This window comes from Enoplosus armatus, chromosome 9 (genome assembly GCF_043641665.1).
Source record: "Enoplosus armatus isolate fEnoArm2 chromosome 9, fEnoArm2.hap1, whole genome shotgun sequence".
NCBI classification, from domain to species: Eukaryota; Metazoa; Chordata; class Actinopteri; order Centrarchiformes; family Enoplosidae; genus Enoplosus; species Enoplosus armatus.
Genome location: NC_092188.1, coordinates 7,317,011 through 7,389,099, shown reverse-complemented (window position 1 = coordinate 7,389,099; position 72,089 = coordinate 7,317,011). Strand labels below are relative to the sequence as shown.

The 72,089-nt window shown below is 40.7% G+C and overlaps 1 protein-coding gene across 5 annotated transcripts; it reads right to left on the bottom strand.

The window, feature by feature from the left end:
- Positions 1-29,648: 29,648 nt before the first annotated feature.
- On the bottom strand, positions 29,649-68,436 carry map7d1a (MAP7 domain containing 1a). 5 transcript variants are annotated; one of them, XM_070911572.1, is made up of 19 exons: positions 68,065-68,436; positions 53,868-54,074; positions 50,904-50,972; positions 50,143-50,163; positions 46,408-46,571; positions 46,082-46,193; positions 43,130-43,234; positions 41,643-41,765; positions 41,407-41,552; positions 40,867-40,997; positions 39,725-39,960; positions 38,415-38,694; positions 37,457-37,637; positions 36,362-36,466; positions 34,433-34,483; positions 34,282-34,342; positions 33,038-33,113; positions 32,413-32,651; positions 29,649-30,641 (listed from the first exon to the last, which is right to left on the bottom strand). In XM_070911572.1, exons 1-19 carry the CDS (start codon positions 68,132-68,134, stop codon positions 30,631-30,633), a joined length of 2,388 nt encoding a protein of 795 aa, XP_070767673.1. In that variant the 5' UTR covers positions 68,135-68,436; the 3' UTR covers positions 29,649-30,630. The 5 variants fall into 5 exon arrangements, with proteins under 5 accessions (XP_070767673.1, XP_070767674.1, XP_070767676.1 ...); XM_070911573.1 differs by having other exon boundaries at positions 32,413-32,648; XM_070911575.1 differs by lacking the exon at positions 43,130-43,234.
- Positions 68,437-72,089: the final 3,653 nt, after the last annotated feature.

Here is a 72,089-nt window from a genome sequence, read left to right as displayed (position 1 = left end):
AAATGTGTACAGTTGTCCTTAAAGTCTCTGCATAAAGCTGCAGCTATAGTTGGTGTTTAATGTTGTCAATTATACGTTGATTATTATTAATCATTAATTGAGGAATGTAAGTTGCTTGCACACATTAAAATTGTCTTCACTGAAGAAACTGCACAAATGTGAGCTCCACCTCTGTCAGTGATAGCAACAATTTCAAGCCACAAGCACATAGCAAGTTGATTAAATCAGTAGTATATCCTCGCAAAGAAAGTGGCACACAGTCAAAAGTCAAAGCAAAACTAAAAGTGTTGTAGTGCCACTAGTTGTGCCAGCATACTTAGACATGGACACACCTTTTCATTGTCTGTGTGTACTTTTGTGCAGCTGGTATTTGTTAAAGAGGATCAACCAGGATCCTGCAGCCCAACAGGAAATTGCATGATAATGTTTTCAAACTTTTCCGCATCACTGGACCCCAAAAATAGACTCACATTGCACCACAAACCCCGTTTAGATAAGCATCTACAGCAAACTAGTGTCTAAGAGACAATTCTTGTTGCTATATATGACTTGTTGGGCTTGGTTCTAGATGTAGCTGTTTACGGTAGGTGGAGGGACAACTTAGAGAAACCTGCAATCACAACAGCCATCCTGTCATCGGGCTAACCACACAGTTATAAAAACAGTTCTAGAGCTGGTCAAATTAAACAATTCTTCTATTGAGGTCCCCGTTGAATCCTCCGGTGGGCCGAGGAAGCACTTTGGAAGTCATTGACGCATTAAACAATGTTCAAGATATTAATATTGACTAACAGCATAATGATATTAAGGCTGTGACTGCTGAGTTTCCAGCAAATGATTCAACCCTCACTTCACAGATATTTTCACTACACTCTTCAAATGACATCACCTCACGCCGACTGACAGCATATCAAAGCCAGTGGGTCATGTCCTGTGTGGGAAGGACAGTGCATCCTGGAGTTTCCTGAAGTGCATAAATCAATTAGGAAAATCACAAATCTATCAGGAGGACACACTAAACACCACATCCTCAGATCATTCAGAGCACTGGCTCCCCCTGAAGATAAAGGACTATATGGTCCAACAACCTACTGACCAAATGTTGATGCCTTTCCAGACGAAGCTTGGCAGCAAATAATATTTCAAGCTGTGACTTTTTGGCATGGATGATCCTTGTGCTGCTCAACTTTAAACGACTGTAAGCCTCGTTTTTCCACGTTGCTGCCATTTACAATATATTATTTTCTGTAGCCTACATTTATTTCCACTTTTCGACCAAATTATTCCCCGATACATAGAGAGAAAAATAACAAATAAACTCCTTACCGGTCGGCGTTGTCCGTCTACGTTGTGGCGTCACATTCAGGCAGCACGGTGTAGTGTTGCAGAAATGAGTTAAAGACAATTTCTCCCTGGTCTCCTGTGTGTCAGCGCAGTTCAGCTTATGTCGGTGTTGGTGTGTGTGTGTGTGTGTGAGTGTGTGTGCCGGCTGGAGTCTGCGGGGTTCGGAGAAAGGGGGTGTGACCGCTCAGTGCGGCTCAGAGGTTCATGTTTCCTTCCGCCTTCACCTCCGCTACCTCGCAGAGGAGTTCAGCAAAACGTGTGTTAATAGCTCCACTGCCATATAATTACACCATTCTGCCATGGAAGCCCAATAATCCCTGACCAACACTCACTGTAGTAACCGGGGTCCTAAAGGGAGCAGCTACTGGGCAGAGCTACTGTGTCTTTGTTACACAATGGTGTAAAATGACATTTATTATAGTCGTATTGTGAAATTATTATATTTCCATTTCCAATATTAATAGGATGCCATTTCCTTATTCCTTTTGGCTTGTCACCAGCTAGCCTATTCGTGGACCGCACATTTACTCCTAAAGTCCAGTTTTTATTTGTGCTGTTTGTATTTTCATCTGCCACTTAAACACTCAGCAGCCACTTTATTAGGTACTCCTGTACAATGTAATGCAATCCAACATCTATCTTTACAAAGCTCATAATGTTCAATTTTGGTTACATTGTTGGAAATGTTTAACTTCAATCATGTGTTTATTATTGAGGTCATAGTTAAAGGTGGCGTTGCACTGGACTACATTATACTGACGTGTTTCTCCTTCGCATTTACATACATGAAGGGGGGCAGATTATTAGAAACACTTCCCAACATAATGCAGTCCAGTATAATGCCATCACTAATTATAGCCTCAATGTTAAAAAGCATAATTTAAGTGGCATCAAAAATAAGGCCTTTTAATGTCAGTTATATTGGAATCCATTATCCATGTATCTGATATAGTTGCTAGATACTTGCAGATAAATTAGACAGCTCAATATCCACTTTTGTGCTTTTTCCAGATCTTTCAACTGCATGTCACAGTCGGCAGATAAAGATTCTGCATGCAAAACATAGACAATGTTCATATCACTCCATGCTTGTACTGAGGCCAAAAAACTTTAACTGTTAATCCATTCAACCAGCTGTTTTAACGGACAGGGTATAATCAAAATATTGCTCACATCGGGCTTAACAAATACTATTCATTATGAAATTGAGCTGTGGGAAATCCCTTTTTGAATATGTCTACCACAGTTTCATCAAAACAAATAAAAGTAAGGCTGACTGGCAACGGCGACAAAACGTTTAATAGATTGCAGTTGTACTCATGACTAAGTCAGCAGGAAACACTGGATCCATTCAACTCTCTGAACACTTGTGAGTTACAGATCATCTGTGCCACATTTAAAATAAGTTTTTATGATTCATTGATTTTTTTTTTCTTCTTTATTCCTCTACTTGGACATGAACTTCATGAGTGGTTTAAATGTGAAATTGCTTTTTGCAGCTATACCTACATGTCTTTCTTAAATCTTCTGTTGTATCATTCTGTAGGCTGATGTGAGGAATTGAAGTGATGGCTGCTGGATAAATAGCTTGGGGTAGGGTTTACTTTGTTGGCCACTGGGGGTTATATGACTCAGTAAAGACACTTTTCTTAGCAGCACATCTAACAAATTTGTGTAATTTCCTACTATTTTTTTTATGTTCTCTTCAGTTTGTTTATTTTCCTCAAAGTTACGTGTTAGCCTACTACTGATATTTACCATGTTACATGCTATGTTTTCTTGCCTCATAACTTTAAAAGGGAATTTTAAGTCTAATCCCTTTTGAATTCCAGTCTTATGGTAACATGTATGGGTGGTTTATGAATATGTGGGGTTGATACAATCATCAGATATAGTATCAACTGTCAACTACTGCTGATATGATGTTTGCTGTTTGACCTCATCTGCATAAATGCAATATGCAATATAGTTTCATTACTTTTGCATATATTCATTTAATTGTTCAACAATGCCGTGTTTGTATTAAACTACTTCACACTGGTGTCTTCAGTCCTTAAAAAGCTGCTATGCCACTAACGTAATTTCACTGGTATGAGTTTCAGTGGAGGGTTTGAGTGGGTCACGATCTGTATCATCCTGCCAAGAATAGATTTCTGGGAAAAATGCAAAATCTTTGTAATAGTTTGGCATGAAAATTTAGAGATAATACTGTTATGATTGGATTACTTACTGTATAGCAAATCATGTGCTATTCTATGATATGTCTCTTTAATAATATTCCACAAATTGTACTTACATGTTACCAGAGTTAAGAGGAGAAGCTTAATGAGACTGTTTTTGTAAAAGTCAGGAAGGGTATGTGTCAGTGTGCATAGGATCTCTTATCGTCTGGTTTTCTTGGCTTGTTTTCAATATCAATATGTTCTACATTCATAAGAGTCCAGAGTTCATGTGGCTGCTGTTTTTCCCCTGGAATGTGCTTATAAAAATAACTATCAATGTTATCATGTCTGCAGTACACACACAGTAGCCAACAAAAGTGTCTACCTAGGGAACAAAATTGTTGCTAATCCTCCTGATAACATAAATAAAATATCATGACATTACATTATGTCTATATGCATGCACAAACCTAACATGGATAATATAATTTTAACAATATTGCTATCATCTATAATTTCCCCCTAGTCATAGCCTACTCTCTGTCTACAAAAACAACATACTTTGGGATTTCTGGACTTAAAGTGAAGACATCCTCTTGCATTTGGACCTTTGATCTGTTAATAATCGCCATGAATCTTAATGTAGACCAGAAAACATTTACAAGGTGATAATATTCTTAAAAGCTGCAATAACAAAGACTTCTAAGCTAAGATTTACAGAAGCTTAATTTGTAACTTTTGTGGCATTACAATTGTTCGTACAATTGTTGGTCTGCGTGGGGGTGGGTGCCCTTTTCATATGAGAAATAGAATCTTTTTCCTCCTCACACTGCCTCTTTATATGGTTGGAGAAGGAAATGAAGATGTGGTATATGATATACGCTGTTTATGCTTTTTGAGCGCTGTGAAGCTACGTCCGCCAACTGAATATGACCTTATTGCAACAGTTTGGTTAGGGTTAGTTTTTTCTCATTTCATTCATTTACTACTTTTCACATAGCTATTGTAGTCAGGGGCATTATGTCCACTGTGCTCCTCTTTTTTAGGTACTATAATGTTTTACTTTACCCTCATATATGATTACTTTTCTATTCATCAAATAGAATATACATCACTTACTGTACATTGGCCAACTGATCCAGTAGCACAAACTGAATACTGCTCTTTTACTGTCTAGCATGTAGATGTCAAGGAGATATATCTCTTTATCATACATCTCCCTGACTGTCCAGGCATAATGTGTTGTTGCAAACTACAGCAGTGTATATTTGCATTGGAAATGTGTGCACATGCTACTGATACACCCTGGAAGTGTCTCTGAAGCGCTCATTTGATAATTAATAATATGACTACCAGGAAATTGACACAGTAGACTACAAAAGTCAGCTAATGTTGAAAGTGAAGATCAGAAGTGGTTGCAAAATAGATTAGGCAGGAAGTGGTGTGTTTTTTTCTATGTTGTAGTTAAGAGTCTCTCACAGACCCCAGTACTTTACTCCCCAGAAAACTAGTGCCAGCAAGTAAACAAACAAACTGCCAGTAACAAACTTACTTTAAAAAAGTCATGAAGCTAAAATCCAATAACCAAGCAATATGCTACAGCAAACGAGACAAAGCAGTTTGTCTGGGGTTTTTTATTCAAAACAATCCTTTTCAATAAAACATAAAGTACACATTGATCAGTTTATCACCTTGGTGAGGCATAAATGACATCTAGTTAGACCTAAACCTCTGTGTGTCAGCCTTTTTTTAAAGAGATTAAAATTAATACATCCTTTCACATTTTCTTACAGCCAATTAAAGCTGTTCTTTAATTGGTTAGTTTTATAAGTTTTATAATTTCATGCCATGTGCAGTATTGAATGGTACTGTATATATTTCTGCAACTGTAGAACTATGCACATGCATTTATGGTAATAAGTATCAAGCAGTACTACTGGAAATCCAAAAGTAGGAAATATCGAATACCAAAATGTTTGTGACGTTTCAGCCATGCTAGCGTCGTGTCTCTGTGGATGGCAATGCCCTGCAGTCAGTCTGTCCACACTTGAACCTCAACTATTGGGTGGATTGCCATGAAATTTGGTGCAGACTTTCAGGGTCCCCAGAGGATGAATCCTAACGACTTTGGTGATTCCCGGACTTTTTCTCCAGCACCATCATGAGGTTGACATTAGTAGTTTTGAGTCAAATGTCTCAACAACTATTGGAAGGATTGCCATGAAATTTGGCAAAGACAAACCCAGATATCAACTTTGTCTAAAAAATTTGAATTTGTCCCATATTTATTTATGTGCTAATACCTTCAAAACTAATAACATTCCCATCAGCCTCAGATGTACTTTGTGTTAAGTGCTAATTAGCATAGCAAAATGTCAGCATGCTAACACGCTAAACTAAGATGGTAAACATTATACCTGCTAAACATCAGCATCTTAGTGTTGTCATTGTGAGCATGTTAGCATTGAGACATTCGCATTTAGCTCAAACCCCCTGTGTCGAAGTACACCCTCGCGGAGCTGCTAGCATGGCAGTAGTCTCTTTTATTTTATTATTCTTTATCTTTTATTTTATGGGAATAATAATTCCTCAGCATACTGTATATGTGCTACAATTGTCCAATTTTCAACCATTTCCAAATTGGATTAATTCCACTAATGTTGAAAAGCTACAAGCTTATCTCAGTTCACTTATTCTTTCTAATTGCGTGACAGTTACTTTGCCATAAGCAGAATACAAGATTTTCAAAAACTATTGCCTGCTGGTTTATAACCTTGACTCTTTCTTTGCTGAAAGTCAGTCCTGGGATGGCCCTGCTTTAGCACCTACAGTTTTCCCTGTGGCCCCTTCACATCCATCTCTCTCGCCTGTTAGCTCTGCATCATATCACCACTGTCCAGACACCAGGCAGGTTATTTTGGGCAATCCCTCTGACACCACTTTCTCCCTCTGTGCCGGGATAAAAGAGTTCATACTCCCCCTACTTTATATCCTTCCCACCTGTTGGAGCTGTCCATCTCCTTGCTGTCATGCCTGAACACACAGAGCTTCAACATTACTTCTAATTACTGCACCTAAAATCCCCCAGGGGTGATGGACTGTGGAGGATCTTGAGCCACATGTTAAAGCTGCCTTTACAGAGACTGTTGCACGTAAGAATTGACTTGATTTCACAGGATGTTTAGCTGTATTTGAACTTTTTTGAATATATTAACCAAATTAACTCTTCAAATATTCATATTATATTGTATAGAGATGTATTTTTGTAAATATTCTAAACCTCAGAAGTAGTTTTAGTTGAACAAAGACATATTGCCAGAAACAAACAACTGGTTGTTAGGCTATTCCTTGCCAGCCCTTTTGCATAACATTACTTTGATATAGTACATCTGGTTGTGGTTACCTCTTGTTAAGAGCCAAACTCTTCTTAATAATGCTGTTGCTGACTGAATCATTGTGTAATTCATCTTTAGTGGCACTGTGGTAGCAATTTCAGGAATTAATTATTTCAAAATAAAGCTTTGATTGTTCTGAAGACAAAAAACCCTTTTTGTCTTTCACAATAGCCATATTCAAATCATCAAATCCTTTCCAGTCCATGTTGATAAAACATCACATCTTGTGAAAGCACATGGCTAGATTCAGTATGACTCAACAGAAAGAGTCTGTGTCAAATCACATAATGGTTCCAAGTTCAGTGTCAACTCACTTTGTACGATCTACAACACTGGCACATCCTCCTTGATCCACCTACAAAGCCCTGATATTTAATCTCTGGTCGTTTTTACAGCTTTTCCACGGTCCACTGAGGTCCAAAGGTCAACTTTAAAAGAAAAAGAAAAACACCTGCTTTGAATTTGATGATTTGAGGAAATAACACTTAGCAGTCTGGCAATCAAAAGCCAATTGCATAGATATTCAGATCCTCTGCTTAAGTAAAAGTACCAGTTCAACAATGTAAAAATGCTCTGTCACAAGTAAAAGTCCTGCATTCAAAATCCTACTTAGTAAAGTAAAAGTACAGAAATGTTATTAACAAAAAGGACTCGTTCTTCAGATGAATGGGCCCTGTGAGAGATATATTGTTATATATTACATCTTTAGATTGATGACTCTGCTGGTTGAAGTGGGGCTAATGATGACTACTTTAATATACTGTTACTGTTAGGTAGTTTGATCTATATCAATGCATTATATTTGTACGTTCATTCATATGTTTTTTTTATGTAAAATCTTAATTTGAAATGTTACTCGTAACTATACAGTAGCTGTCACCATAATGAAGTGGAGTAAAAAGTATAAATCTGCCTCTGAAATGTAGAGAAGTAGAAGTACAAAGGAGCATAAAATGGTACAATACTAACACTTGTGTAAATGTACTTGTACATTGTTTTTAGACAAAGCAGATCTTCCATTGGCAACCTGTTGAATATAATAAGGTGATACACAGGAAAATCAGTTCATGGAATATAAGGTTGCTTTTCAACAGCTGTAAATCCTTCAACACTTGTATTGCTGTCAAATACAGCTAGTGTTTACGATCGTTATATTTTGGGGTTTAATGTCCAGTTAATTTTGGTACATCCATTCAGATCCAGCTTTCCCACCCTATAAATGATCACATTTGGCCAGAAAGTGAAAAGACACTCGCTATGCCTCCACCATCTTCACTGTCCTTTACCGTCACCACAAACGTCAGGTTATCTGACACCTCTCCAACACAAGATGGGATGTCTTTGTTGTCAACACAGCTGACCCAACTGAGAAAATGAACATGTAAGCAAGACAGCTGCCCGTGGCTCCAGAGGGTTCCATGACCCCTTTCCAGAGCCTATCACCTTCCATTATCACCTTCTAGATGTTTCTGTGGGATTTGAATCCCACCCTTACCCATCAGACCCCGTGTCAGCAATAGGCGAGAAAGGTGGGAACCCAAGATGGAGCTGCTTTTTCAGGGGATTTAATAGAAGCGCTGATTACGAGCAAGTCCCAGATGTGATTAGTAGACAAGTAAAGGAAGCCAAAAAGTCATAAAGATGGTGCACAGCTTTATAAGTGCGCAGTTGTTTGAAACCAAATAGCAAGGACATTTTGTTACATTCCCTGTGACCAACATATCTTTAAAAAATAAAATGTCCAGATTGGCATAACATTGGCTGTGCTTATGGACTCATTCATGCTACTAAGAGGAAGACTAATCTGATTTAACAACTGTCATCTGGCTACAGGATAATGTTGACTGTGAAAGTAATGGCTAATTATTTGTTCTTTGGGGAGTGCTTTCTTTGTATCAGACTTGCAATGGTAGTTACTTAACATCCCTCCTGTTCTGATAAACTATAGTTTAAACTTTAAAAGTTGCTACTGGAAGCAAGCAGCAATGAGCCCAATTAAAACTTTTTCTGTTTCTTATATTGTTTACTTTATTATTGAGCTTTATTGGACACTCTGAAGTGATTTGAGTGTGGCATGGCTCCTATACTGCAAGTCATTAGCCAAACATGCACATCAAGTTCAGCCACCTCATATATTACCTTGTTTTTCTCTCACTTGGGTTCATGTTCTCCAGTCAAGCCTCAAAATGTATTTATTTATAATATTTATTTAACATAACAAATTAGAATGGAGACCTTTTTGTATTTTAGAATTCACTTTATTTCATTTATCTGTAATGTAATGCAGGTCTTAACCATGTCATCACTCATTGACAGATTGATTCACCACAGTGTAAAATGATGTCACTAGATGGTACTAAAAATGACACTTATTCATATACTGTACAATTTGAGATGTAGAAGGAGAATAACACATCCTGTGGGCTTTGTTACTGCTGAAATACAGTAACAGTTAATGTTATTAACCTAGATGGAAAACTAAGTCGCATAGGCAATTAGGCTTCTGTTTTATATTATGAGATCACGATCAAGCTACTAGATCTCAAATAAACACCAGAACATGAAAAAGTATGTTTTGGAACAAAGAGGCCATTGTGTTTCAAAGATACCACTTGCATTGAAAGCACATGTCAGGCACAGAATCCAAAGGAAAAAAATAAGTTTTTCAAAACTGCAGCTACTCTCGCTGGGATTTATTTATTTATTTTGCATATGTATTTTTTTCTCCAGGCTTTAGTACATTCTGTATGTAACTTAAGTATCATGAGTGGCATCATTATGAATTATTAGACATTAGGCAATTACCATATCAACCAGAGATGAGCTGGAAAGAAGTTGGGATTTGTTCAACGTTCCTGTTGCGAGTTTTTTTCCCAGCTACCCATCACGGAAATATTGAAACCCACAATTTTTGAAACATATCGCAATTTCTGTTCCAGTAACTTAAAATTCAGCATAGGGGATCTCTTTGTTTCAAGAGATAGCTGCTTTGGTTTCTGGAACAGAACCCCTTCTGGCCTTGGATCAGATCCAACACTGTCTCCTCCCTAGATTCCTACTGTCTCAATACAGAATAGAAAATACCTAAAGGCGAATAGACAGCCCACACCCCTTTCTCTAGTGATCAGTATCCCCAGCAGGGACTCTTCTTTCAACTAAGTTTGGTTCTTAAAGCCCCTACTTAGAGTCCATGCCAGCAGGCTAGACCTAAATAGACTACCCATATGATGCAGCACAGCAGTCTCATAAAAGAGGAACTTTCCCTGTGCATGTTGCTCACACACGCAGTCCAGCAGCTGGGTCAGTTGGAGTTACAGCTAAGAGTGGTTTGCGTCAGTTGGGGGATTGTTGGTGGGGGGCTCAAGGTTTCCATGTATGAGGTTTTGATGAATCAGTACCTGGGGGATGTGGAAAATGTTGTACTTAAAGTGTAAGCCAAATTCATGACCGATATGAACTGCCAAGCAGTGTTAGAGCAAGTGGAGTGACTGCGGTGGCGCAATTTTTCTATCTAATGCAATCAGATTTATGATTGCTTCATTTGTAACTGAACTCAGCAGGAGGGGACAGCAGGTGGTGAGGCCGTACAAACAGCCAATGATGGCTAATAAATGTCTAGAAAGTGGACTAAATTGAGGTCTAAGGCCACACGACACCTCTTGTGGCATCTCCCCAAATGCTTCCCAAACTAAGGAACTGGATCCCATTTGTCGATTGCCCTCTGCTGCTTTACAGCTTCTCAGGTTTGATATTCTATCAGCCTACTGAGGGATAGCGCAGTGAGCCTGGCTGTCTGGGATCGAGGTGCTTATTATGCTCTAGGTGTAGGTGACTATGGCAACACGTTGGCAAGTTTGAGAACATTTTGCCACAGAGATACTATAAAGCAGATGTTGTGGTGTGATTCAGCCCTTGTAGCAGCTGACACATGAAATTTCCATCTGCGCTGCGCTGACAAAAGACATTCAGCAGTGCATCACACTTTAACTGTTAGTCCCAGATGATCTTGATTAAACATAGATATAAGTGAACAGATCAGAAGTGTCCTCTAATAAGTGGTAAATGGTGTCTGCATCAGCCTTATCATTCAGTTACTTCTTTTACCTAGCAAGATACAAGGCAAAGATCTGTGAATTAAAACAACTTGAGCTATGAGTTTGTTAGTTGGCAAGGTAACAGATCTTATTTAAGTGTACAGTGTGCATGCCGCCCTCTACACCACATGTATTTATTTGTGTATGTGAAATGCACATGGGAGTTCATGGTGCATAAGGAAAAACACTGTAGCTTCCATCACAGCTGCACTGTTTTAAACCCAAAGGAGGCCTCCCCAAGGGCAGCTAAGTGCCCAGAGGATGGTCTTTACGATAGAGAGCAGCTGAGGCTGCCACTCTCCACCGAACCATCCGGGGCTTGGCTCAGTCCCGTGGAGGGCAGTTTGTGATCTGCTACATCAATAAAAAACATTACAAGTTCACCTCTCAACAGGGTTGTTCCAGTCAACAGGGCTGTTTGTGCATGAAGTGAGAGGACCTGCTTTCACACCCACTTCCTTTTACAAAGATGCTAACACAGGTGCACTCTCCTGCTGTGTACCTTCTATCTGGGCTCTTCCATAGATAAAATTAGTGCCTGTGAAAATCCACCCAACCTTTGGTGCCCCATCTTCCTGAGCTGTCACTCACTATTACAGGCTGTCATCGGTTTCACTTACAGTTAGCGTTCCAATGGATCACTGGTAACCTGAGAAGATAATCAGGAGACAGGCAGCTGAGAAAGAGGCTACATATTCCATCATAAAACGTGTATATGGCATCCTGACACCCGAGAGGCTGCTCAGCTTTTTCCCTTTACCTTATTTTCCCCCGTGGTGGCCTGGGAGTAGCAGCATGTTTAATATACTTCTGCTACAAAAGCACATGCATATAATAAAACTATGGGTGGCAATGAAAGTTTAAGCAGGGGCTTATGCAATCATAGGGTTCAAATAAAGTTCAAATAAGCATATCCTTAGCATATCATATCAATTCAGCATGGTGGTGTATTTTCACTTAAGGGCATTTCTAGCACTAGGAATATTGTTTTTACAACTGTGAAATATATATGGGGTAGTTGACATCATATAAATTATATTTATTTGTTGATCTTTTCCTGCTGGCATTTATGGGGCTACATTTTTTGAAGGTCATCTAAAGAGCTGTAATTTAATCATAGCAATGAATGGATGGCATATTTTATGTCTTAGAGGTAGAGGCTCAGGACCTAACGCCAGACCCTTGAGGTCACTTTTGGAACTGAGTAACATAGTGAGTTGGGACAACACAGTTCAAATTCAGAGAGCTGAATCCCACCTTACTCAGACTACTGCCCTCCACATGTCCAGAGATAAACACACCGAAAAGCCCACACAGACTTATTCTATGAAAAATACATTTTCACTTGAAGAAATATACTACAAAATGTGAAAATGGTTATATTATCAAAGACTGTTTCATTTGATGAGATTGTTAATGGCATTTATGTGTAAAAGCTTTAGGGAGGCACAAGTCATTACTGTCCCTAGTTTTTGTTTTTGTTCAGTTTATGAAGTAATACATCTACTATGCTTGTTAGTTCTCCTGCACTTGGAAAGATGTCGGCTGATCGTATAATTCAAAGCTGAAGTACCTTACCCCCTGAATATTACACAATACACTGTTTGAGAATAACAGCCCTCTTGGAGTGAATTAAATGTCATTAAGTGGAGGCAGATGCCCACTGCAGGGTCTCATATCAACTTGCACTACTACCAGCGGAAGGAAAACCGAAACAGCGCAATGAAAGTAAGTACTCTTTCAAGCAAACAAAAATGATACATTTCAAATAATTAAATAAATACAAATACAAATGCAGCTGCATTTAACTGTCTCCAAAAATGCATTCAGGAAAAGGAGGGCAACAGAGGAATGCTGTTGGAAGACCACAGTGAGTCACTTTTGGTGCAAAAAAGAAAAACACCCGGCTTGTGTAGAAGCAGAAAAATGTCAGTATGGCATACATCTCTTCTTCTGGCACATTCTAGAAAAGTTTAAACTTATACAGAACAAGTTTTACTCAGGCACCTAAAGGCTCTGGATATTTGGCATGTCAACACCAGAGAGACTCTCACACACACTGGCTGTTGTCCTTAGCTGCTATTGTTGAACCCTGTGGATCCATTTAGCTTGTGGCAGAAATGGTCATAATACTTGTGGCCATAAAACAATGACTATATGAAAGCTCGATGTGTTTCTCCTCCACTGTCTGGACACAAGATGCCTCTCAAGGGCCCCGCAGCTATAGGAGTGGTGAACTGTAGGCCTTTACAGCCTACAGTTGCTGATGGGGGCTTAATTTTTCCCACTCAACATGAAATGGGTAGGTGAAAGAAGGTCAGACTGACAGCCTCACCATTCACTCATTCATGATCATGTCAGCTTCAGTTAAGCCAGGTCTCGCTTCAAGAAGTTTTTAAATTACTCAGCTAGCAGGTACTTTGTTGTAGACAAGACTGAGCAGCTAAGCCATCAACAGCTACGTAGGAGAGTGTGCGCTTATAGGGAAGCTTCAACCAAACTACACAATTTTCTTAGTTACCAGTCGTGGTATCTAGCAATGCAGATAGTTTTGGGTTTATGTGCTTAGGCTTTGAGATATCTTCTACCATGGAAGTAAATGGTGGTCCTCCATGAGAAATATAGCACTTCTTCTTATTATTATTAAATCTTATTCTAATTTCAGTGTCTCTGTTAAGGCCCTTTTACATAGAGCGGGATGTAAACCATCCATAATCTAAAAAAACATAAAAATGATGTGTTACTGGTAAGAAATTGCATCCACCACATTTGTTAGGCCTCAAGAATACACGCAGTGCATTTCGGTGAGTTACCATTAGATGTAATGTTCTCTACAAGAAAACTCCACCGGCACATTTTTAAATTACTCACCATAATAGGCACAGCTGATATCACAGTGACTCTTTTAAAATGTGGGACTCACATCTCCAAGACATACATATTCAAGCTGACTCACTGTCATCTTGTGTTTTGTTTTTTTTGTGGTGCAAAACCTTGTTGAAATAACCACGGGAATTGTCCACAAAACAAAAAAAACAGTCTCCATGAAAACAGTTTTCATGGAGACTGTTTTTTTGTGGTAAAAAGTAATTCCAGTGAAAACTGTTCACATTGTGCTCTTTGGATTATCCAGAGTGATCCGGAATATATGTCAGACATGGCATGTTGCTATTTAAGTTTTTAAATGTAATTTTTAATGCTGCACCACAAACAAAATTCCATACATCTCCACTGTATTGGCGTGGCAGCAGATATCTCAGAATTGGGGCAGATAAATCCCAAATTATCTTCATGGCTCAATATCAGTAGTGGTAACTGAGAAAACATGCATTTTTTTGTGAACCAACCCCTTTTAATCCGTCTGGTGCTATTCATATATTCAACTTTAACTTTACACTTTGAGCAAATCACAAATCAGAGGCAGAAAGTTGCTCATTCTGCACAGTGTGTGCATTAGAACATGCATTTTAGCTCAAACTCATTTGAACTTTTTCCGCTCTCGTTAATAGTCTTTGGTGTTGCTGTTCCATTTACTTTGGCTACGTGAATGTTGCATGTGGCCGCTCAGTAAGGGCAGACATGAAGATATAACTGAGGCTTGTTTCAGCAGTGTAGACCTCAGCAGCTATTTCAAAATAAAGTGGAATGAATAGGAAGGCAAGTGCCATCTTAGCCTGTAACTCACATATTGTAACTGATGTCTGTGCCACAAAGTCAACTTAAGTTTGTCCCCTTCTACTTCTTTGGAGGAGATGAGCTTCACAGATTTTACATACATCTGTTACATCTGTTCACGTGATAGGTTTGCTCTGCACTCATGCTCCTTTCAAGTCCTCCTTTTTAAATGTACAATAACACAGAGTCTTATTCAACAACCACAGCCTTTCACTGTTTGACTCTCCTGCTGACCAGCTGTACCGGTGCAGTAAAGCTCATTTCTTAAAGGCATGTCAACAGTAGCTGGTGAACAAGCGGAAAATTTTACTTATTCACATTTTTGCCCAGATGTTTGCAGCCAGTTTAAAGATTAAAACCAGTGACCAACTGGTCACAAGCTCACTTGTGAGTGATTTGCAAGGATATGCCAGAGCACAACTTGCAACTGCAACCACAGAGACGTTAGTTTCAGCTGACTGACTTTGTTGACTGTGTCACCCTCAGGCTATGCACCACATTAGAACTGAGAGTCGCCCCGTCTCTTTCCCTATAAAGCTACATAATGCCGTACAAATTGCCCTCAACGATTTGTTTGTGATTTTCTGGTGTCGCTAGATGAATGATGTAATTTTCAATAAATCATCTCAAATAATAACTACAGTTTGAGGGAATTGTAATACTGGGTTTGTAGTATGAAAATACCTATTATACAAGGCAAGTGCCTCCATGACTGACAACATAGTAACTGTAGATGGATTCTGACACAAGTAAACAAAAAGCAATGATCTACGAAGAATCCATTTAGTCAGCAAGGAAAACAAAATCTGGTTTGAATAATCTAATTGGAAGAGGTACTCCAATACAGCATCTATTTTGTAAAGGCATTACAAAATGGCTAAATAAGAATGTGAAAACTCCTGTTGATTATAAGTTAAACAGTTTGTCAATTGGCTGATGTTCAAGTTGATATTTGGCTGTATAGTACTGGGATTTATTTGTTTCCTAGAGTAACTGTTGCACTCTAGCTCGTCTCAGCCTCATATGACCTTTCGTCGGCTGCTGATGACAGAAGTTGCTAATAGGCACTAACTGTGGTTTGTAAAGACAGAAGGAAAGCAGTGACTTTAATTAATGTCACATGGCTGAGTGTTATGGAGGAAAATCTGGCAGTGTGTATCTATGGCAGAATGGCTATGTAGCAAATTGTCGTCTACATGATTTAAGACCATGATGAGCTTAGACCCACAAGCTCTCTAAGAAACAGTATCAGTTGGACAGCTTCAAAGGCATAAAACAGTATGGTAAATCTGGTTATGTTGTACATCATTTTAACTAACGGGGCTTTTGAAGTGAAAGCAAAATTCAGAGATGCAGAAAGAACTGTGGTAACCGTTACACGAAGGAGATGGAACCATTTGCGTTAACATCATTGTTCACAAACATCAGCTGAGGTATCAGACGTGTTACCAAAATAAGATAACTAGACTTGTAATTGTTTTTCAGTGTGTTTATACCCAGAGGAGAGCATCACAGTGCTCAGGACTAACATTTAATGAGGGAAATCTATGGGGAAATCATCATATCTGCAAACGTGTCACGCACGAGCACACACACTCAAACACACACACACACACACACACACACACTAACACACCAACTACAGTCAAATGCAGCAGGACTAAGATTTCCTTTTGGATGCTTTTGCCTCATAGAGACATAAATGTTTCAATGTGTTTATTGTTGTTTTGAGCCACTTATGGCCACAAAATGTTGTTTTGATCAATATTTTAACATTAAATAATTTGAGTGTAAATGTATTTTGTATGGTGTCTTCTGGTCAGTCTTCTTGTCATTGTCATTATTAAGCTTTTAAGTCCTTATATGACCTTCATCAGGACATAGACATACAGTACGTCAATGCTATTGATGGCTCTCTAATGAATAAATGAGTCCATGCTTTTGTTAGACTGATATGACTTAATACTTTGCGTAAGCTTATTTCTCTTGAGGAAACACATCAAATCATATAGGTTGTATTGTTTGCTGGAGGAGTTCCTAAAATAATTGAATATCCAGACATAGATCAGTATATTAACAGAGCTCAGTGGATCAAAGGACATGACGTTTTCAGAAGTGTATTTGTGTGTGCTTTAAAGTTGTCTTTCTGGCCAAAATTCTTTTGGAATTATGAAATGGAAACATTATCCAAAACGTCAAAAACATCTCAAAACAAATATCTATGACGGCTTGAAATTTGTAGAAAAAAAGCTTCTCAGAGCAGAGTAGATGAGCATATTAGTCGAGTAACAGGAGCTGTGTTTGTTTCCAGCTTTTACATGTTCACACTCAAAATGGTCATGACAATCAAGTCCTTTTAACCTAATAAACTGCGCTGGTGGAAGCTCTTCTTAATTGACAGCAGGTAGGGCATCTGAGAGACGTATAGAAGAATCCAAGTATTCAGTTTTGTGATCAGTTCTTCTCCTGGAGTTTCTCCCATCCACTGGGATGTGCCAGAATCCCATCTGGGTTTGATTTCTTCTCACACTGTGTTACTTAACTGAAAATAATTGTTTCCCAGAGAGCTACAGCCTTCACTGAAAGTAAATACAAATGACAAAGAAAAGTATTAATTCGCATCAGATTACAAAACCTTCTTATAAATTACATTTCTTATTCCTGGGCTGTAATAAATTGCTTTGAGACTAATTAACACCTAATTTGGCAGTTAACAGTGGAATACTAGATGATCAGCGTGCAGTCAGGTTGTTTAGTATGTTTCCTTCTGGATCTTAATCAAATTTTAGGCAAATCTGGCTGTTTAGATGTAATTTACTTCATGGTTTGTTTGTTTTTTAAGGACATGGAAAAGCTGAAAAACGCTGAGTCTGCATCTTGTTTGTTGTTTGTTAATTGAAAGAGTAGGAAGAAGAGATTAAGCTGTTTTCTTATTGTTTTCACATTTCAGTTTGGAGAGAGACCATGTGGAAAATGACCTCAATTTTTTGTAGATCCAAAAGGTCAGTTTGTTCCATGCAAGTTGGCTAACTGAAGAAATTTTCAAACTTTCAACCATTATGTTGAAAAGTAACTTTTGACCTTGATGTAAAATGTCTGAAGGAATGTCTGTAGATGTAAATACTTTTTAAGAAATGTATTACCTTTAAAGTTTATTCAAAGTCATTTCAAGTTCAAAGTAAATACTAAAAGCCTGTATCAAGGAATCGCAAAAGACCACAGTGACACACTACTTGTCCTGTTACTAAACAGCAAAACATCTACAAATATTTAACTTTAATTTAATAAAAGACATTTTAAAAATGGAAATATATAAGTGCTCCTGCAATGACATAGCACAAAATGCAGTGTCATACCATATACATGTAATTCCAACGGGAAATCTCAAACAAATCCCAGGAAACCATTTCTAACCTTATTCTGTACCTTTACCATCGATCACATATTAACTAACCACAAGCTAACCATTTTATTTATGGAGATTGTTGCGAGCCATATCTAGCCTGGGAGTAAACTTTACCTGATGGGCTTAGATGTCTTTTAGGAACAGACCGCTGTCTACCAACTTTTACTGGAATTCACATGTGTTCACATTTACCTCCTCTCTCAAAAGGCAATGCTCTCATAATGACATTATCGAATGAAAGCTAATTTTGTACCTCAGATGTTTACTTTTCCCTAAAATGGAAGAAGACAGGTAGAGATGTTTTTTAAACAATAGAGTCCATACAGACTTTCCTCCATGAGCATGTTTGAGCATCTGATTTAAGTTTGGTGCTGAGTTTCGATATTACTCCAGTATTGTTTGCATGCTTGTTTTTGGAGCCTTTATGGCATATTGCTTTGGTTATCTAAATATCAGGAGTTTACCAGCATCTTGCAGGTCTCAAGAAATACTACAATGTGTTGGAAAATAGCACACACATACGCACAAAAACAACAAAAAGAAAAATAATTCAGTTTTTAAAAAATGCAACATTCACTCAGCTTTTACTGCTCCTATTTTGAGAAGCGTGTTTCCTGTTTGTGTTGATTTGATTAAGTGCTGATGGGAATCTGATCATATCTGCAGATTATGTGTGACTGATTCTCATTTGTATCTCTGTGTGGTCTTTGCTGAATGTAGCAAACAGAGTTTTTGTCCTTGTGGATTGTCACTATTTGTGAACACTTCCTACAGAGGGAACTATACATTTCTCATTATGTTGATGACATTTTGTTGTATTTATTTAATTGCTGTAAGCCCATTCCTCATCACTGAAGCCAAACAAGATCCCAAAAACTTTGAAAGGGTATGAGCAATGCTTTTTATGACACCTGTTGACTAAAACATTCAACTGTTGAAATTGTGCTAAAGAAGATACACTGAATACTTGGCTCCTTGCCATTGATATTGTCAGAACTTTATTTAGGTTGCAGCCATTCACTTAGTAAGCCATAATGTGCCTTCTCAAGTATCTACTGCACAGTGTGACTGACTGTACAGTATGCACTGTAGATGTGTTTATAGGTGTAATTACATATTCTATTGTATGTGGTTTATCCGTCCATCCACTTATCTATGTTTGCTATTTATTGCATTTGTGGTCCATATTCTGATCTCTGCATGAGGAAAATGACATAATTTGAATTTCATTCTGGCTTTTGAAACACATCGTAATTAGCTTGAACACCTGGAGGCCAATCCAGCTTGTGACTAAGATCACTGAGTATGAAGGTTGTGATGAGCCAGCCCACCTGTTTTCTCTCATAGGGTCAGTTTAATCAGGAAAATGCATGTGTGAGACTAAACTGCAATTTATTATTTTGGCTAGTAAAAAATATGCTTTGCTGGTGGATTTTTTCATCTTGACTCACTGGCCATGGGGACTGATAGAAGTTAATTTCGGACCCTGATTGTTAGGCTTCCTCAGTGGTTGGTTTTTGGTCTCTGAACTGTATGTATGAGTTCAAGCTAATTTTCCCAGAGGGTCAGAACTTGAACTGTCAGTCCTCTAGTTGGAAAGACATGTAAAAAACAGGGGTGACTGAAGAAAGGCAGAGTGAAGAGGGATAAAGTGGAATCACACTATGAACTTATTCTTCTGGTCTTACTCTGCTGAGGGAAGCATTTCCAGTCCCCTCCACTTCCAAAAAGAAACAACTCTACCGGAAAAAAATGAGGCCCCATAAGCGTTAACCCAAACATATTTTTGTTTCATGTCTCATACCTTCATAGCTATACGATGAAACTTGATTGCAGTCAACTACAAGACGCACAAGGCTCAGCTGCTGTTTTGGAGGGTGGAAAAATGCTTTCTTTTCTGTTTTGATTTAATTTTTTCTGACATTTCTGTGATGGCAGAAAAAAGAGTGATCTCATTTTATACCCATTCAAACTGGTGCCAGGGAAAATGGTTTGAATAGAACCACTGTTCTGCTCTGTTCTGTCCTGCTAGACGTCTCTACAGGGCTCAGGGATGCTGGATCCAGAGCTACTTTTGTGGCTTTTGGTTCTGCTCCAAGGTTCAGTTTAGCGGTATTTCCCCCCTTTCCCCTTCTCTGTCTGATCTGTGCTGCAGACACATACACAGGCTGTACATACTCTCGCTTTTACACATGATACAAAGGGCAGCCACGTTGTCACACATGTTCCATCACTCTCTCACTCATGTTGACAGACACACAACATCTTCAAGCTCACAAACACATTTTCTTTTACACAACAGGGGCATTCACAGTTTCCTCACTGCTTCAGCTGAGAGGAGTGACTGTTGAGGGGGCAGAGAGCAAGCTGTCTGTCAGTATTACATCCAAGGCTGTAGGGCTCAGAAAGCTTTTGGCTTTCAGGAATAGCAATGGCGACATGTTGCACCTTTGTAAACTCGCAAGGCACTCTGAAATTGTTCCTCTCATAAACAACCTCAAGCTTTAAATGATGAAATCATATCAGGTTCATTGGAAGGGCACAAACTTTACCTCCTCTTAAATTGTCTCACCCCTGCACCCATTAAATACTTTTTTTCTAGGACCTCAAAGCAACACATAAGTATGGTCAACTGTTGCTCAACTGTTCATAGGCACCATAAGTAAGGCATTTGTGCTGTAGTTCTATAGCAAAAGTCATGAAATCTTTGATTTTTATTATATTATGTAACAGTCTGTGGGAAATCACATTTGGCAAAGAACAGCCGAAACATGCAATGGCCATCTGCCATGTGCAACTTGACCATACTTTAAATCTATCACTGTGAAAGTATCTTGAGAGATCTGGTTTTGTACAAGATGCAGAGCAACATGATTCTGGTCTTCCTCCAGTTCTGAAACTTGTATGTGTTTCCCTTGGTCCCAATGAAACCCAACATGTTGCACAAGTTGAACATCTTCTCTGCGTCCGTACAAGCATTATGCATGACCAGTCTTTGGGAAAGGGCTTTTTATGATCATTGTGTGCAAAGATGCTTGGCTTTGCAGGGGAATGCTCTATTAAGGAGCTACCCTGGCACTGGACCTCCAGATCTCAATTCCCATATAACAGTTCTCATCAAGTTTTTTCATCCTCCCACAGCTCCCACAGCCTACTGAGATTGTCTTTTTCACAGAATGCTGATTTACTGCCTTTTAACACCAGATGAAGAACACATGTAGAGGACTTTTTGGTTCTGGTGTTCCTCTTTCCATGGCTTTTTTTTATGGAAAAGGAAGAACAGAGGACAATTCTCTTTTGTGCAAAAGGGTGCAATAACTTCATCATCCATTTTGAAGTAATAAATAAACATCAAAAAGGTTTTTTTTGAACTGCTTCCTAAGAAACCAAAAAGGTTGCCAAATAAAATGCCTGAGTCATGTATGTGACAAAGTCTTTTTGACTTTGATGTATGATGCCATGATGATACTGAGTGTGTCAGTAATGATAAACTAAAAAAATAGCTCAAAATAAATTATCATATCTGCTCATTTTTATCTCTTCTCTGAACCCAAACTCAAATGTTACAAGCTTGCATAACCTATAATCAGCTGCTTCTTGTACCGTAAGTCATTTGGTGTTGGTTTTTTAAGGAGAATCAGATACACATGGGAACATGCTGTGCTCCTCCTCGCGATCCACTGAAATGTGCATCTTCAACACAAAAAATGTTGACAAGCATTTTTAAACCCTTTAGTTCTTCTTAATAAAGCAAAACACAATCTTTAATGCAAAGCCTGATATTCTGACAATCTTCTCATGCAGCATGCACCCTTGTCTTGGGTGATATCCAGTGTCAAAAACTACATGAGAACATGTATGTGTATATGTAGTGTGTATATGTGTGTGGCAACAACTACAAGCACCAGCTCTCTGGCTCACTGCAGCCCATCTTGGCTGTACTGATTGTTTTTGGATCTGAGTTATGCAAGTTTGTGAATTAGATCAAGTCCCTGGGCAATTTTAAAGTAACCAGGACCAGCTTACTCTCCTCCATGCCAACCCCACAGCTTTATTGATGCCAACCATCGGCAACTATTTCCTTGTTTGGCAACATCAGCGGGAGGACAAACATTTCTGCAGGACTCTTTAAACCCAAGCAGTCTGGAGCCACTTGAAGTGAGTAAAGGTAATATGTAACCTGATATTACTTTACTACGCAAAATGGAGTCTGATGATTTAAATGTGGTGGCACAGGAGAGGTAGACTTCTGTAGACTTTGGGTCAGCTGCCATATTGCTGAACAAACACCTTAAAATGAGAATCTGAGAACACAGGACAGAGGGGCATGTTGCTGACGGAGGCAGTGAGCAAATGGATGCCTCCAGGTCAGATTCCCGCTGTGGGACTACTTGTGATGTTTCTATGAAAATACAGGCCTCTGCTAGCTAACTTTCAAATGCAAAATGAGGGTGCAGGCATGTTGTTCCCTTCATGATGGTAGAAGCTGATCTTGTGGTCCCAAGAACCATGAGCCTGGTGGGAGTCCTGCTGGCAGCTGCTGTTTATTTTTAATTAGTGCTGGTCTGAGAGGATGGAGGAGAAAAGTGACTGCAGGTTTCCCTGAGAAGGAGCTTTGTCTGAACTGAAGAGCCCTAACTCTTCTCACCAGGCATTTTTTTAGCCATGCTAACGGCATGGCTTTGGAGATGGCAGTATTGATTTGTCATCATCATTCAGTTGGTCGGTTCACCACTTTAGTCCAGACTGAAATATCTCAACCATCTATCAGGTCGATTGCCATGACATTTTGTACAGACATTCATGGTTCCCAGACAATGATTCCTGCTGACTTTGGTGATATCCTGACTTTTTGTCTAGCACCACCATTAGGTTCACATTTGTGGTTTTATAGTCAAGTCGATTTAATTTATATAGCCCGATTATGATAGTGAAATATCTCAACAGTATTTGGATGGATTGCCATGGACATTCATGTCCCCCTAAGGATACATTCTAATAACTTTGGTGATGGTATCATCAGGTCAAACATTTTATTTGTACTTTAGGGTTAGGGTTAGGGTTACTTTATGACTAAATACCTAATGAACTAATGATTAATAATAAACTAATGACATTCCCATCAGCCTCAGCTGTACTTGTAAATGTTGCCTTGCTAACACACTAATCTGAGCACAGCAACATGGTCATCTTTATGCCTGCTAAACATGTTAGCGTTGTCATTGTGAGCAGGTTAGCATCCTGATGCTAACATTTAGCTCAAAGCACTGTGGTGCCTAACTACAGCCTCACAGAGCCGCTAGCATTACTGTAGACCATCAGTCTTGTGGTGGTCTAAGTGAAGAGTGCATGCAGCTGGGATAGTGAAACATACATGTGAGACAACATTACAGCCTAGATATGTTTCAGGCATGTTACTATGATCACCACCATGTGGTTATGGTAACTTTATATATCGTGCCCATCTGTCCCGTATGTTTACAATATGTTAGGGGACAGTCGGACTGTTGTCTCTCAGTTCAAAGGTGTTCTTAGTTCAGGCTTCAAACAGCATACATTATCTGGATTTCCTTTTTTTCCATTCCTAAACCCAAAGACATGCTGGCAGGGGACTTGCAGAGTGACAGCAGAACAGGGTATGGGGAATGCATATTGCATCTGTTTTGGATTAAATTTCAACTGTAGTCCTACAAGATGCTGTTTAACAAACCATTTCCCAATTTCATCTGAGAGAAGCCCTTAACTTTTAAAAGTGGGTCAATGGCAGACACTTTCAGAAGCCATCAGCCATCTTCTTTATCTGCACGGAGACAAAATTGCAGAGAAAGGCCCAGCCACGTCACGCCCAGCAGTACCAAACCAAAGACCCAGACAGTTGACACTGCTGGCGCGCCTGCTTCCTCTCACATGTGAGAAGGAAAGAGCAAGAAACTGAAAAAAGGGATGCACACAGTGATGCACAAAGGGGGACTTTCCACTTCTCAGAGTGAGAACCAGCTGTGCCTGATGTCCCCACTGGGAAAACACAGAGAAAATGTCCAGTAAATCAGGACAATGTTTGGTTTCTTCTTCTAAGGTGGAATATAAAAACTTCATTAGATTATTGACAACACTGAAGCTAAATGGTCTCAATATCTCACTTTTACATTTACATTTTGTGTGTGTTAGAAATGTGTGTATATTAACTGGATCAAACATGTCACGTTACCATTCAATGGCTGCAGTGGAATTACATACACAGGTACACATACTCATGTTTTATATTAGTCTCAGAGCAACACAGCTGGCCACTGTTTCCTGTGTTTTGCAGAGAGCTTAGTTTGAAGAATGAAGGAAAATATTAATAACCTCCTTCATACCTCTAAGGTCCTTAATCTTCTCCTCCAGTAGAGATTCATAAAGCAAATGTCAGAAGTTACACTTAACATCTAGAGCAAAAGGACTATGAATTTTACTTGTTGTTTACAATGTTTTTTTCTGAAGATAACGTGTATTTCTGGAAAGCTACTTTTTTCTTTACAATTACAAGAATCATTTTTGATAAAGTATTAGCACCCGTACTCACAGATCACACTTTTAATCACATTCAATGCTTTCATAGAAGGCCATCACTATTTTTGTGTCCCTGCGAGAACAAACTACAAAAACAAACTGATGAGAGAACAGTCACACCATGCTGACGGAACTTCAAAGAGGAGGAAAAATGCCCAGAAAGAATTTGGTTATATTAGCTCATTAAACAGTATTTTCTTTGTTCAAGATTCAAAAGTCAAATGCAGGTGTTGATGTGTTTTTTTTCCCTCAACATCAGTGACTGCTCACCTGGTGTTTTATGGCAGCTACCACTACCTGAATGCTTTCACTCTGACAGCGTTGACAAGTCAGGGCCACTGTCGCCGGGCGGACGGTAGTTTCAGCCCCCCTTTTCTCTACTCACTCTCTGCTCTCCAGGGTCCCAGACGGCTGCTCTCATATGTCACACTCACCTGCTACACACAAACACACACACACACACACACTTAAAAAAACACATTCAGTATGTGCACGTACATGTAAATCCACACACAGACAGAATTGTGGGAATGCAAACACAAATTACCACACATTCTCTCTCTGTATGTTTTTCTCACACACACGCACGACCACACAGATAGACATCCAGAGACCTGCATGCAACACCTTATTAACCTCTTGACAATAAATTAATGCAATCTTAAAATGGCTAATCCCTCCAAGTAGCAAGATAAATAAAGAACAAGATTAAATGCCTTAGCAACATTAACCAAATTGACAAAACTTGCTACGGGTCGAGTCATTATTTTCAAACAGTATATTATGTTCTCTTTATGGGGGTCATAACTTTTGTAGAGCAGAAAATGTGAGAAAACACAGTCTAATTCCAAAGCTACTTTAAATTTGAGAAAAACTCCCAACGTTCAGACAGAAATTCCCAGTGGAAAAAAACGAGTCAGTGTGGCTTCATCTGATTACTCCTGTGGTTGTGATGTTCCACAGCATCACAGCAACCAAGACACAACATGTTAGTGGAGTAAAGATATACTTCACAGAGACACTAGACACTACAGGTGGTGCCAGTCCAACAGTGAGAGAAATCATCTATAAGGGTTCTACTTTACTGAGCCAAGGCTAACACAGGCCGACACCAGTGAGGATCCCCTTTCTACTTTACACATATTTGGCTTCTGTTACTCCTCATGAGCCCCTCTTTTAGAGTTTTCCTTCCAAATGGAACAAAAAGAAAACTGAGCGATCCAAAGGGGCTTGCTTGTAGCTGGCAGCGAGTGGGGAACGGGGATTAATTCTCAGTTATCCCATGAACTGAAAATAACCAAGCCTGCAAGCCGGCAAAATTGAAGCCGCTTGTCCTCTGTGTGCTGATTGGTGGTGATGCTGTAAAACTGTCAGCTCCAAGATGAAGAGACAACAGATATTTGACATTAAAAGTGTGTCACTGTCTAAATGTGAAACCTCTGGGGTGTAGTTTGTTATACCGCTTTTTAGCCACAAGCCACAGTAGCAGCATGCCTCTAGGTACGGCAATGTCGGTCGGTCAGTTGGTTGGTTGGTCCACCAGTTTGGTCCAGACTGAAATATCCCCATGACTATTGGATGGATTGCTCTGACATTTTGTACAGACATTCATGATTCCCAGAGGTTGAAGCCTACTGATGTTGGTGATTCCCAGTGAAATATGCCAACACATTCCCCTCAGGATGAATTGTAATAACTTCCTCACCTCAAAATGGGTCCAGTACTTATGACTTATGACTAAATACTTGCAAAACTAATAATTTTCCCATTAGTCGATTAACAAATGTTTGCACGCTAACATGCTAAACTAAGATGGTGAACATGGTAAACACGTATACCTGCCAAACACTAGCATGGTAGCATAACCATTGTGAACTTGTTAGCATATTGACATGGGCATTTTCCTCAAAGCACCACTGTACAGCATCATAGAGCCACTAGCATGACTTTATGACTTTTCATATTCTTATATACCAGTACAGTCCGTGTCTTGCTTTCTTTTTCATTCTTTCCATACTCATAACACGAGAAGATGTTTGCAAGAGTTTGATTACAGGTGGTAGGCAATTAGCAGAGAGTAGTCCATCAATCTTTTTAGTTTATGTGATCACAAAGTATTTGTCCCGGTGCAGATCCAACGTTTGTTAGCAACACAGTTACTCAGGCCTGCATGTTGCTATCACTGTTTAAGGAATCTTAATACCAATCAACTGCCAAGCAGATGCACCCATAAAGTAAATGCCAACTTGTCCAATAAATCTGTTTCCACTTTCTCTGAGCATGATTTTATGCTCTCAGCTCACAATAATGTGAATGCAAAGTGTACCACTGAGGTCAGACTCCTCAGATACTTGAGGTTTGATGGAACATCATACACTCAGGAGGGACCTCATCAAAGAGCGTCCAGATCCGACAGGTTGTGACAATGATCCAGCAGCTGCCTATTTAGACTCAGCTGCTCCCTGTCCCCAGCGACCACCCCTGACAGGATGTGAGGCCTTGGGTTCTCTGTGCAACCACAGAGGGCAGCTCCGAGGTATCGAGGCCCATTAGGGGTCTGATGGGGGTCGCTCGTAAATCTTGCCATCTCCCTTTGGAATAGCTAAGAGGTTGCCCTGCTCTGACAGCTCCGACAGGGATCAAGAAACAGGCTTGCCGTGAGTGCCTGCCGTTCTGTGGCCTTTCATTAATGTACTGCCATCTGATAGCAGCTGTGTGAAGAGAGCCTGTTGCTGAGCAGATAAAGACAGTTCACTGTGAGTGGGGGAGGTGGCATGAGCATAAACACTGAACAGAGGTTGGGCCATGGGCTTTGATGGTTGTGATGTATGCATAACTAGCAATGGTGGTCTTATCTGGAGTGGGACTCTGTGATGTGACCCAGTGCTGACCCCCTCTATCTTAAAATGGAGGCTGAGCGGGCACACTTGTCATTCTGTAACATTTGCAAGATTCCTCACAGTCCTCAAGTGCAGAGATTTACGTCTAAAACAACAGTGAGCTCGTGTCCAAAAGAAGGCTGGCTGCATGCTCTGCATGCAACAGCTTTAACACAAAGGTTTGACAGCATGCCTGCAAAGTCCTCACACACGACAGTTGTTTTTTTTTATATGAACCTTAACAAGAAGTTATTCATCCTCACCCAGTGAGAAGGAGAATAAGAGTAGAGTCATGGATAGTGGCACCTCCAATGCACCCTTCAGCACACTTGCAGGCTGAGGAGAGAATACACCCATCAATCAAAGTGGCATGAACACAGGGAGGGGGGCGAAGGGGGGCACTGCCATGTCTGTTAGCCGGGCTATTCCAGGACTATCCGACTTACTGCCTTAACCTTAACTGGCAGAAAGCAACTTTATTCATTGACCATTAGTGGCTTTTGGATCACCCTTCTCACCCACAAATTCTGCTTTTTCAATCCTCATTCTGTGTGAATTTATTAAGAGACTTGGCACCACTAAGCCTGTAACTGTGCTCTGCCTTGCTGACACCTCCCTAAAAATAGTGCCCACTAATCCTCAAGTCCCCTCTGAGAAGTACCACACATTACCAGGGATTGACTATCAGATTGACTGTCCAAAACTACTGAGAATTTATGAATTTTAAATAAATCTCTGCAGTTTTATTATGTAGACATTTAGATTTGCATGTGAGCAATTTCCATGTTGACACACTGTCATATCAAACTTGGTAGGCATGAATCCAGGGAAATGTAATATGTTGGCTGTCACCTCCATGCTGCAGTGCTGCACCCCCTGGTGGGGTTGATGAAAACAGCTTTTAGCAGCAGACTCATGTGGACATCTGCAGTAGCAACATGTTGAACCAGTGAGATCATGTTGTCGCAACTTACACTTAGATGTAAACTCCTGCCGACACATTTCTCGAGAAAGCTTGTGATGCCAGCCGACTGTTTGCTCATAATGGTGCCCTCATCATTTCACGTCAAAGAAAAGCATTCAAAGCAGTGATGCCTTCGTAACTGGAAAATAAGTTTGGTGCTTCAGCAAAAGCTTATGGTTGCCAGCACTTGGCTGATGTGGGGACAATTTTTTGGAGTAATAGCACTGTAAGAATAACACCGTTTCCAATGAAAACTGCCATGTTTCATCATGTTAACAGTTAGTTCTCACTTACTTTACATCTTGGTCGCATGCATGTTGGGTCTTCTTAACGATGAAGCTTAGCCTTTTCCATCTTGAAAACATTTCCCTCTAAAAGATAGTTAAAATAGAGTTTGCATGCATTGCTCAGAGCTTTCCACTGCATGGTGATCAAATCTCATGTGGCCCACTGGGAGGTAAGAAGGCCATCTGTGCATCACAGGCCAACAAACTGTGGTCCCTCGCTCTACTGAGTTCCACTACAGTTACATTTCACAAGTGGCTGTAAGTCATTTAAGTCACATAAGTTCTACATGATGATCAGTGTGACATTTCTTAGTGTTTGATAGAAGGGGACATAAATCCTGTTTGTAATGCACTTCAGCTGCCTAGAAGGCTGGAAACACAGTGTGCCAGGCCTCCCACTGCCCACCAGAATACAGTGAAGAGGTGGGAGCAGCAGATAGAGTGACCGCAGAGTGGCATGCACCCCCTGTAGGGATTTTGTAAAAGGAGACCCAAACTGAAATGGACAGCTGAGCCAACTCACATGCCTTATGCATCAACTGTAAGGTCCTCTGGTACCATCTCTAAATCTGTTTTCCTGTGGTTAGCGTGAACTCTCTGTCTTTCACGACTATCAGTAGGAATGAGTATTTCCCCTCGGAAGTCAACACTATTGAGCCTCAGGAGTAAACAAGTCAAATCAAAGTACAAAACATTCCCAAACTGTCAAATTAATAACAAATGAGGATCAATTCCTATGCCTGTTTTTAGATGAATAAACCTGAGAATGTTTAAGGAAGCTTTCAACACTGAACATTCAGAACATCTGCATCATTTTCTCTCTTCTCACAAATAACCTCTGGATTCATCAAATCCACTAGTATTGAAGACAAATACATGAAGAGACCACAGACTGGACAGCTCGTCTTTAATAAGACTTAAGATACTCCCACTGACCTTGTAACGCACATCAAAATAATTATAGCATATACACGCACCAGCATTTCAAATACAGTACATGAGTCCACGTAATCTCAATGCAAATGAGAGAAAACTGAGTCATGCTTGCACATGTGGAAAAAAGACAGCTTTAACTGTCAAATAGTGGAGTAAATCCCTGTTTGTAGGGATTTGACCTTAAATGACTTCTGGTTTCTCAATCGTCAAGGTTGCACACTCATTACATCCAGTTCTGCATACAATCAATCATAGCCGAGACAGACCGTATGTTTACACACAGTAAGAAGCTGTTGCATGTAAACTTACATTTCAAATCACTTTCCAGATTTCTCAGTTTACCTTTTTACAAAAACTGTTACAGGTAGCTTTATACAGACCAGGATGTATAATACCTGGGTTTCACTTAGGTCTACTCAGAGCAGAGCAGCATAAAGCGACTCCCTTTCATACAACTTTAATCCATAGACCCATCCCTCCTTTGTCCGTCACACAAAGTTAATTTACATTATTCACAGAAATGTACCCAGTCTTTTATATTTCTCTTTCAGTTAAATAACTAAAGAACAAAGAAAACAAACACTTCAGCTTATTGTAATAATTACTCAGCTGTACTGTAATGTACAAAGGATGATACTGTCGAGTATTAAGGTGCATGGAATCGGCGCCACAAAGATCTTTACAAATGTTAACACTGGTGCACCCATGTTGCATGCAGCAACACCTTTTCATCCGGTTTTGTCTTTTGCTTGTGTCCTGATGTTTGGTCGTCATCTTCTGTGGCCCACTTCATCTTCAGAGAGAAGTATGTTTGCTTTTAGGGGCTTAGAAAAGGGATGTTGATTGGCACAAGTCACAGGTCTCCCCATGCGAACGTTGGCAGGGCTGGGAAAGGTCAGAGGCCTAAGGCGACGAGCACTTCAACGCTGGAACATGTTACAGGACCTCTGTGAGAGAGACAGAGAGTGAAGGGTTAAGTGTCAGCAGCCATTGAGGCTAAATCCACACATGCTAACAGACGAAACAGAGTCCAGTTTGTGGCGAAAACAGGGTCACCCTCTTTGATCCGAGTAATGGCATGGTGACCTGGTGACGATACTAAATGTAAAAGATGCTGAACATGTTGCAGACTGCATGGACCCATAAACCCTTACTGTCTTCATCAAGTAATGGAAATTGGAAATTTTATAGTCAAATGCAGCCAACATGTTTGTAATTGATGCAACACTGAATTATTTGACTAACAAAACCACATGTGAGGCAGAGAAGGGCCATACTCTCAACAAGTATGAACATTCAAATAAACCCTGCAAGTATGCCTCTAAATAAATTGACCTCCTATGGAATCACATTGAATCAGTCTTGCATATCAATATTCCCAATCATAGCCCTCATCATAAATGTCCTGCCAGGTAAAAGAATCCAGATTTACATAAGTGAAAACAAGAAGAGAGAATGTTCACTTTTATATGACTGAGTTAAAAGGCAAGTAGGGTGTAGGATGAAGGAAGTGAAGCATTCATTAAAATTGGTCTAGCAAAGGTAATAGTCCTCTGTTTGCTTTACATAGTATGTATGACTGCTGGCCTGTATTCAGACTAACAGGTGATGGTTAAGAACTAGCAGGAAGGGGAGAGTAGGGTGCTGCTGACGTTGGGGTGCTTAATTACTTCGGAGTCCTGTTTCTAACCCCCGACAGTGAAGCGCTTGTGGATAGGGTCTCCTCATCGCCTCAGCCATTCTAGGAATTCCTCACTGGGTGCAGGCCCAAGTCAGTGGGCCTGCTGAATAAAAGCTGTCATCAGTATAAAGATACCCCGCTTCTCTTCACCTTTCCCTACACTATTTCTTCCATATCCCATCTCCACCCATTTGTGAGTGTAAGTGGATTCTCCATGCCACACCATCCTCTCTTTGGGGGGGTACTAACTCTCACTGTGGGGTGATGACCTGTACGTTAGATGAAGTGCAAGTTCAGGTTCGTGGCTCGCTGAGTGCCAAGGACAACAGCACTAACTATGGTACCATGTACTGCAGTCTTTATTGGGTAATGTGAACGTGGCCAAGTATAAAACCAGCTCAGTGCAAATAACCACACAAGCTTGTTGCAAATGAACCGTGGATCTGTCTGCTGCTATTTTTTATTAGGGACAGACGAGAATACAAATCGAATGACTATATTGATGCCTTGGCTTAACTCAAAATGTGGCTGTGGTTAATAATGTGGTTACTAATATTTAGGATACCGTCTGTAATCAGGTGTTTTCTTTCTTTTATAGGCAAGAAACATGTTTTTGTGAATTTCCCCCTCTGGGGATCAATAAAGCCTTATCTTATGTTTTGTCAAACCTTGGACTACAGCCAAAGTTAGACCCTTTCAAAGGTATGCCAACCTTGAAAAACCCACAGCTTGAGGTTTTTACACTTTTTTTTTTTTTTACACATTTTTGTACGGAATAAACAAACAAGATATATAGCTCACTAATTAAACCGTCATAGGTGCTGGTAGTCTAGTCGTTTCCTGCTTCCAGTCTTCATGCTAAGCTAGGCTAATCACCTGCTGGCCATAGCTTCATATTTATTGTACAGACATGAGAGTCAGTCCACCAACTCATATCATAAGTTAATTTTAGTTTACTTTAGGTCTAAAGTGTTAACATCATGTTTGTTTTCTTGATGAGGTTTGTAATGTGGCCTCTCTTGTTTGTGACTCTGTACCTGCAACATGCTGAGGCTTTATGGGGCCTGCCTTTTTCATGAATGACTCCTCACTTTCAAACGTGAGGATCGGCTCGGTGGCCATGCTGGTCTCAGACTTATCCCGTGCTCCGTTGGTGGTGTTTCCATGATTTGCGAGATGAATGATATCTCCAAAGTGAGCAGGGTCTCCTTTAGTGGATAGACCATTTTCATGTCTTGTAGGCTGGACCCCATTGACCACTTGGACTGAAGGGCTGCTGGCGAGGAGAGACACAAAGCAGAATATGGTTATAGTTATGATGGGTCAGAGTGACTCATACATAAATGAGTCATTCCACTGCCGTTCAATTACAGGAGTCTTTTAAAATCTACCCCTAGAAGTGTGTTCAAATACAAAGAGTAAACATTTCAAGAAACCAGATCATTCTCCAAGTATTACAGTTGTTTAAAGTGGGCCTGAATTGTGTGGCTTCTTGTGCTTTCCGTTGAGGTTTACAGAGCAAACATCCAACAGACTTGATTGGTGGTCAACTCCCGGCTTACCTTTCTGGCACACAAGTTTTATACTGTTCACGGTGGTCTTGCATCAATATGAGCGCAAAGAAACTTTTTAAATCAATGAAAAATTTACAATTTAATTTACCTTTCTTTGACATTGGTCTTTTCTGTCTTGTTATTGGGCAGGTTGACCTCTGGCTTTGGCTGATATTCAGCAGATGCTAGAAGAAGCAAAGTAAACCAACCATTTATCCAGTGTAAACCATGCACACCAACATGATCACACACATTCAACATCCGACTCCATTAGGGATCATCCTGAAACTGTGTCAGGCTAGCTGTAATAAGCAGGAAAGGGATGCCACATTTTCCTGGAGCATCCTTCGCCGTTGTATTCCAGATCCCCCCTTACTCAGCTCTGCTGAGGACATGGTTGTGGTTGAGACAGATCTCCACACCCCTGACTGACTAGAATGGAGGAAACGCCTGCCAGGCCTCTAACCACATCAGTGGCCGACTAATGTCTTCCTGCATTGGGGAACTTTGCCACAAACAGCAGACCACATTGATCCCCTTCATCTTGCTCATCTACTGTATGTGACGTGGAAGCTTAGACAAGGAGGGTGTGCAAGTTATATACTTCTTAATAACAGCTGTGTTAAGAACATTTTTCCATTATTAGAAGTTGTTGGATGAGTGGATATGAGTAAGGCTTTTGCAACATCACATGTGTCTTTTTTATTATTACTTGAGTCCAAAGTAAATGTATGATAACTGCTGCAGGATGTTGCCATGAGCCCACTCTTCCTCTCTAACTCCCTCTGTCCCACGGCTTGGACAACAAGCAAGCACACATGGGTCCTATTGTACAGAGAAGAAGAATTTTAACTGCAGCTGTACAGGATATGAGGCAGATATAGGCTATAATCTAATAACCCTTTTCTACAAAGTGCTGCAATGTGAAGATGACTTGCATGGGAAATGAGAACAAATACCTGTGACTTTGTTTATTCTAACATATGGAAGAGGTAAAAGAAGCAGGAGGAGAGATGGTGTAGTTATGTATCAACAAATATCAGCCTAAAGGTGGGATAAATCAAATGAGTTCAACTACAATAGCATGAGTCAGATGCTGTCTAAAATGTCCCGTGTATGTGGATGGATTCATGTGGATTTGCTAATTGAAGCAGCATTTAGGTGGATTCTGGTCACAAGGCATGCACTTTGCCGTAATTGATCTCCCATTAACATGTTATCTCTGGAGGGTTTTAAAACAATTACCCTAAATGATTCTGGCAGATTAAAGGCTTGTGGTGGATAATGATTTTCTTCCATCACTTGAGGATGTTTTGTAAAAGGCAGACTAGTTCAGACCGATGTTCTGCTTACCTTTGCTGCTCTCTGCCTCTTTGTCATTGACGTGTGGGAGAGGGGAGGACTTTGTCTCTTTCTGTGAAGATAGGAGATAATTTCAGGTCAATTTTTTTTATTAGAAAGTAACTGTTGACTTGTTGTTTTGGTTAAAACTAAACAGATATACCTTGTCGCCTCCATCTGTCTTGCGTGTCCTCTTCATGATCTCATCCAGACGCTGAGAAAAGGAAGAAAGTAATGAGACCAAGGAAAATGCCACATAGAACAAAATGCCAATAACAGAACCTATTTAGTGTTTGTTTGTGGATTTTTTATGCATTTTGTCCTATGATGGGGGACACCAACACAGTAGAGGAAGAAATAAAGGTCATTATTATGATTATAAATCATTATTTAACTTTGTTAAAAATCGGTTTAAGAAAATAGTAAAATTGGGTTTAGTGGGCTAGACAGAGACCACACACCTTCTCAGACTGTTTTGCTAGAAACTGAGGTTTCACAATTTGCTGTTCATTGCTTCTCTCCAGCGGACAAACAGTTTTCCTGTCTCTTGTATGTAAGGCCATTATGCTTGAAGTGAATGCACCAAGTCAAATTGAGGCTCTTATGTCTCCAGATGGAGGGCTGTGTCAATAATGATGAAGCAGCACTTGTGTACTCAGCTGGAACGCCAGCATAGGATGGTCGAACAGTAGAATAAATCTGTACTGTACTGAAATACAAACCCCTCTGTGTGGCTCATTAGTATGCACAGAAAGCAGGAGGTTGATACGAGATGCAACCTTCATCTGAGGACACAGACCATGACAGCAGCTGCCACTCATAAAAGTGAAGCATTTTTATGGTCCAAGATGATTCATGGACCACTCACACACTCATGGCTTTGGCATCTAGTTTGGCTACAAAACTTCTGCCGCGGGACTGAAGATTCTTGCTTGTCTAATAAGTTGCTGTGTTGCTCCTCAGGACACTTTTAACCACCTGTGCCTGCTGACCACAAACTCCTCTTTGTTGTTTGCAATAACAAGAGTTAATTTTGGTAGAAGTAAGTCAGTAACAGTGGGTTGTACAGTGTGACTAAGCAGTGAGCCTTTGGGGCAGAGGACATGCTGTTCTTGTGGGCTAATTCCAGCAAGGAGCCAGGCTTGGGCCGGCTGAGCCAGGCCTGGCACGCCTAGATAAGAGCCTTTCTCACATGGAGAGAAGATGAGGAGAGGGAAAGAAAGGCTTAGCTAGCATACAGAGGCGTGAGCTTACTGGCATACTTGAGTAGATGGCCATGGTCACAGAACACACACAAAGATTGCACAAATCCACACACAGATGACTGACAACAGGGAGGTCTCCATTATTACCGTTTATATATAGCTTCATGCTCACACACAGTCTAAGCCCTATTAAATCATGGCATGCAGACAGCCAATCCAGGATAAGCCAAAAACATCATTCATCTTGGTTTCAGGGAATCAACTTTCAAGCCTGCTTTTGTCATGTCGAAAGGCAGACCAAAGAGTGAACATACCCCAGAATATAATACCTCCACTGAGGGAGTCAGGTCCATTTTATTTATATAGTCTAATATCCCAAATTTGCCTCAGGGGGCTTTACAATCTGTACAACATTAGACCCTCGATTTGGATAAGGAAAAACTCCCCACAGAAGCCTTTTAACAGGGAAAAAATTGAAGAAACCTCAGGAAGAGCGACAGAGGACGGCTCCGTCTCCCAGGACGGACACAGACATGCAGTAGAGAACAGACCATAATAACATAATGAAAGTACAGTATGGACAATCATGATGACAAAATTATAAATAGATTGACTTCAGAATTAAACTTTGTGTTACACTGAGATGTATGCAGTTGAGAGCAGAGCTGGGACTACTTTCAATCAATCAATTTAGGGGTTTTTAAGTTTTCTTCCCAAAAAATCTAGGTATGGATTTTTGGAAAACCTTCTTTATACTGTATTAAGAAAAGACTGAGAATGAAATTTCTACTTTTATTATTTAAAAAGTGTGCATTTTCATTTGGAAACGGGCTACTTTAAAACCTGGCTGAAAGAACAATGATGGGAGGACAGATGTATTGCCCTACCCTTTTCCTCTCCAGTCTCTCCTGCTCCTCCTTCTGGAAGTGTTTCTCCCTCTCCAGACGCTGCTTCTCCGCCTCCTCCCGGGCTTTAGCCTCAGCTTCTTCTTTCTGAAACACACACACACAGGCGAGAATCCAACCACAATTTTAATGCCGGCAGAAGGGGGAAAAAAAACTCCAGCCAAAATAACATGCCTTTTACGTAACAAGGGTGTGGTTGCTCCCTGCAATTATTGTTTACAACCACAAAAGGGATATTTTCCTGTACCTTTGAGCCAAAAAGATCTATTTTCAACATTTACAGCCTCGTGAGGACAATTCAAAGCGAAATACAATACTTAAGCGTTTGCATAATTATATTGTTTAACCACAAGTGCCACTTCTGTAAAAGACCACAAGGGGGTGGCAAAGCGCAAGCGCTGGATAACAGATAAGAGCCAGAGCTGATCACATTACAGGTCTACAGGATAAACAAATACTGAAATGAAAAGCCACATTTCCTGTTTCATTGGACATCTGTGTCTACTCATGAAGCCCCATTCTCCCTGGCAACAACAACAAACACAGAAAGAGTCAACATTGCTCGTAATGGTTATTTAACAAAGTGAAAAGTAAAAAGGGAACATTCATTGTAGCTACCGGCTCACCAGGTTGGATTAATATTTGCCTTTTAAGGACAACAACATCCCACTGACGTCAAATATACCGAAGTGTGCTTTTGAACGAGCCTGTTATCAGAAAAGGTCAGTGTGAGGTGAGCAGCTGAGCTGAGACATTGAAAAACGCCACAAACAGATTGTTTGCCGAAGATAGGAGAGCATATAAGTTTGTGGTGTGATGGGCAAAGTGCCTGGGAATGATGTGAGGATGCAGTGAGTGTGCATGCATGTGTGTCTTCGACCTTTGCTCGGAAGGCAGTGCTAACTGTCATAGTGGTGCTTGATGGTCCTTGTCACCGCCATGTGCTTTAAGTACTTGCAAGTTCCTTTCACCCTTATCTGACTAACCAGACTTGTCCACTGCATTAACACCCAACCTCACTAACAACTTCCATTTTAGGTGCTTTCTCTGCATGCCGGGCATTGACAGTCAGCATACCTGTTTTTGCAGCCGTAGGTTCTCCTCCTGCTCGGCTTTGGCTCTCTCCTGAGCCTCCTTCTCCTCCTGCAGGCGCTGGGCTTCGTCCCTCTTCCGCTGCTCCTCAGCCATAGCACGGGCCTCCTCCTCCCTGCGTCGCCTCTCCTCTGCCTCCCTCGCTATTCGCTCCTCTCTCAGGATCCTGAAGAGTTTGAGCATAAGGCTGAGGATAAGTGTTTTCCATAAAGTCATGTGCCAAACACTTTGAATGAGGTAAACTATTTAAAATGTGAATGTTTCTATTGACAGGACATTTCCTCTTTAGTTTACACTATCTCTGCTGAGTTGACATTGAAACAATTAGAAGTGAGTGCCGACAGGAGATCTGTAAATAGTGACTTTCTGTGGTTCGAATCAACCAACAGGCTATCAGATTCTTAATGCTTACACATATCAACGCCAGTGTTGAGTGAGGTCTCACTCAGACATGCATGCTGTGATAATGCATGGAGCCTTCTAGTTTTACTGATGTCTTTTCATTTATTACATTAGAAATAGCTAAATGTCGTCAGTGACGTTTGTTTTGCAGCATAAAAACAGCCACAGCAGCGCATTCACAGTGACATTACATAAATAATAACACTATACACTGCAGCATTAGTTCAAATGTCATGTATATGTCTGAGGGTGACAGTGCAAATGTGCATTTTAATAATGGTTCCCCTAGTCCCCTGTATGACTTTCTGTGAATTTCTTGAGATGGCTGACAGGGAAAAGAAAGTAATGGGTAGTTAAAAGACCAAACCCCTAAATGGGAACACAACTTGGGAATTACTGTCATTCAGAATGGGCACAGACATGTGTAAAATTCCTTTTTCTCATGCACAGGGAAAAAACTTGACAGATCTTTGACTATGCAAGTTCAACACTGTGTTGACCCTCTCTAGTTGTGTTTTGAGGCATATTAAACCCCTCTGACCTCTCCTTCTCCTCCTGTTCACGCCGCTCCTGCTCATCCCTCTCCCTCTGCTCTCGGGCCTGTCTGCGTTTCTCTGCCAGGATGCGACCCGCCTCCTCTGGGTCGTTGGTGCCTGCCATGGGCTTGGCTGATGGAGAGGGCGTAGGTGATGCAGCGACAGAAGGAGCTGAATGGGCCGGCTCAGGTGAGGAGCGGACTGCAGTGGTTGTAACTGGCGTGCTCGACGCAAGGGGTGAGGCAACGGCTGAGGCCACTACGGTGGCAGGAACCACAGGGGAACCTAAAACAGGGAAAACAAGTGTTATAGAAGAGACAACAACACAGATGTTGTGCTGTGTAACTTAAATTTTAATGCAATTATTTATGCTTCCCTACAAGTAATGACTTTTAAAGGTGCCTATTGATCATTATTAAAACGTTCAACCGCAGCCTTTTCTCCTCACATGCACTGTGAAACATTCCGTCCCCAGCAAATAGAAATTGTAAACAGCCGCAGCTTTAGCCTAAGAACTTGGTAATTACATAATTAAGGCTGATTAGTGCAGCCTCTTAGTGCTGTGTGTGAGACGACACAGACCATGGGGCTGTGTGTGGCTCACTAAATGCATTCCCTTTGTTTTCATGGCTAATTAAGCCTGATGGTAATCTTTGCCTACTGGGTCTTGACAGATATACAGATTTTCCAGAGGCTTGTTCACTTTTTCCATTTGATCCATTCTTTTGGCCAGTCACAGGAAGAGACCAAGCCAGACAGTGAAGAACTCTTTGGGCATTCAAAAAAATACAGAATGACTCAGCCATGGAGGGAAGCTACCCATAATCCACATGTACTCAAACAAATAGGACAGTTAATCACTGCGGAGATGAAAAAAATGCAACACAATGGAGGTTATTGTGCAGTATATTCTAGAAAATCCAAGGTCCACTTATTAACTTGTTCCACAGCTTTCAACCACATCTATGGTCTTCATCAGCAGATGGAGTTGGCACAGTGCTCATCACATGACCTAATTATGGACTTCCAATCCCTTGATGCACATTTAGTTTATCAGCTTGTTGTCAACTGAGCAAACTCCATCTACTCAAGAAGCTTGTGAGATGTACTCGAAAGGTCCGGGAAATAGCTAGTAAGTGGATCTTGCAGTAAGAATTTGTGGTCAAACTACTATTCCCAAGGTCAAGCATGAACATTCTCACTCATGCTCTAGAAAAAAAATCTAAATATAATTAACATTCTCACTGTTGCTGAGCTTTTCAATCCACTCCAGTCAGAAATAATCACCATTAAAACCCTTTTCTTTTGTACTCACTCTTTCTCTCCTCGGGGGTGGCAGGCCTGCGAGGCTCCTTCACTCTTTCTAGGGGGACGGGGGAGGAGGTGCGGTGGTCTATCCTGGCAGGGGTCCTGGCTCTTTTGGGTCGACCTTTAGGAGTTGACGGGCTTCCACGTGCAGATGGAGGCTTGGGGGAGGCAGCAGGGCTGGGAGAGGCAGTTCTGCCCTTAGGCGTGGCTGGGGATGACGGTCGTTTTGATAAAGGACTGGGACTGGAAGAAAGAAAAATACAGGGGTAAAATTATAAGACTGATAGAAAGTGTTTGTTTCAAAATGACACATGTCCTGAAGAAACCTGACTTCAGCAAACAGGTTCACAGCAGACATAGCACTCAAACATTGCATCACCCTTAAAGTGCATTATCGGTCAGCATGCCAGCTATACACAGGCAATGCAACACTTGGAGGGGAAACATCCATTATGCTGAAGAAGACGTTTTTTTTCCCCTCTATGCCCCTGGCACTGACAGCTCTGTGTTGCCTTTTTGTTGAGTCAAAATAACTTTTTTCTCCTATTCCATCCCTTCTGTCATAGATGTCATTTATTTCAGTGGCCTGGGGATGAGAGAGGAAATGACCACTCATCCTGGGATCTTTCACTCAGTGCCTCGGCTCAAACAGTGCGTGAAATATGCAGTCATTATAATGCAGACATAAACATGGTCGCTCTGGCTAACCCAGCCATGGACCAGAAACAAGCTGTGGGTCAAGGGGATGTAAGGTTAACCTTGTTTACAATGCAGATTTAGTGATCATGTCTGTATGAATATCAAAATAGCAGATTATCAAATGTCAGACAATTCAAATGGTTCTTAGTATTTTCAGTATTGACTTCTTGACGGACTTGTTGTCATCCTATGGGGGAAAAGGTGAGGTCAGCAGTTGTAATGGATCATAGGCTTTGTTGAATTTATTATCATAACTAGAGGTCTGGTAGATGAAATCATTAACCAGGTTGGTGGTAAATATGACATGTAAGGAAAAGGGTAAACGTTTTTTTATTTTTAAATTATGAATAAACTCCTAATTAACTGACAGATAAACACAAACTTAACTTAATCAGAAGTGAAAATGAAGAAAAAAAGACATAATAAGTAGAAATAAGCTGTATGTTTTACCTCGGATCAGGTCTGTGTCTAATGCTGGGTAGAGACTGTCTCTTCTTAAGCACCTTCTCTTTGGTGAGGGCACTTTTCTCCTTCTCGTTCTCCCGTTCCTTGTCTTTCTTTTCTTTCTTGTTTTTGTCCATCTGTATGACAAAAGAATGAAAAGAGGTAAACAAATTTCAAAAATAATATTCATTGCTTCAATTGTAATAAAAACAGAAAATAAGACCAGATACGTTATAGGTCTCTATACATAAAGTACAGGAAAAGAGGAAGTCTGGTAAGGGACCATGTTTTGTTCTCTTGTTTCTCAACAAAAATCAACAGTTAAATTGGTCAGGTTCAGGTGAATGGTAAACCCACTTGTAGAGACAGAATCAGCCGTTATAAACTTCATGGCTGTTAAGCTACGCTCTTATTCTGGAAAGTGGCTTACTTATTATAAGTCTTGTGATGGAGTCTGAACCCCTGTTGTAACTTTCTGAAGACTGTGACTACGCTTGACCGTCAGAGAAGACAACCAAAGGGCAAAAGCTAATTAGGCAGACTTACAGGTGTGGAGCTCCGTCTGTGTTGGCGCTGGGTGATGTCTGGTGTGCTGGACGTCACTCTCCAGCGGTCGGAGCAGCGGTGGTGGGGCTGGTGGGCGCACAAGGTGAGGGGACTGGCTGAGGCCGAACGGGGGCAGAGAGGAGAGTCTGGGGAGAAAAGTGACAGCAGCATAATTTAATGTATTTACAGTGAGGTGAGATATTAAACTAATGTTGATCAAATTTTTTTCAACTTACGCCCATCTTTGCCATTGCTGAGGACACTGGCAGCACTGCGGCTCCTAGCGAGGAAAGACAGCGTAGGCGTCATCAGCCGGTCGACTATACTGCTCTCCCATGGACTCAGTGCAAGGCTACGGTCTGCAGGTAGAAGAAACAGATTGATGAATGTATGTTTTCTATCAATTTCAAAAGATATGTCTTAAGTTGATGTCCTCAGTTGAATCAGAGCTTTGCTATAAGTATCACCCCAAAACCATGATGAAACCTGAAGTATTAGAGGCCCATTTAAAATCTTTGCAGCGTTGTTCTCTCCTTCATTACCCAGGCACTGTACTAAAATTAAGTCTAAAATTTGTCACCAAAGGGAAATGAAAAGAAACCGTTAATCAGGTGTGGCTGACATGTAGCAATAAAGCCATAAAAACCTAATGAAACACACAAAACCCCAATAAGACACCTCAGTGCCACCCAAAGAGATTATAAGAGAAAGAAAATGAGCTCAGTAAATGTGTCTACTATAACCTTGTGCTGTTGTGGTACCACCCAAGAGAGAGAGAGTTATTTGAAATGCTTGTCTAGACAGTGAGTCAGTTATTTATAACCACAGCCTTGAGCTTATAAGCAGAGAAGAAGAAGAGTGGACATCAGTATTTATTTGGGGGAGGCACCTCCTTCTTTGGCTTTAAGGTGCAGGACGAGGAAGATGTTACTGTTCACAGACAGGGTGTGTAATTGTGTCGGGGTAGAGAGACGAGCCACAAGAGGGATAGAGTAGTTACCCATCTATTTTTTCCAGCAGCACAGAGGAACAGTACCTGCTGCAGGGAGTTTTCAGAATACATTATCTCCTGAAAAATGCTGACTCACTGACTCACTCAATAACTTTACTTTTTTCAAACTCAAACAAAAGTTTCTCCGTCTTTGCAGGAGTACACCATGACCTGGTTAACTTTAAACCTATTAAAAAACAGCTGCAAATCATCCGAAGCATCAAGAAAGGTTCATTCAAAGAAATATTTGTCAGTTATAAATCACACCCACCTCCATACCATCAATAAAGCATTCAGGACAATAGAAAAGACATCCCTTATATCCAGTATGTTATGATGAAAATGAGCACAAAAGGATCCATTTGACAGTTCGAACACATGAAATGGCCATTACCACACAATGAACCAACCGAAAGATAATAAACAGACATCAGAACAAAAAAAAAAAACACTGTACATAAACCATATTACAATACAAGCATGCAGACCAAACAAAACCCAGACCCAAATTCTGTAGAGTAAAAACAAAAGAGCTCATAGTGGTTTTGGAAGATGGAAATGGGTCAGCTGTCAACCATCAACACAAGACAGGGACTGAAATCAGAAAGGGGAAGAACTGAAAAAAATAAGAGGACAACGATGGACGGGTTCGGAGGTGTCGGCGGTGGCAGAGTGATGGACATAGTACAACGGGAGGAGGAGGAGGGGGGGGCATTCCAGATGTTGCCTTACTTCTGCTGGGGGAGTTCCAGAGCGTGGCGGAGGACTTGGACAGTCGCTTGTTTATAACAGAGTCCACGTGTTTGGGCAGGTTGACCGTTGACACAGAGCATCTGCCTAAGAAGCCAAGAGAGCGCCACACAGATGTTCACACAGGTCACATGGTTGAGAGGAAGAGGAGGAACGTCTGTGGCGTCATGTGTTACGCTCGAATGATGCCTCTACAAACATACACCCAACCGCTGTAAAGGCCTTGACAGTAACGCGAGCAGCCCCCATTAAAGCGAATTCCTGTGTACTGACCGTATATATAATAACATCCACTGCTTTACGGTACATACACGCACACAGTACACCACATGTTCTCTTCAGCTAGCCTTTAGGTTTGTAGGCAGGCATCAATGGCACAAAACGTGTTAGAAATTTGATTTAATGTTTCTGAATGCCTCAAAGGTTTTAAAGAGTCAGTTCACCCAAATTACAAAAAACATTATTTTCTCACTTACCTCTTGTGCTATTTAGCATTGCAGATATATTTTTTTTATTTGCCCAGGTTTTGAAATATGCAATAAGAAATTATAAGTATTAAGTATAAATTACTTTACTTATATGGCACTTTTAACAATGAGAAAAGCAATAAAAACAAGATATCTGCCTCTTTGTTTTGACACAACCTCGGTACAATTGAGATGAATGAAATTTAAGTTTTTGGTGCTTAAAACATTGAAAAAAATGACCTTTAAAGTGCTCATCAGCTACATCCCTCCCCAGAAACAGTGTCCCCATTACTCTAGATAATCCACACGGATCCACACACCAGTGAAAACTGCTGGCAGTGAGGTTTGTGGTTTATCCAGAGAAACCTCTTTTGTTGCTAATGAATATTTTAAATGTAATGTTTAATGCTGTGAGCACACCAAACTAAATGCTATTCAACTCCATTGGGGTAAGCGAGAAAATAAGTTTCCCTTTTTTGAGGTTTTTCTCCAAATTCCACAAGAAATATACAAAGGTTTATGCCAACTTCACTTCAATACCAGTTCCAATGTCAACCACACTAAGGAAGAACACTTAAAGGCCTCCATTTAAAGCTACTAACACAAGCAATGAACAAGAAAAGAAACCTCAAAATAACCATAACAATCAAACAAGTGATGGAAAGTGGCTGCTGGGAAACATTTCAAGGTTGATGACGTTTACTGGCACTTCAGAAAAGGGCAAAACCTTGAATCCTTGAGACCATCCATGTGCAATACTTGCATCTATTCCAATTCTATATCCCTTTAATACACTGCAATCAAATGAACACTCTGCTCTTTCCCCAAATGTCATCAGACATGATTCAGAGAACATTACAGTAATGGAGGTACAGTATTAAAGCAGTCCTTTATTTAGACGAGGCTAGTGGATGAGGCAGTATGCTATTTTGATAGAAGCCAAGACGGGTACTTTGGAGCATTTCCTAAATATCCTGAACTCTCAGCCATTCCACTGCAGCCTGTTTACGCTTGTTTACTTTCATCATCTGACAGACAGCAGGCTGGTGAGGGAGGAAGGAAGGGAGAGATTGATTAGAGTGTCAATAATTCCCCTGGCATATGGCAGAGGCGATTACATAGGACATAGGATAGAACTCGGGATTCTTTAGATTTAGAGCTTGCATGGCACAAAAGGACAGAAGCATCCCTCAAGCCACACTGTTAAAACATAATTTCTGCAGTATTACCTAGCCTCTGCAGTCATTGCAGACTCTGATCTCGGCTGTTAAACTGTCAGGACATTTAGGGAGTCAAATTGAGCATTATTACATATTCAATTTGCTGCTAGTCGATAGAACCCTGCTTACTGCAACTGTTGCAATAAAGCAGCGGAATACATTTTCACTTTGTGCGATCAACACAGTCTGGTCATGATCAGGAGCTGATGACCCTGAAATGATGTTTGAGAGGCAAACAGCCTGCAAGGACAAAGCAGTAGCAGCTAGCACATCAGTGAAAATGGTGTGTTAAGGTGGAGGAGTGTGACTGATGCAGAAATGGCACATCAGATTAAAATATAACAAAACAAAACCTCCGGTGCTGTCAAAATCTGTTCAGGCAGCATTCCTGACTGTGCACCTGCCAACGTCATATGCCAAGCCCAGCAGTGAGCATGAAACCCTGTGCACCTAACAAGGCCATCTATTTTGCTGTTGGGATTAAGAAGCAAACAACAAAATTCGTTTTGGTATATATCACCTGAACAAGGTGATGGTGCGCTAATTTTAGGCTTCATTGCTTCAGATCTACCTAAATTGTTCAGTTGTAAAAAAAAACCCAAAACAAAACAAAAAAAGAAGATCAGAAAACAATTTGGATAACCGCATCACTGTTTAAGATATTTATCAAGCAAAAACAACAAACATTTGCTGGCATCAGCTTCTCAAATGTGAGGATTTTCTACTTTTGGTCTGTTGCTTGGACAAAACAAGCAATTTAACTTTTCAAATGTCACTATTTTCTGTTATTTACAGGCTAAATGACTAATTCATTCATTGAAAAAAAGAGAGATTAATCTATAATGAAAATAATTCATAATTCATCCTTTACAAATCTGTGATAGCACAGCTGACAAACAAGCCTAATCTCCCTTCAAAGAAAAAAGAAACCTTTGCAAAGACGTTAGACGGCTGTAATAATGATTTTATGTGAAAAAAGTGAGCTGCATGACCACAGACTGATGCCAAAATAATTTCTCTCTAATGGACTTGAGAGGTTAATGGCACTGAAACTCAAGAGCCAATAATGAAAACCTCAACAGACTGATTCTATAGCCAGTAAAAGTGGTCGTACGTTGCACCAATGCTACATTCCAGCAGGATAACTTGCAAATCTCCGCATATTAGCGATATGATTCTTTCGTGATTACGAGTGAATCCTTATTATTCTATGAAGATGTGTATCCAGATTGGATCAGTGTACTCACTCTCTTTCTGGCTGGAGTTCTGGCTTAGCGCGCCGGCCCAGGACCATCTTTGCTGGCGGATTTCTGCCCACGTCTTCTTGGTCGACCGGTGGATGGCTGCCTCATAGCGTTCCTGGAAAACATATCAGTTGTTTAAATGTCTAACGCATCAAAGGCAATATGTAGAACTGTGTGGCATAGCTGACCCTCTTCAGCTGCCATTCCAGTGAGGGTGTGCATTGACATTTCACCTTTGGGTATCAACACCATCACATAATTAATTGATTTTTTTTTTTTTTTTTTTTTTTTTTTTTTAAAAGGTAGGCAGTGCTCTCGTCCAAACGTACTTTATTTTTCTCCAGTTTCTGTTTCTGTCTCTCCTCCAAGGCGGCTCGACGTTTTTCCGCCTTGGTCCGTTGTTCCTCGAGCTTCCTGCGGCGCTCCTCCAGCTGCTGCTCCCTCAGCTGCCGTGCCTTCTCCTCTTTCTCCAGCCACTGGTTCTTTTTAGCAGCTGAGATGGGATAGAAAATACGGTCAAGAGAGTACGATTTTACCAAAAGAGCACTGGACCAGGAGACCCTCTCTTTTCCCTGTCCTTTCAATACTGTAGGTATAGTGTAGTATGCATACGTTTTGGCATACTACAAAAAGTGTAGTGTGATATCTGTTGAAAGCTGGCATTTGACACATCTTGTTGTTGGTTGGGTTAGGGTTAGGTTAAGCTTGATGAAAATTTCCAAAAAGTCCAGCCTCTTTCATGTTTACTTCACATCTAAAGCCTTTGAAAAAAATATGTTGCCCTTCACCTCAATAGTGCTTTGTATTTGGAAAAATATATTCTATTACTTGACTTTTCCACAGAATACTGCATAATGCTGAGTTAGACAGATACATTACTTCTGAAGTGACACTTTTATACCACACTAATCGCATCAAGCCTCCACGTCAGCTTCAATAAACCACACACTTTGATATGGAAATCGTCTCCTTGTCCCTGAGCCGTTCAAAGGGGGCGTAAAGAAGCCTTTTGCAGCTGCCTCTCTGTGTACACAACTCACCATATTTCTTTAAACTACAAAGTAAAACCTCCATGAAGAATCAGCCTCTGCAAGGAGGCGAGGCTTAGTTCTCTAAAGCACTTGATGCAACAAAAGCAACTGGTTGTGGATTTCAGATTATGGTGACGGATCACTGCAGAGATGCTGGAGGCTAGAGGGGTTAAAATTTATTGGGAGGCACACAGTTCGGCTTTTATCTAAGAAGGGAACAAAAAGCTGAGTTATACCGAGGCACTGCTTGCCAGCACCTTGCGGCAAAGAAAATATCTGCTGCAGTGCGCATCTCAGCTCATCGTAGCTCGATGGCCTCAATTTGAGAGAAGCTACATCTTTTACCTTCCAGTGATACAAATCTGTAGAGATGGTACTGTAAATAAAGTACAGTGGAAACTGCTTTATAATTCACTTTTTGTGCTGCGATGAGAACAGAGGGAGGAGGAAACGGCTTCAACTGCCCACAAATACAATGTTTAAGGCTTGCTGATATTGATTACAGCTTTCTACGTCCATAAGATTTCCTCCCTCCTCACAAGGATAATCTTTAGGTCACACACTTAATGTAAAAAGACTGCACCCACTCTTTCCAAGCAAATCAGTCGGTGACAGTGTGTGTCACCCGCTGATTGAATTGATTTGAATATGATTCATTCAACAGAAGTGTTTGGTAATGGTTTTCCAGACTATAGGTGCTTGTTGCAGAAAGGGAAATGAGCTGGAAATGGGCTGGGGGCGCTGCACAATTTAAAATTTTCATTTTCATTTTAGTCATTTATGCATCTATAACAGAGTTTAAGTTATAAACAGATGTCCAATTCTGAGTATCTTAAGCTGACATCGCTTTAAAATACATTCCCCAACTCCCTCCCGACAGTGATCCGCGCTGACAAGTAGAATCAGGACCTACTATGGTAAGATCATTAAATAATCATAAACAGAGTGCTGCTCCAACCCTAGTACATAAACTATTCATACCATCCCACCAAAGACAGACAAGACAGGAGTGCAGCTTCTAGACAGTCGCAGACAATTCCCCGATGCAAGTCTTTCAAAGCTTCACTCAAACGTTTATTTATTCATTATTTTAGCCTTTATTTAACCAGTTTTGTCTCATTGAGATGATGGGTCACTTTTATAAGGGAGACCTGTCCAAGAATAGCAGCAACACAGAGTTTCAACAGTAAATTAACAGGCAAATGCGTAGATTTGAGTAACATTAAAAATGATCAGATAAAACATTTGCACACAGACAACCTGGACTCACCATAGCTTTAAAATCGTTCAGGGTTACTATGTAGGTTACTATGAGTTTAAGATGGGTTTGTAGATTGTTCCATGTAATAGGTGCAGAAAACCTAAAAGTTTTCTTTCCCAAACAAATCGCATAATGTCCAGAGAACACAGATTGTGATATTCCGTATTTCAAGTTAAAAAGATAAGATAAGTGAGTAGGAATTTCACAACGTAACAAGGAACCAATAAGATAGAAGCTAGGATGTTTAGGGATTTTCTAATTGTGCCCCTTTTATTACTAGTAATACTACTGGTGATGGTTGGTAGGCCAAGTCTTCCTGGCCAAAATCTCTTTTAAGCTGATATTGTAAACACAAGCTTTGGTGGGATCTCATCCTTTATCCAGGTCTGGCTGAGAGTATTAGATCAGACCCATCTGGCATGCCCGGTGATCGCCCAATTAGACTGATCCACGCTCTCAAGTGTGTCAAACTCATCTCACTGCTGTCGAACACACAGTTGGATTAGACTACATGGCATTACTGAAAGCACGAGTATGACAGTTTAAAGAAACTGATTTGTCTGATGATTAGACATTAGGATTGAAATGTCCACATGTGATAAATATAATGTAGTCTTGGGGCTAAAATAGCACATTTTACCAATTTCTCTATTTAATATGATTATATTATGTTTATATTACGTTTTGAATGAGTATTGCTCTGTAGCACTTTGTACCACGCTGACAACACCCTGTGAGACTACCATAGCTAATAATAAAAAATCATCAGTGCAAACGTTCTTAAAATACCATTCAGCATAGTTTACATATTTTTCCTATTTCAGAACATTTTGAACTATGTGATTTTCTGTTTGGCAATATAAAGTTGTTTAGATGTAAATTCACAGCCAAGACAAATCTGGCTGCAGGCGTCTCTTAAACCTCCTGTTTCTCCAGTAAGATGGTAATCATAGTAGTTTTGCGGCATGTGGTTCAAACATGTTGCAAAAATGCAAAATCTCCGTGGAGCTCTGTGGTGTCTGCAGTTGGAACATGTGGACCAACAAAGTTCAAACTCCGGGCATGCTACATCTTGAGAAATAACCAATAACAACATTTGTTTACAGATAAATGATTGGTTAAGTGATCAGTCTTTGCCTACATGATTTTGCTAAAGGCACATTAATGATATTCAGAGACAGAAAAGGTTATAATTAGTTGAACTTAGATAAAAATAAAAAAAAAATAAAAACAACCATGATTTTAAAACAAGGAACACCTTGAGGATTACATGAATGAAACAGCTCTAGGGCTGGGCAATATGACCAAAACTCAATATTGTAATATATGTAGTCCTTGATAATGACAAAGAAGAAGAAGTTTAAAACATTTTTTTACCTTCCATCAGGGCTCCCTGATAACGAGAAGTCTGCAATTTATCTTTTAAAAGCTCATATTTTAAAATCGGCTCAACTACTGAAGCACGAGCATTGGTGCTTATTATTTGACATGCTGCTTTGTTATAAAGTAAGAGGTGGAATGAATGAGAGATGGGGCTGAAACATGTGACTAAATATGTTTTTAGGAGATGGTTCTTGAAGCCATATGGGAAGTTGTTCAATGACTCCTAATGTCTGTATATTGGTATCTTTTCGGTTTATTGCCCAACTCTAGTCAAAACTACTGAGAGTGATTAAATTGAGACATATATAACAAATATAACAGAATGATCAAAAAGGTCACTAACATCACCACCACCACCACCACCACATACACATAGGTGAGTGGCTTACCTTGTAACATGCTGAGCTCTTCTGCAGGGGGAAGGAGTGAGAGAGAAGACAGAGGCAACTGTCAGTCATGCAAAGCAGTGCACAACCAGCGTGTAGCCAGGTGACAACGTGACAGCCGTGTGTTAAACAAAAAATAAGGACTTGGGCAAAGAGATGCAATATCAACTGACACAAAAAGTACAGCCAAGTCAATTGTTATGACGCCCAAGTGAAAGGCACTGAGGACATTTTGCACCAATTGATAAAACTACATCAGTTCAAGTTAGGATATAATGTAGAAGAAGGTTTTCGTGCTTTGTTGCAAGGAACAAATTTCAAATAACTTTCAGTCATAAGAGATATTCATCACACTGCAAAAATCTGCAAACAATGTTGTCACTTGTTCAACATTTTTTGTCAGTGTGATGAATCTCTCTATTTAATTCAAATTGCATTAACATACATTTTAGTGCAGAGGTGAGCTAAAGCGCTAATGAGGCAAACAAACTGCTCATTTCAACATGCATGTAGAAAATGAATGCTTGCTCATCTTTGATAAAATGGTGGCTTGGCTTTTGCTGATTTCAGTCACTTTTGTGCAGAAGCTCAAACTACCCCTTTATCCTCCATGTGCTACATGTGCATGCCATCTGCAGCCTAGACCCAACCCAGTAGCGACACAACTGACACAAAGTAAAACAGCAACCTCTTTCACCCCGACACTAGGGGGAGCTCTCTTCCTACATAATGGGTTTGTCCTCCCACCCCTTGTTTCCACTTACCAAGATATTTGGCCTTTTCCTCTCTCCGCTCCTTGGCAAGCTTCTGCCTCTCCTCTGACTTTATGATGTCTGGGATGAGAACGAAGGGGGGAGAAGGGAGAAAAATACAGAGAGGATGTGTAAGCGAGAGGTGTCATATTGGAAACTTATATCAAGTCCAATCCATTCAGCCCCACCACACCTTGGTCACACAGCATTTATTTTAAAAGTTCAGAAGTCTTGACATTTCTTTGTTCGGAAATCAGAACAAACACAATATCATTTTATCTATAACACCAACACAGTTTGAGAGAAATTCCATATTTGAGGCTTTAACTTTCAAATGTCACCACAAGGAAATGCATGCCACAAGACAATGACAGGAAACCGGCAACGTCAACATTTCAACACTGATGCTCAACAAATGGCTGAAGCCGATGTGTGCTATATTTTCTGGATTAAGACAAAACCCAAAGAACAAATGTTTGAAGAAAGATCTTCAAGGAAGCCAATCTTCTCCGAATAAAAGATGCTGAATGTGGCAGGCTCCCTAAATCTCCTATACCATCCAGATGTGGGTGTATGTTTGACTGTGATATGTTATGACTACAGGGGAGCACTTACATATACCTCTTTTCTCTGTGACATCTCTGATGTCTGCTCACACATAACATTCCTTCCAAATACAGTAATTCAGTGGAACTGCTCAGTGAAAAAAAGCTGAGGGGAACAGCAATGTAAGCAAACACTAAGTGAAGCTTTTCAAGAATTCAAACTGCATCCTTTAATGATAGCTGGTTCAACTTCCTGGGAAAAAATAGTCATTCTGACTTGCCAAAGGCACCCTTTGCCTTTGCATGTCCTCCAAAGATTATCCCAATGAAAATATTTTGCAAATAGAGCTGAAACTATTATGTGATTTAGCAATTAGTCGATGGGTAGAAAATTTATGAGCAACTACTTTGATTGTTGATTAATCATTAAAGTAATCCTTGCAGCAGAAATCAAGCAAGAATTCACTTCACAGCTTTTCAAATGTGAATATTTAAACTGTAAACTGAATATCTGGACTGTTGGTTGAACAAAACAAGACATTAAAGATGTCACTGTGAGCTCAGGTTACTTGTGATGGGCACTTTTTGCTTTTTACTGACGACTCATCGATCAAATTAATCCATTTATCAAGAAAACAATGGGTAGATTAATCGGTAATGCATATAATCGTCAGTTGCAGCCCTGACACAAACATGATTACAGCAAGTTAATTAATGCTTTCTCATTATTACTTTTTCAGAAATCAAGGGATGTTTTGTTGACAGCGTTTCCCCTATAAACACAACTTATTTCTGCAGCCCACCAAATAAATTGAGTGTTTACTGAGCAAAACAGCTACCATGTGAAATCAGTATGCACTACCACAAATAACTGTCCACCACTGGGAAACACTGACACAGGCTGCAGTCCTGATCTATGTTGAGTCTTCACGCCACATCATCCCCCTCAATCTTCACAGAACAGATGTTCAATAACAAACACAAAGGAGCTCATCCTTCAGAAACGTCTAATAGGAGGAGGCGTGAATCATAAACATGAAAACAATCTGCCATGCAGCCTCCCCTAAGAACAACCTCTGACCCACTTTGATATTTATAGTACTACGGCCCATGTGCATGGTCTTGGTCGGTGTGATGTGCTGCTGTTTGCAACTCACCACCATGTTAATCATAACGTCACATGCACAAAGCTTCCGAGACAAAAACAGACTGGCCTAGAAAATACTGCTAGGTGCAGTGTTTGGGCTCCAGACTGTACACACACACTCTTTGGCATCTTCTCAAAATGTCAGCTCTGTGTTATTTTGTTCACCTCTAAATTGGGGTACAATAGGAGCAGTGCAGGGTATACTGTACAGTGTCACGTGCAACCCTCATTGTGCCAATTCAATAGACACACATAAGAAACCTGTTTACAAATAGGTTTCTTTCACTTTTCTCTTAAACAGAGGCAAATCACTGCGATGTGACAAAATACAACAAGCAGACCATTACCAGAAGCGGCAGCTCCAAACTGAACTACAAGCCTCAACATTTCATTTTACTAATTAAGGAGCCACAGAGGGCTTTTCATCTTCATCATACTCCTCTTGGTGGTGCAAAACCTCACAAGTAATGAGCTTTACAAAACCAGCGGAAAGGGAACTTGAAGGACAAAAGGGAAGTGTGGGTCATTTTAGGAATCAGGAGACTGAGGACTCAACTACATATTTCTCTAAAATAGGCCAGACTTTGGCAAATAAACAAAGAATATCATAAAAGTCTTGATGTAACTGAGGTCATAACAGGGTTTCGAAACTGGAAGTATTGGGAACAGTTAGGGACTTTGGGGGGGGGGGGGGGGGTTATCCCTGTCACCTCATGCTAAGGGAATAAAGACCATGACCACAGTGAATGGATTAATGGATAAAGAATAAAGTGGAGAGAGAAAAGAGGCTTACACTCCAAAAACCCTCAAACATGTTTGCATGTGCTGCTAGCCAGTGGCTGCAAGGAGTTTCAAGTGGTGGCATTGTGAAAATTGCTATGGTGCCAGGAGGTCAAACTAAATGCCTTCTTGGCATCGCTCAATGAAATGGGATTTCTATTCCGGTTCCTTTTGCCCACCTTTCATTAGCGACCAGTGCATGGCAGTTATCAGCAGCTAATTCAATTCTGCCTAAAATCTTTGAGCCCAAAGCTGAGATGTTCTCACGTAGCAGCCTCTGTTCCATGCTTGTTCCAACACTTAAAAGATAAACTGCAGCAGCTCTATTGGATTTAGCTTCACGTCTGAAAGCATGTGGTCACTATTACTCAGATACTGAAGCATTACCCTTGCCTCAGGAGAGCTGACCTAACTCCAGCAGATTGCAGATGTAATTGGACCATTATAAGAGCAGCTTCATGTCAGGCCAAATTTACAGATGTACTTTTTTTTTTTTTTTTTTACCTTCCTTCCTTTTCGACCTGGGGACAGGTGACGCAGGTGACCCAGGTGATCGAGGGATGAAGTCAGATTTTGTGGGGGTATTCAATCTCCGGTCTGTATCTTTCTTAGCTGGAGACTCCATTCTCTGGGTGTTGTCTGTCTTCGGGGGGCTGCTCTCCCCCTCCGGGTCAGGCCTCGTTGGGTTTGTGTTCAGATCGCAGTGGGGAGCTGGTCGGAGAGAAAGACACAGAATAAAAAGAAGCGAGTAAATGACAAGGTAAAAGGTAAGACAAGCACAGAGATGGAACTCAACCAGTCAGTCTTCATTCCTTTCACTGCAGAGCCTATGAAGTAGTTTTGTTTGGATGATGTAGACTTCCTGTATCAGGTGAGAAGGGAGGAGTCCCTGGCTTTAGAGGATGTTTGTCTGTTTTCTATGAGAAACTGTTCAATCTGATAACTCAAATATCAGCACTGTAAACACATAATGAAACAAAACTCCCCCAATGAAATACTCAAAGCTCCTCTGCTTCTGTACAATGTTTCTTTAAGTTATTGAGCAATATTATCTGCTGCAGAGAATACACCATTTGCTCAGAAGCACAAGATAAAAGGTCTTAAGTTTGCTCCTCTACTTCTACACCTAATGCCATTTCTACTCTACCCGACTGATTTATCGACAGACCGGCCTGAGCAAATGGCCTGACTCCCTGGCAGAACAAAACACAGTAATTGCTTTTTGGCATCCTGAAGATTCTATTGAGGCGATATGAATTGCTCAGGAAAACAGAATCAGAGTGATCAGCTTCCCAGAATTAGTCAAACTTATTTTTGATGAAACCTACACGATAGGAGCCAGTCGAGTCTCATGAGTCATCTGCGCACCCTGAGATTTTAAAAGTTTTTTGATAAAAGAATAGCCGGGCCGGTTTGTTAGGACAGCAGCTTCACTCACAGCACCATGACTCACATTTGGCAAGCTGCTGAACTTGAATCTCCTACTCAAACATTAGTTTGCCCAGGCTTTGACGGCCAAACAAAGACCCTCATGGGAGGGACACTTGGCTTTGTCCACTCAGCACTGTACCCCCGCGCTCTCTGTGGAACCATGTTGGAGCACAGTTCCTTCTGCATAGTCTCTGAAGGTAAACACTGGGGCAACATGCTGTAAATTATTCAGACTTTGGCTAAAAACAACACAGACAGTAGGGGGCTGTCACAATGAGACAGTGAATGCACAGAAGATTTACTCTACAAATGCTGTGCTATTCAACAGTTTGCATACAAGAGCAAAAATGAGCAGCGAGACCAATGCTGTGCAACCTCAAAAGAGAATTGATTATAGTTTTCTATAGAGTGTGCAACTGAACATTGTGCTTCTGAAGCCATACACAACTCTTTGAAAACAAGCCATATAACATTTTCTTTTCCAAACACACGGCTCCTCTGATTATTAGTAAACATAAGAGGCACAAAGTTGGACAAAGCTCTGCATGAATAGCTTTCGGCAAAATAAACAGGTAAACTTCTGGAGCTACAGATGCTTTGTAGCATCCAGTGAGATATCAGGCATCATGGCAAAGACTGTCTGAGCTCAGCTAGGCACATGGTAAGGCTATGTCATCAGTCTGGGAAATGGAGGCAGTTACTGATGACCCTGAGGTGGACAAAGCCTGATGGCCAGAGAGAACAGCAGTATGAGTCCATGAAAGAGTTCAGCTGAGAGACAAGACATTGTGTTTCCCCTGTCGATGCATGCCACTTTTAAATAAGCAATCCTCGGGCAGCGATGTGCTCTGACAGAGAGGGGCCATTGTTGTGGTCTCTGCATGGCAACGGGACAGCAGCCAAAACACTGCAATGACAGTGAGAGGAGGAAGGAAGGAGGGGGAATGGTAGTGAGATAAACTGAAAATAGAAGATGAACACCGGAATCGGTTCAGTGCTATTTTTTAGTAAAAATGCAATTTTGTGGGGGGTAAAGGCTGAGAGCAGGAGCTAGTAATGTATTCAAGGATGAAATTAAAATGAAAATTGTTTACCCCAGAAAAAAATGCAATGCTATATAACAACACAGAGCCTGGGGCTTCATTTAAACCTGACTAAATCCAGTATTGAGGGAAAATCCCTACACAGAAGACACTGTGATTTAATATCTGCAGTCAACCAAACCTCCACAAGATGTTTGCAAACAAATGATGCTACACACAATCCCAGGCGTTCCATTGTGACTGCTCAGGTGATGACTCACACAACCCATGTCTCTGAATTTATCATCTTACACCATTTCGCCACATATCCCTAAGGGCAGATGTGACAACTAGGCTACCAAAGGTGATAGGAGCAAGTGCAGCTCTGACAGACAGCGTATTGTATTGCCTCATATCCTGTGAAAGTTCCCCATACACCTGAGAACTGGAGCCACAATGAATTGGCAGGCTGACAGGACTGTGGGCGACTGGTCAGACAATCACTGTGATCTATACTGTCAATGATGCAGAGAATGAGAATGTAACATACTCTGGTATGTTGGTGGCGCTGACAATGAATACCAATGAAACCTGAAGCTCTCTGGAGGGAAATGGGATGGGAGCTGAGGGAGAGGATTGCTGCTGCGTAGCAAGGGACTGAAACAAGGACTGATTGATGCAGCACTCGGACTGTCTGGGCTGCCAGACAACTGGGAGAACAGGGTGTGCGATAGATGACTGAAAGTTAATGGGAAACATAGTAGATACTATGCATTAACAACTATTTCCATCATTCATTCTTCTTTACACAGAAAAGTGTAAAATGCCCATCATAAGTTTAATCATAAGGCGACTTCTTCAAATGGCTTTTTATCCAACCGACAGTCCAACAGCTAAAGAAAGTTAATCTATGATGATCTAAAACTGAGAAAAGCAGCAAATCATCCACTTTTAGATGCTGGAACCTGTGAATGTTTGATATTTTTCTTGATAAATGACTTAAACATTAATTGATTATCAAAATAGCTGATGCTTAATTTTCTTTTGGTCAAACAATCAAGAAATCATTTCAGAAATAGTTACAACTACAGTTCATTTCAAATTCATACTTTAAAAAAGGTAGCCTGTGGAGTTTTTTTTACTACTAGTAGTGCTATGAGGAATATTTTTATGTGTGCCCCTGTGCACTCGATAGTTGGCAGCAGTAACGTATAAAGAAGCATTACAACGCACCAACAAAGGCAGCGAAGAAGAGGAAGTGCACGCTAGCAAACATGGAGGTAAACAATGTATAATTCAAAATCTATATTTAAAAACAGCTTTGAAAATGTTTTCTGGGGAAGGAAATGCATTCAACACATTTCTCAGGCCTCAAAGATACACACGATGCATTTAGGTGAGGAACACTGAATGTAAATGTATTAAGTCTGCTGAGTTTAATGACCCTGATTCAGGGACTTTTGCCTGTTCTGACATAGTGATGGGTACAAGTGTATTTGGAAAAACGGTTTATACAGTGACCCTTTACAGCAAACAAGATTGGGACACACTCACGCAGGGGCTTTGAGGAGAATGCTTAAGTAATATTTGCACAGATGTTCTGAATGCAATGAAAAAATCTGTTAAGCAATCCATGAACTCTGCATTCTGGCTGATATCAGAGACAGAAAAAAAAGACTTGAGCCAAGCAAATCAAATTAAGCAGTTTTTGTAGTGAGTGTTCTCATGAGGTGCAATTTATGAAATGATTGCAGAAACAGGAATCAGCCTATTTATATTACTATATTCATACAACCCATATAATCAATGGAACACTTGCATCACCTGAGTAACTGCCCCCCCCCCCCATATTTACACTCCAGCTTCCCAGTGGCACTGCACCCAGGGGACGACTCCAGCCAGAAGGCATTAGACCACCCTCTTGTGACATCACTTACATTATTCATATTCATAAATCAATGCACACCAACTTCCTCTGAGATGCTCGAGTCTCCATCAAGCCTGAACACGGAAAAACACTTTAACGGAGGTTATTGTTGGATGGCAAGGGAGAAAAATACACAGAACAAACATTTGGTCAGCATTTCACAAGCTTGATAACGTCTCAGACATGTTTTTGGTGTGCACCACCAGTCCTTCTTTAGAGATCCTGGTTCTAATGAGCTCCAACATGGTTATTTCATTACATTTGTGTTTTGTGTGTGCTCTTCACACTGGTTTGTAGTTATAATTTCGTACTAATCTGGTGGTAGTAAGTAAATCAATGTTCAGAGCATCTAAAAGCAGTGATGTCATGGCATGGTTGCTTTGTTTTTATCCTCCTACTAAGTATCAAATGGGTATTCAACGTGAAGTGCTATGTGACACTACAAAGTGGGTCAGAGGAGGTTCAGGAATCTGCAGCATGCTGTGCGTGATCATTGGTTGAACACCACACCGTCACCTTGTACCACGGCTCTGTTGGCCCCATCGTGTCTCCGTATGGGGCCTCTCTTGCTGCAGGTGTCAAACAAAGCCTGAGGCACTCAACTGAACCCATTTACATGTTAAAGGGTGATACAATGGAATAAGATATATGTAAAAGTCAGCAGAAATAGTAAAGGAACCCCTGCAGAAGTGGGTGTATGCATGCATGCATGCATGAGCACAGTGTGGGAGCAGAACGGCAGGTTGAGAATCAGCAGGTAATTAGCAAAGACTCAGTGGCATTTCCCAGTTTGAGGCATGTTGGGTTGGACAAAACATATGTGCAACTTCAAATGTTGGTTTGGAAAAATGTAGCACAGGCTCTGCAAAGCTCATTGAACATTCACTCCCAAAGTGCAATCACAAAGGAATTTAGTACTTTACTCACAATGTCATCAGCCAAACTGTAAAGAGCCAAGTTAAAACTGGGACAACTGGTAATACTGCCACACAAAATGTGATTTAGCAGAAATCCAATTTCACAGCATATTATTTTGTTAGAGCAGGTTATAAATACCCACACTGCAGAGCCTGCTTCTTCATGTAGTGCTGCCCCACTGCCAATTCAGTAGACTTAGATAGTCACCTCCAAAACTGCAGGGCCAGTTTGATTATTTTAATAACAACCGAGTATAAATATGTATGTCCAAGAAATATGAATTCAACAATAACAAAAATAAGGATAGGTCCTTGGAACAGAATGTGCCCACATTATAATGGAAACTCTTTTATCTCCACACAGCTACAGGATATAGGATCTGACAGGCAACTGTACTAAGCACAGGGTTCAGACAATATACCACACTGCTATTTTTCTACATGTTTATCAACCTCACAGGGGACCTGTGAATCAGGGTAAGAAAAGCTTGTGTCTTCTAAAGCACAACAAAACACATGACTCACTGTATGACAGTCAGCATACTATGACAGCACATTCTTATGACAGCGTTTGCTCATTAACAGCTTAGAGAGGGATACTTTAGGTTGAGAAGGGCTGTAAAAAGCAATATCAATGTGAAACTGCTGGATACAAAAACAAGCAGACATTCTCTGTGTGAAGCGATTACAAAGAAGTAATGGTAAGCTTTAAAAACATTTTGCTTACGTGATAGTGACCAGTTATAATACAACTTATAACTGCTGCTCATTCCCAATGCAACACCCAGAGCAGCACCAATGTCTTGCCAAGATACTGTGCAGAGTAAAAATATAGGGCAAGACATGGAATATTTATGAAGCCAAGAGCTTCACTCTTAAACACAACCTGCCGAACAGATAAGAAAAGGAGTGACCTCACTGATAGACCACCAACACGAATAACTAAAGGTTTATAATACAACGATACAGAATAGTTGTAAAATCTAAATATGCCTTATCTCACAAAAAGTATTTGGTAACCAGGGTGGAAATGCAGCACATTCTCTGGAAAAATGGAAATGAGGCAAACAAGAGGCGAGGAAACAGTATTGAGACCCAGAGTGTGAAATCAAAAGACTGGAAAGGGAAAAGGGCGGCAACCCAAAAGAAGAAAAGAGGAACACGGGAAACACACAGAGAATGGATCTGCATCTCATTTGGGATGATGGGCCAGGGGACTAATGAACTACCTCATCGCTTACCCCCCTAACCCGTCGCCCCTTCACCCTGTTGTGTCCCTCCTGCACCGAATAGGGTGATGTAAGAGGGCAAGGGGGCCCAGACACACAGGAAGCGCAGTGTAAACAACAAGCACTGACTCCATGCCAAACCAGGCCCTGCGTGTGTGTTTAGAGACCAAAGTTTTCATTAGATGTGCTTACAACTGAGGACTACAATTTTAAATGGGAACTGACATAAACGTCATTCAATTCTGCACACAAACTGCACTTGAATACCGCCAGAATACTTGTTTACTTTTAACTAGGGCTGCAACTAATGATACATTTAATTATGAATTATTCTATTGATTATGTTTAAATGTGTACGAATTGTTAAAAGTAGTTAAAAAAAATCAAAATTTCCCAGGTCAGATGGCTTGTTTGGTGGATCAACAGATCAAAAAAACCCAAAGATAATCAATTAACAACGATGATGAAAAAAGCTGTCGATTGTGATCATGATACTGAGAAAACAAGGACTGAGTGAGACCTGCAACTAACAGCCACTTTCATTATTGATCCATCTGCCAACGTATTTACTTTATTGTTCACAATCATCAGATTTTCATTCAAATGACTAAACGATTAATCAACTAATTGCTTCAGTTCTAGAGTGACGCAAAAAAAGGACAGGTCAAATACATAAACACAAAAGTGATTCTGCATACCAATCAAGGGGGCTGAAAGACAACATTCCTTCATGGCATGTCAATCGGTCGGTGAATACTGATGTTTCTGTCAGTGACTGCAACAGCTTTCATCCCATCACCTGGCCCAGGCTGAGGACAATGCCTGGCATTTAGCTGCTGCTCTCTCCTGCACCGGTGTATGCGTCAAAGCCACCACGTTGATGAAAGGCTCCGCTTATCTGAACTAGCAGCAGCTCCCTGGGGACCCTGCATCTGCTGCTGCCACCAACATGCTCCAACGTAAACGGATAAGTAACCCAGACAGTCCGACCAGTGGTGGGAGAAAGTGTCAAGAACCACCAAACTCAAGCCTCTTTCAATGACATCAGAAGGATTTCTGGGCCGCACAAGCTGCCATTCATAACAGTATATTGGCATGCCAGCCAGTTGCTCCTGGCAACCTGCTCCATGTCCCTTTTGGGGGTTGGGAAGTGACAGCGTGATCTAATTCTCACTGGTCTCAATGACGGGGGTTTTCTTGTCCCCTGTCACAGCCGAGAACCAATTTTAGTCAGAATAGGATTTAAACCATGTGTACTAGTTTTGGAAGAGTTGAATCTTTTGGAAGTTAGTTTGCAATGCCCCCGAAATATGCCAAAACCACAATGCTTCACAGACTTCAAGAGCAACATGGTAAAGATGTATAACTAATACTCCTCATGACTAGCTACATGGTGCAGCGAGAATGAAATGTAGTTATGACTAATGCGAAGCTTACACTAAAATATTCATATTAGGTTAGAAGTATATACAATCAGCTTTAATGGCCTGTGGTTAGCCAGGTTAGCGCTCACAAGGCTTTGTCTAACTGGCCATTAATGCCACTGCAAAGACCTCAGGTATCTTTAATCTCCTCTATGAATTATCCGTCTGTGTGGCAGTTTAATTTCTCTTTTTGTACAGAACTACAGAACGTATGTTGACAATATCATGAACAATGACATGGTGCAAATGGAGAGTTTGGAGCGATCCTTCCCTGCTCTTGAAGCATCGCTGGCATCAATCAGTAGATACAGGTAATATAACTGTTGACATTTTACATCACAGCATTGTTTGAGATTTTGAAAGAGCTGTGACTGTGTGCGTCCTTGTCTGTGTTAGCGCATAGAGCCGTTGTTTGTCATTTCTTTCCAATATGGTTATTTTCGTAAACATTACCTAAAGCAAATATCGGGGCCGGGCAGTAATCTTGTGCCTGTTCAACATACAATTACACCCAACAGTTATCATTAACTGGATTTTTGTCTCCCCTTACAAAAACCCAGAACCTTTCTGTTGGCAACAGGGTCCAATCGCAGGTTTCATAATCACAGGTAACAACGACAAAGCCAAATGTTCATTCCCACACCCTCAGTGACGAGGTTCAAATCCATCAACAAAAACATGAAAATGCAATGATCTTATTATTTCCTAGAAATCAGGAACAAGAACTAAAACAATTGTGAAAATAGGCCAAACAATGGCTCCAGATGACATATGGTACACCTGCAAAGGACAGTATGAGGAGACCAAGAAGTGTTTATAGTATAAGAAGCGTGCCCTTTAGCTGAACAGGGACTGGTCTAATATTAGCGGATAGGTCTGGTGACTGGAACTTCCAGACGACCAAAGAGCACAGAGCAGCTCGTCTGGGATATTTTCAGACTTGGTGGAGGTGGTAGGAACAAGCGACACAGTCCAAATCAAGACTTCCCTCCCCTTGTCCTTCATCTTGTGTCCCAAGGAGAAGGGCACTACAGCTGACTGATAATAAATTTAGGCCAAGACACTGCAGCATCGGCCTTCTTGCGGTATGTCACAGTCGAGGCGAAAAGACAGAGAGGGGTTAGGAAAAGCAGATGCCTTCCAAATAGCACATGTGTACATTTCATAGGCCTCACATGCACAAAGTGAAGGGGTTAGTCGTAAGAACGGCATGTTTCTTTGGCATTCAGTCACTTTCTTGCTACCCAGCTGCTGCAGCTGTGCAGAATCTAGAACAAAACTTAGGCTTAGAATTCTATCGTTTTAATTTTTGTCTTGTTGTCTTTAATGCATTATGTAAAGAACTGCCTTTGTGCATTGAGTGTGCCAAATAAACTTGCCTTGCTTCTTTCTGGTTTCATTATGCTCTGATGCAGGTGATTTATTGTTTATAAATGCTGTCTGTGTTTCCTCGGAAGCACTCTGCCCACTTTTGTATTAAGGGAATAGTTTGTCATTTTGGGACATGGGCTTATTGGCTTGCTTGCTGAGAGTTGGATGAGAAGCCAGTTAGCTTAGCCTGGCACAAAGACTGGAAACAGAGGATAACAGCTAGCCTGGCTTTGTTTAAAAGGTAACAAAAGGTAACAAAATCTGCCAACCAGCACCTCTAAAGCACACCTCATATCTGTACAAAAACCAAAGTGTCCCAAAATATATCACTATTCCTTTAAATCAGCTTCATGCAGTTTGACCTAACTGGGGAGTTACTTGTGTTGTTTTGCACCAAATAATTCTCCTGTATACCGTAACACATACTTCTTAACACACCCATTCATCACCAAATAATCTGAGCTCTGCTAGGTGGTCCTTAACAAGTGATAGCTCTCTGAATGATCAACTGTATTCTATATCAAAGGGTCTTGTTATAAAGAAGGGACCACAGGAGCTGAAGAGGTGAAGACAGGTTATACATCATAAAGTCATTCTTCAAATGCATTCTCTAAAAGCAAGACATGTTCTTGGGGCTTACAAGTATCTTTGGCCCATTTCAGAGGCTAATCTACCGAAACTGTAGCCCCCAGTCATTTTAAGTGTGACTAATAACACATGTAATGGGGCTATGGATAGTGAGTGAATTACTCTAGTCATCATCACAATGCATAACAAAAGGAATAAAAAACATGAATTTGTATGAATGAATTGTCATATATCAGTATTTGAGTGATATTAGCCAGAACATGAGACAATTGGACTAATTATTTACAAGGACAGACCACACAATCAGTCCTTGTTGTATTGGAGCTACCTTATGATTTTAGTTGGTTAGAGGTGGTTCAAGGGTAGGAAAGTTCAACTCTAATCCTACCTTAATCCATGTTTTCAGAGTAAACACTGCATTTGGCACGTTTTTTCCTAATCATTTAAATTGGGAGGTCCAAGATTAAAGGACCTCATATACTTAGGAATTAGGTTGTGTCTGTCCTTCATGTTCACAAAAACAAACTGACGTATTGACCGCTTTCAGAAGCCATTTCCTGGTGGAATACTGCAGAGGCTGAGACTTTGCCCACTTTGAGTGCTGGTTAATGGGAAGGCTTTCTACATTATTTGCCTTTCCAGAGTGCTGGGTTAGAGATCTACCTCTATTCCCTTATGAGAGGTCATTGTCTGGGCGGTGTGACTTACACCATCTGGGTGCTACAGAGTGGACCAGCTCTGACGTGATGCCTCCTCTATGTGGGGAGCTGAACTATGGAGAGGGTAGTTCAATCCGTTTTTATTTTCATCTTTTTCACATTACTGCATGTCTGGTCTCTGTCTGTCTTTACTTTACAGCGTTAGTCCCCTCTCTTGCTTCGATTTCTTATTTCTTAGGACTGGACTATCTGGCACTAACTAAGGAAGGAAGGATCCTGCCTTAAGGAATGCTTCACATCCTGATTCTTGTACATAGAAACAAACATATACATACAAAAGCTTGCAAATATATGGATAATCTATTAAGAGCTGATATATAATAGAGAATCAACTCCCTTTCATTGTTGGCACGGGGGTAATATGAGCATATTTGCATATTAAGTGCACTCCATGAGTATTTGGACAGTGACACTGGCTCTATACTCCAAAATACTGGATTTGAAATGAAACAGTGACTATGCAGTTTTAGTGCCAACTTTCAGCTTGAAACTAAAGGTGTTTACATCTATACGGAATAGGAATTGCAGCCACATCACTGTCACGCTGAGCTGATTCCAACACTGTTCAAACCAATATGATGTGAACATCCTCAAACACCCTTGCAACTGTAACTCAGCTCTTTAACCCCCAGTCACTGTTTCATTTTAAATCCAACGAGTACAGAGGAGCCAAAACAACCGAAAATATGTCACTGTCTTAAAAACTGCACTGTAGTTTCAAAAGCAAAAACCTCAACGCCACAGTGCTGGCATGACTTCAGTCGGTTATTTGTGGCTCAGATCTTTCTGTTCTTTTCCCGTCTCTCTCCAAACTTCATAGGGACAGGACTGAGTCCCTTCTATAAAATGTGCTGAATGTGGGCTTTGAACATATCTGAACACGTGGGAACCGGGAAGACCCCAGTCTCTTAAACCAACAATACTGCCTGAAGTAGCTGTAGAGGAATAATCAATTAATCTATACACCAAAAGAAAAGTCCGATCTTGTGAAAGAGTGGGGTAAAGTATAATAATTCTCAGTTTGCTACGTTAATCCTTTTAGCCATGCATGCCTGCAAAAAAGCCATTTGATTGACAAAGTAATGTGTGATTGCAGCCACATACAAGGAATTAAATGGATTATGCAGGATGGAGCCCACACATAGATTGGTCCCCGTTGTGTGCACCATCCAGAACCATAAATGAGATTAAAAAAAACAGCAGGAACAGTGGGATAAATGTAATGTTGTGCTCCATCTGATATAGAAATTTTTATTTCTCAGCATAAATTACTTGAACCTTCAAATTTTCCCGCCCACAAAACACCACATTTCAAGAGAATACTTACATAACCAAACCTGTTGCTTAACCTATAGTAAGATTCATATCTATATAGAGCTACAGTAGCATGCAACATTATTGCACTCCCAAAAATACATGGAAGTAAATGACTCTGCTGATATTCACAGATATTCAATCATAACTTAATATATTTCTACATGGTGGATGATGTGGATGATAGTTTTGATAATACATTTCAAACATGAGTGGTTTCACATGTGGCTTCAAACATACTGTATCTCCGGCAGAACATGAAAGCATCTCATCATGACACACACTTTTCGGCAATGAATCTAGGAGGACCCATGGGATCCTGCCCACTGCAAATTTACAAAGACACCAAAGCAGCTCTCTCTCCAAAAATGGGACGCAGTCGTACGTATGCCCCTGATTACATAACAACTGCTGTAGCTTCAGATGTGTAGCTGAGGACCCTGTTCATTACAGTACAGGACCCTGAGGACCCTGTTCATTACAGTATTTGACAGCCAAAGCTGGTGGATTCTCCTATATTACACAATAGACAAGGACGATATATTATTTCCCCCCGTATTAGTATTTCTGATTCTGATACACAGTGCTCTGTCTCAATGTCAGTCTGCTAAGGCTCTTTATCCTCAATGTGGTGGTGAAGCAGCTCGCCTTTTTTTGCTTAAAACAAAGTTTGCATAATGGCTCATTAACAATTTAAAGCACCGCCTCTGTATCTCATACATTGTGCACCTCCAGTAAGAATTTTAGCAGTATGAGCAGTCACATTCATCTGAACTTACTATGAATGTGCTATAAAAGGAAAATCTTAAAAAGGAAAATAAAAGTTTCTATTAATCTCTGTTGGTCACAGTTTAGCTGTTCAGGTACGGAGATTAAAGAGGACGACCAAACAGAGCCGACAGTCAAAGAGTAGTAGGATGGAGGGCAGAGAGGGAAGAAAGCCTGCATAAAGAAAAGAGGGATTAGAAGATCTTCTCCTTAAGTCCTGACAGCAGATTTTCACAATTCTGGGCCAGGCTTTCAACAGCTCCAGTCCAAGGGCTAGTTTTCAAGCGGATCAAGTGAGCTTTCTTTAGGGCTTGTATTTCATCAAAAGAAGGAGACTTTTCCAATTGTCCCACTGCTTCCAGGTGTTGTTTAAATATCTTGCGCGTGGATGTTTTACATGGGCAACACACATTCTTGGGTGAAGATATGGCATGAAAACATGTCTTTTCTCAGAGATGTTTCGTGATGGATGCATTCTCCCTTTCCCCCATACGAGAGTGTCATGTCCCGGTATCATGAAGGTAAAATCTTTCTCAAGAGCACATTATGAGATTAAGTGATATTCAGAACTTATCTGATACAGCTGTGCAGATGTGAAAAAACACATGATCACAGAGTAACATCAAGCTGGAGACAAATGTCACACTTTGAGTATTGCACTGTTGGAGGTCTGAACGGCTGACACACTTTACATCACCCAAAACAAGAGGCCTGATGTCAGTGCTTCTGCCATGAGTCACAACACATATGATGGCAGCCCCTCCCAGCTTTATGGTTATATAGTATACATAATGTTTTTCAGACCATGGCGGTTTAAAGACACTCCAGTCTACTGGTCAAGATTCCCACGATCAGGGTGGAGCATGTCTCTTCTCCTGCTTGATGCAGAGCCAAAACAAGTTAACCTCCCACCATGAAGCCCTCTGTAAGCAGGAAGGAAGTTTTCTGTTGTCAGAAGGAGGTGGTCACATTGTGTGTCCCCTTCTATTTCCAGAAGCAGGCAACATGTCAATACACAATGCTCTGGCATGGAGATGCAAACATTAGACAAATGCTGGGTGTCTTGCAAGAGTTCAACTTCACACTGGCAGGTTTCCAACATGGGTCTCAAACTGAGACATTTGTTATAACTGAGTGAGCAGACATGACATTGGCCTTGAACTGCCCGATCACAGGATCACAATGTAATTGCACATATAAAGCCATAAGTAAGCCGGATCTGGCCAAAATGTGATGTGGACTCTTTATCCTGTACTTGGCCTGGAGCTGAGCCTCTCATTAACAATTTCTTGATTTCAGGAGTTTGTTGATGCATCTCTGCACCAGCAGAACGTGATCGTGACTGCACCTGTGCATACAACAACTATCCACTGTACTTGGCAAACGTCCTCTGGTAGAGCAGCATCAAAGAGGAGATAGGAAGGGATGCCAGACCGCCTATGACTGCATCATGTTAGTAGTGAGCTAAACATAACATACGGAGGGGGATGGGGTGGTGCTAGTCAGATTACCTCATCTAACGCAAATTGTGTTGTTATAACCCTGATGGCTAAGCTCTGTGCTACAGAAATGGGAACCTTTTTTTAAGAGACAGCTTATGAGATCAGCTGATGATCATACCGGTGTTTTGTTGTCATCATCAAAAAGGTCTGCACATTGGTAAATCATCTTGTATTGTCACTCAGATTCAAATCTGGTTTTAGGTTTAGGTGTTGTGGATTATGTTTATGATTTGTGGACCTCCGAATGGATTATTCATAATTCATCAGACAAATGTATTCCCGACCACGCACTCTATTGCTTTACCCTAATTGCAACACTGTCTCTCAACCCCTAAATGAGCCATGCAACTATAAAGTTAACACTAGCGTCACAACGTTTTAAGTGATTTTGTTACAACGTGACAAAGGACATGAATGACAAAGCACTCGTTTTTAAACAAGACAGATCCAGCTCTAAGGTAAACTGAACTACCGTCAATAAAGACTTACATGTTGCTCCTGGCAGAGTATTTTCCTCCATTTCGGCGGCAATATCCTCGCTTTCTGTTCTTTTGTTCATTCAAAATGCGAGTTTCGGCTCTTCCTCTCCGGCAGTCCTCTCATTCCTCAGGCAGAATGGGGGGGGAAACTTGGTCGAGTCACTCCAGTTGCACCCGATGTCCTGAACGAACCTGGCAGGAAACCCTCCTGAGAGCGTCCAGATAGACCAGAGATACGACACAAAAATAAAACACGGCCCAGCCAGTACCAGCCTGTTGACGGAGGCACCGGCGGCTGCTCCCGGGAGAAGTTAAATAAAAATGTGTCTGAGGGAATTTGGGAGAGAGAAAGCAGGGGAGGAGGAGTGAGAGAAGTTTCTCACTCTCCGACACACCACAGCTGATGCTCTGCTCGTGCGTATGGTCCCTCGCTGGCCTCCAGATCGGACTGTACCATTAATAAGAGGGGGGTGAGGTTGCTACCTATAGTATTGTTCGTTAAATACTAGCTGGATTTAACGACATTGAAGACATATACAATTACCGACACATTTCAATACACTTATATTATAATCTCAAAGCAAATTTTCGTGCTGAAAACAAATTTCTATATGTTAAGAAACTAATTGTCCCCCTCAGTTGGTATTGGTTCCTCCACCCATGAAACTACAGTGCTCACACAGCCAGCCAGGCCACAGTTCATATTCAATATAAACCTCCTTGGAAAACCTTTGACCAGCATGCTTGCTATATTTTCTGCAATGTTTTCGTCATTGCCTGGTTAGTTAGTAAGTATTCTTTAACATCTGATAAAAGTATGCAGGATACCTAAAGATCAATATGACAAACTATTCAAATAACCTGAGATTGTTGTAACCTTTCACTACAGTCAACGAAACACACCAGCGTACCAGGATTTCACATATTTATGTTGGGGAAATTCGCTCTGCGTAATTCCTCTGCATTTTTTAGTATTTCAAATCAATATACATTTATGTGTGTCCAACTGCACATCCAACTCCAAAGGAAAAGGAGAGGTAGTCCACACACTGAATATTGTTATTGTTTCAACCTTTAGAGTTTTGCTTGGTAGCTTGTTAAATTCAGTATGCAGGCTACCTCCACTTTTCCTTCACACAAATGTAGAAACCAGAAAACACCACCCTTGAATGTTTTGAGACACTTTAATGAGGATCCTTCAGAGGCATTTTAAAAGACACCCAGTGTTTTCCTGCTTCTACAAAAGTGATCTGGAAATTGAAAGTGGATGCACTGTGCCAAGAGAAGAAGATGAAGAATTTATTGACGGTACCCTCTACTACATGCATGCTTTCAGATTAAGTTAGGACAGCCTTCTCACCGTCTACAGCTGAGACTCAACCAGGAATTACTAGGTTGTACATGCATGTTATTTCAGTTAAGAGAGAACACTAGATTTTCCTGTCAGCCTGGTTTTTGTTTTGGATGATGGTTTGATGTGTTACAAGTTACTCCACCCAAGATAGAGCTACTGTAGCCACATATATTTGTTTATTTATTTTTAAGTCAGAGACGACACAACCCAGTTCAAAACATAAAACTTTAAATTGTTCTTTGTTACGTCACAGTTTTAAGTACGCTGAGTGTCTTCTCATCCACCACCTGTGGATCCCTCAGAGCATCTGCCAAGGTGGGGGCTGGGGCCAGGGGCTGATCGGCACGCTTGAGAGGGGACACCCCGTCAAAAGGACCCCAGTGGGGCTCTTTTGTGCAGCTGTTGAGTCTTGTTCACCCAAACCCCCAAGAGCCACCTGTCACTGCAACTGGAAAGTGGGGGATGTTGAAGGAGGTGGGGGTTGGGTGTGCTGTAGAGTGTGTGGTTGATAGGTTTTGCAGAATTAGAGCCAAAAGAGTGACTGTTTAATGTGCATGTCTCAAAGCCTAATTGTACTTGTAATCACATGGTTCTTAATTGTCCTTGATGAATTCACACCCTGACTCAAATTAATGGTTTTGTCAAAGATCCCAGTCCCCCTGAAGTCATTACAGTCTGATGATTCAAGAACTATCTGTAATTGAATCACAGATAAGGATGGTGTTTCATTTACTGAAAAAAGGGGGCAATTAAGTTTTTTTAAGTTAAGTTTCCTCTCCTTTCAAGTCAAGGAAAGATTGAAGGAGAGCAGGAAACATCTTTGAGTGCTAATGAAAGATCAATGGCTTCGTGCCTCAGCCAAAACACAAGATTTTCAGAAAATAGAAGCCATGTTTCTTTCTTACACCTTTGCTTTTAGTTGCCAAGAGCCCTATAGTCTTGACAGATTATTGTCTTTATTAAACTATTTCATGTCATAGTACAAACTCAGCTAATGGAACAATTCAACAATCTGCATCATAAAAGTGATGTAAAGCATTTTTTCTCTTTTCAGTCAGTTCTGAGTGTTGGGTACAGTACACTGAAATCCATAAGAAAGGAAACTGCTCAATTAGCACAGTTGAACTTCATTATCTCCTCTTTATGTTAATTGCAAATATGAAACAAATGCTGAAATAATTAATGTTGGAGATTTACATTTTTTATTACTTCCTGTATGAATTTTGCACTTTAAATATATTGTGGGAAAGTTGACATATTACTTCAGAAGTCATAAACATTAGCTCTACTTTTCAAGTGCTCTGCAGATGCATGTCTTGTGTCATCTTTTGTGTTGCCACTTTAGCCAACGTATTGAAACACTCAGATCCTTTCATCCTTTTATTCTCATCTCTATACTCAGCTCGTGAGCCAGCACATGCACACAAACACCTGTGCACACAAAAAACCCTTTTCTGAAAAGAAATGTTGAATTTTGAATCAACAGTGCAGTTAGTGACCTCCAAAAATGGATGAGGCACAAATTAATACATTTATTCAACACATTTGAAGACTGAAATTAAAAGCAACATCATTTTTAATGCCTTTTTTAAGAACATGTGACAATGTTACAAATAAACCATTACTAGTCAACCCTGCACACCAGACAGTAGTCCAGCTGCTTGAGCCAGCAGTCTGATAGGAAAATTAAAGGGCTCGGGATAAAAGCATACCTCAAAGTCAGGAGGCGTGTGTCCATTTCTCACACATCACTGTACCATGCTGTGCTAATGAGCCATTCAAAGTAAGGTGGGTGCAGATAGGAGAAAATAACACCATTGGTCTCCATTAGCTGCCTTTTAGATGTGCTGAAATGTTGCATGTCTTTTGAAAGTTCTGCAGACTGAAACAGTGACTGATGAAGATATATATAAGTGCATTCTGGTGCATTTATCTGTCTTTCTACTCTCGCACCCCTCCCTCCATTAATGGTTTTGAATTCATGCCGAGTTCTGTAAGCAACCTGTGAACCTGTGAATCTCCATTTGTGAACCACTTGTGTGACCTCACTGCACACAGGAAGTAGAGGGCCCCCTCCTCCTCTATCCATCCCTCAGTGCTCAAGAAAGGACTTGATTTTGGAGCTGCAGCTGCACTCCTCACTTAACACACAGAGACCCCCATACACACACACACACACACACACACCTCATTAAACTGCCACTGATCGCCGTAAGCAGTTCATGCATTGAAAAAAGGCAGTTAAAAGAGAACACTGGGAATAAGAGAGTAAACAAAAATCATTACTACTGAGAGGATGTGATTGCATCAGTAAATACACATCTTGAAAACAAGGGGAACCAATTGGAGAGATAGGAAAGCAGAGGGAAAAAGCTCAAAAGAAAAGGAAGAGGGAGTTGGGATCCAGTAACAGACTCTATGGGACAACTGCAGAAGAAAAGAGATCTGCTGATGAGGGTTTATCTGTGTAAATATAGTATTCTGAAGCCCTGATGTCTCTTTTTCTTTGCACCTCTTTGGTACTATGCTGTTTGAGCGGGAACCCAGTACAGGAAGAAGGTACAGTCCAACACTATGAACTAAACAAAAACCTGTGTGAAGCCATAGTGTTCAGGAGTGGAAATAGCCCTATCACACAATATCCTGCTCAAGTGGAAGTAATGTTACTTGATTTAAATGTC

Bases quoted from the DNA above. Each gene is read 5' to 3' on its own strand.
- map7d1a (XM_070911572.1), bottom strand. From the start codon at position 68,134: ATGAACAAAAGAACAGAAAGCGAGGATATTGCCGCCGAAATGGAGGAA. The intron at 50,973-53,867 runs GTAAAAAAAAAA...TTCTCATCCCAG, and splicing joins CAGGTCGAAAAGGAAGGAAG to ACATCATAAAGTCAGAGGAG. The intron at 41,553-41,642 runs GTAAGTTGAAAA...TTTTCTCCCCAG, and splicing joins CAGCAATGGCAAAGATGGGC to ACTCTCCTCTCTGCCCCCGT.